Raw genomic sequence first — 60,948 nt, 5'->3', positions numbered from 1 at the left:
GAATCCTTCTTGAATTAAAACTTCTTCTTTTTCTCATGTCGTATAGATGATCTATATATATTTGTGAAATTCCCTGCGATACAAGGTTTAATTTTTTTACCACAAGAGTAGTATTTTAAAATAAAAACTTAAGAGATCCTTGAAAAAATTTCTTAGTTATATACCTAAAATTGATTTGCAATCCGCATTAACTGGGGAGGACATTGGTGCTTTTAATTCAGACAAGAAAACATCTCATATAAGTTCCGAATCCTGTCAGAAGCCTGATGTTAACAGTTTTTACCCAATTTACTCGTGTGAACAAACCGTAATTGAATCCAACGAAGACCTTAAAAGCGGATCTCATAAATTATTAATAATAACTTTACTCCGGCAATCTTTAAACAACTTTGACAAAGTACCTATACCTGATAAAATTATGAAGATAAACTTTCTCTTAGGCCGGTCACACACGATCTATTTTTGCTGTCGTTATCGACTTTCAACCAATAATATTAGATGGACTTATTAAATAGTTAATCAATCTAGTAAATTGGTTAAAAGTAGTTAAAAACACAATTTTTGGTGATGCAATGTATTAGGTAATAAAAGTATAGTCATAATTCAACAATTGTTTTGGCAAAAAGGCTCAAAAAGGATATGTGGAATTCATCAAAGCCAAGAAACAAAAAATCTACAATATCTAATAGAAATATATGTAAATCTGCAAATTTAAATACATACTACAAATCTTTAGCACAAGTAGCGCATTTTTTTTCAATTACCAAGACTAACCTAAAACAAAAATCCAACAAGTCACTCGCAAAAAATTGACAAGCGCACAATGCCTCATCAAAAATCGGTCACGGTTTTTCTCCCGTCACGTATTCGCTCGGCGTCCGCTACGTGTTCCACAAGATCTCGTACCGTGTACCGTAAACGGTCCGGATGAAATGGAGCGTGTGCGATGATAGTGAGGATTTCTGCATGATATGTTTATACTTGCGTTCGAGCCTGGATTTTTCAGAGTACGTTTGATCGAGCTCGTTTTATTACGTTTTGAGAGTTGATTGGAAGTCTTTGATGCGAGATTGGGAGTTTGATTTGTTAACACGAGTTTTAACGTTTTTAGAAATATCTTTCTTCTTTTTAAAACTAGCTCCCGCTATGATGAATTTAATCCTAGTGTCGCGGAGGGTTCCACAATCATTCAAATCACATGCACAAAGACACTCAGTTGAATTATGTTCATATCTGTATAATAATGTTCTACAATGATGAGCTTGCCATTATACGTTAAGTAAATAATCATCAAGTGAAATAGCTTCAGGATCAAAGGATCAGCTTCAATCAAACCCATAATTATTAAACTTATTATTTATTAACTTCATTAAATCGCATCTGAAACTGCCGATATCAACCATTTCCCCTGTCATGGGTCTGCTGATAGAGATTTCTTATCAAATTAGCAGACAAAGAAATTAGCAGCTTCAAGACACAGAAACGACATAGAACATCATGGATTATAAAATTTTCCTATTTTCTAGCCAAACATATGTTCGTATGGAAACTAAAAAAGGAAGAGTAAAGGACTTCTTCTTTTATGCAGGTCAGTAAAATATGTAATTGACCCCTTACCAATACCTGAAATAAGCTCTTTGGAGACACGAACGAAACGAGAAATGAAATAGCCAGTATTAACAAAAGCCTTGTCAGATTTAAGTCTCCTAATACAGTGCCATTTGGACATCATCGTTCAGAAGCAATTCTGGTGTGAAGTACCTCATTCATCTATATAAGAAACACTTTATAGGTACTTGTTGAAGAATCTCATTCACTTTTCAATTCCGTTCAGTAGAATGACTATTGCAAACGGAACGATCGGGTATTCTTTGAGTTCCTAATGACTGATTTAAAGTATAAAGCTTCATTGAATTAAATGAAAAGACGGGAACTGGTGTCGATATTCATCTCGTTTGGGACTTATTTTAAAATTGGTGAAATGGATTCTTTATATTATTTATGTAGGTGATATAATAGCTAACTTAAAACGTTCGAATCAACTCTTATCAATTGACTGCTATTATATTTTGTCAGGGAATGGGCTCATTAATTCTTGGTTTTTAGGGTTTAATTTAAGTAGCCGAATAGTATACAGATTGATATAAAAAAAAGAATATTTAAGACGATATTTTGAAATAAAATAAAAATTAAAGATTATCAATAAATTAAGTTAACTTAAAGTTATCGATTTATTGAAATATAGAAAAAAATAAATTAAATACTGTTTTCTTAAATGTGTGGATACTGCCAGCCTACATCATACCTCAAGGACGTTGTACTTATATTTTTTTATTCCTTAAACTTAATTCAGACTAGATTCACCTTAAAAGACATATACATGAATCTAACCACCTTATAGGATTCGCAGGAAAACTAACAGATTCCCAGACATTTTTGTACAAAAGTTTTGTCGTCCACAAACGATGTCTTTTATCATATTTGAGAGAGCCATTCTTCCACAATTGTTGTCTTTGAGAGGAGAATACGCTTACAGAATGTCATGTGCAATATACATATTGTCTGATTCAATTGTCTTTCACAGAAATGTCGATGTTTGGTATTTTTCACAGTGATAAACACTTGCATGGGGTTTGAGGATAGATTATAATGGAAAATTTGAATGGAAATTTATTTATTGTTTAAGTTTTGTCTTTTTACAAATTTATTAACATAAGATAATTTAATGACAATTAAGGTTTTTTATAATTTGACAATGCACGATTGTTTAGTGTTTAACACATTTTTACGGTTCGGACCAAAGTCTAAATCGATACCGTTGTTCATATCACGTTTGGTTTTCAAAATAATCTGTTAAAACAACAAAACTAAATCGATTTTACTGTGCACAACAAAACGTACAATTTCCTTCATAAGTGAATGTTTTACAAAGCTCGTGACCAATGGACATCATAACATTTTTCTACAATCTACAGTATAATGTTTCCCTCTTTATGTTTAGGCCGCCATACTGTAATTTGTAGCAAAATATGCTAATAAGGAAACACAGGAAAACAAACAACTAATGATTGTTATGTTCGAATGCATGTTGAAACCGGTCAAGTGGGAATCGTATTTCTGATACTGAGGGTTGCAAGCAAACAAGTTAAAAAAAACAGATGATATTTTAGTAGCAACAGAAAAAAATCATCTTAAAAATAGCCTAGCCATCATGGTTTATAAGATGTAGCCTGCTGACGGACAGATGTACAGACAGCGGAGCCTTAGTAATGGACTTCGGATGAGATCCTTTGGGCACGTACCCCTAAAAATTAAGTAGCAGAAACGCTTTCCGTGATACATTCGTAATGATACACTGGAAGCGTTTGGCAGTGAGTTGAATAACAATTTACGTTCGTAAATAATCAAACAAAAATATAACACAACAACTAATAATAAATAGTGATAATGTTGGTTTGGATATTTTTCAATTGGTTCTAGTCGTTTTTCTGGCGTTTAGCATGAAAAGAGGGTTAAGTTGACAGTTTCATCACACTTCTTTCCTTAATATTATTGTTTGGTGAAAAATTGAAACAAAAGACAAACGACTTACCACCGTATAGATCTTGTCTCGTGCCTCTACTTTCTCGCTGCGGTGTAACTCAGCTCTTATTAGGTGTTAAACCAAACTAACTCGTAACTTTCTACATTTTTTGTTTGAGATGTATGAGACCACAGGGAGACATTATTCTAAAAAGTATAATTTGAATATGTTTGTTGGTGTCTTAATGTTGGATTATGAAAACATGTATAAGCTTTTTGAGGTTTTTGGCCTTTTCATGCAATACCGCAGTAGAGTTGTCAAAAAATATAGAACTCATTTGAGTGTTCCAATCCACGGAAGTCTTTAGTGAAAGGCGAAATACTTCTGCGTTTTAAAAGAAAAATAGAGTTCATTGATTAAACTCTGTTTACCCTTCGAAATGCGTAAAAGATTGTATTGTACAATTTTAGAAAATGAAATGAAATAATAATCTAATAATCAGACAAAAGCAGAAGAAAAGAACTGGAAGAATTACTGGAACTTTTACGATGATTTGGCTATAAAAAAGACACCCTCCGAACGTTCATATTTATTTTAAGTCTTTATTGCCTTTTTTGATAGTAAAAAACGCATCAGTCTTCAAAAATCTTTCGATAAGTCATCTTAAAGAAACGCGCATAATGTTTATACAATCCATTTGCCCATTTATATACTAAGGAAATATTTTTCAAAGTCCCTTTCTAACCCAAAAAAACTTTCTAAACAGTTTTTCCAACTTGACCTTGCAACCCAAAATCCACTGCTGGCGAGATGTGATCCTTATTGCGAACAGAATAGAGTAGTGGTTTGGATAGTAGTTTAGGTTATAGTGTAATGTTATTTGGTAATCTTGGAACAGCCAGTGACGTGTCAGTTTAGTTCGCTGAATGAATAGGTGATTGATGTCTTACTGTACCTGTCGACGTGTTTGTGTTTTGTCCATGTAATTATCTTTTGAAAGGGTGTGTTGCTTTATCACGCACTTAAGGTCACCTTTTAGGGTTTGTGAGGCTACGACTAAGAATTAAGGATGTTAAAATTTAATGCTACAACGAGTTACTTAGTTTGAACTAATTGTAGGTCTACGGCTACGTGCTACGAAAAAACTACGTAGCACGTAGCGCTTATTTGACATGAAAATGAAAACATGAAAATATTTGAATCGAAATAATTAAACCTTTTTAGAATAAAACTTAAATTGATAACATTATCCAGGTATTGCTATTGTTCCTTAGCGATAAGGACCCAAAAGTCCTAAATAGCATTTTATTTTTATAAACTGAAATTACAGGTTAGAATTTCTATTTTCAATTTTAAAAAACCATAATCATAATCCCTATAAAATTTACTTATCGCACGCGTTTTATTTTCCTCCACAAAAATAGCAATACTAAGGAAAAATACAGTCAAAGCTCACAATTGAATAATAAACCCTCATTTCTCCAAGACTTTAATTATACATTCAGGAATTAGAAATAATTCTTTAAACCGACGAGGATTATTATAACCTGAAAAAGCAGTTTAAGAATAATCTAGGAAGCAAAAAGCCAATTATCATTATCCGCTTATGTCTGTAAATCGTTCTTCAGGTATTTTGATTCCCTTAGGAGTTCTAACTACGGACAATGGACCAACTTCCGTGACCACCTTTAAGATAAAAGCAACCTTATCTTAAAGTGGTTAGATTGAATTTTGTAGGTTTTGTTTGGCTTGTCCTGCTGTATGCTGTATATACTTGTCGAGTCCTATTTACCGGTGAATACATAAAAAGGTTAATGAGCAATCCCAGTGGTACGGGGGTTGTGGTCGATAAACGGTAAAGTTTGCCTTTTCTATAGAGATTATGGTCAGAATGTGTTTGTTTCAATTGTTAACTATTTTCTATGCTTTTAATACGGAATAATTCAGTTTATTCGTTTTTCAGAGCAGAGACCGGGGAGGTATTGAAAATAATTTTAAGGAAAATAATGCTTTTTGGTTTGGTTTATGAATGTTGATTAAAATAAATAAGCATCTCTTTACAAATAAATACACACACCAGCTATTTTTATGAAATTCTTCTTTTAAATTAAGTTCAAACTAATTTGTTGTGGACCTTTTTATTATAAATCAACGGTTAATAATTCTTAAATGGCTTATCTAAATACTAATATATAAAGCTGAAAGAGTTTGTTTGTTTGTTTGAACGCGCTAATCTCAGGAACTACAGGTTCAAATTGAAAAAAAAACTTTTGTGTTCAATACACCATTCATCGAGGAAGGTTTAAGGCTATAAACCATCACGCTGCGACTAATAGGAGCGAACATACAATGGGAAATGTGGAAGAAACCGGGCAGATATAAATCATAACTCATATCTTCTAACCTCGCGGACGAAGTCGCGGGCAACAGCTAGTGTCAACTATAAAGAAGTCTCTTTACAGATTTCTGAGAGTGGGAGCAATCCAAGTTATTAAAAAAATGGCTTTCACGAGGTTGACATGTATGAATGTGGATCCTAAAAACTATTAACCATTTGCAAGTGTGCCCGATGTGTCCAAAAAGGGCGATACTGGAATACCCGAATCGTTATCAAAAAGCAATCATTCTGGCTCGTTTTTATTTTGATATTGACCAGCAAAAACCATAGGTTTACATACAGCTAGGTAAAACTGACGTCACATTTTCTACCAGCAATATTCTTGCGTATCGAACATATAAAAAAAAATACATTATAAACAATTGTAGCAGTACGTGTGTGTATATGATACAGTTACCTAAATAAAATACCCCTGCATGTTTAGGTGAAGTCAAAAGGACAACACAAAATATGCTTTACCTGGCTAAGTAATACCGGCTTATTAAATCTCTGTGCAACGGTAAACTGATTTTCATGAAAATTGCTTCATACGTAGATCGTATCGTGCATTAGCGAATGATGTAATTACATTTTGAAAATTTAGCCATTTTAGGGAAGCATAACGTGTAGCTATTCCGCGTTTGAACAATATTTTTGTATGGCTACTGACTTTCATAAGGAATTTTTCTGGTGAAAATAGTAAAATATGTTTAAAAAAATAGTGGTAGAGAAACTTCTGAAGTCCAACATTTTTTTTCAAATTTCAATGGAGTGCTTATTGACAACTTTTTAAGTTATTTTCTAGATATTTGCCCTAACTTTTTTCCATAATATGATGTATATTTATTTATTTATTTATTAGGTATACCAACAGCATAACATACATATTTAACAAATTAGAAATTAAGTAACATAGTGTCTCGTATGCATGCCTATTATAGGTACACACAGCATTTATATTATAGGTGTACTAAGGTTTGCTGTCTGTTTATACATCAGGTTCATTCAAATCATCATCAAATCCTATTAGCGCTTGTCATAAGACATCATGACAAAAACAAACAAAAATAATTTACGAACGTAAGTAGGAGCGCCAAAGACACTGATTAATACTTAAAAGCATAAAAAATCAGTACCCCATAATTATATCCACCCTTAAAACGGTTCTACACACATTTGTCCCGTCAATCCGTGTGAGCATCGAACGACAGTGTGACAACACACTGTATATACAACTGAACACTCCTTCCACCATACCTTAAAGTAAAACTGTTGGCATTGCGAAAGCGAGATAGCATGCTCATGCGAGTACATGTCATAGAGCGACATCCTTTTCCCACTACAGCAAAAGTTTTACTATAAGTAGTGGTGACAAGCTCTCAGTACCGGTGCAGGTAGCACTCGGTTCACGGGGCGTCGTTAACTAGATACCATGTTTGCTTGTTTGTGTACACTTCGTTTTATAACAAGTTGTGTGATGTGATTGGATATGTCCAGGTTTTTTTTTATTGAAGTGAACGTGCACCTGCAATGCCAGAATTATGATAAATTACATTAAATTATAAAATTCAATTTTATATTATTACTAATTTTAAACGCAAAAAATCTCTCGTACAAAATATTTTTATTATTCATACTCTTGATGTACTTGTTTTTCTTACTCCATGAGTCCACGAGAGTGATCCATATCATTCTACCATCTCCGCTTGGGCCTGTCTAAGTCCTAACATGTCGCAAATGAATATTGTGTAAACTAATTTTATTTTTGAAAATTCTTTATTTCCACACACAAGATCAGAATTTACAACAATACCAAACTTTGTCTTAACACGCCTTTTTAGTCATAAAATTCGAATTCCAGGCATGAAAAATATAATAAAAATTCCACTACACACCAAAACAGTCGCAATAAATTATTCAAATAACAGCGAAATTTTGTATGAGCGAAATCTCATACCGAGACTAATGAAGGGTTATGCAGTATTTGCTAAACTTCGTATCTGGACTGCACAAGGCAAAAGCCATTAGTATTAATAACGCAGGCGTTCGGTCTCATTAAAGCTCGCTTTAACCCTCTCAGCGCCGCACGGTCTATTCAGACCCGACTTTAAGTACAGTTATTGATATCGCTTTTTATGGACACTTTGAGCCGTTACGACTTTGACAGGTTAAGGTGTGAAAAATGTTATGGTTTTGGTATTTCATATTTAGCTATTTTTAGTTTCATGTTGAAGAACTATGTTGCATTATTTTATGTTTGATAGTTCTTTAACATTCCATTTTTAAAATTTAATTTGCTGTTTCTAAACACATTAATAAGGATCAAAAAATCCAGCTTAAGTTTCAAACACCGAACAACGAATTCTTGCTCTCGAATCTCGTTCAAAACCTGTTGAAATATCTACAATTTTTTTTTTCAATCCATGAATTTTACGTAGCTCAAGTAAACCCATCTAGTTAATCCATTCTTGAAATAAAATGTACAAAACATATACTCAAAGCCGAGCTACTTACATTACCAGTGCGAAAATTGAATTCAGGACCCCAAAAAAGACACTTCATTCGTAAAAACCTAAAGTCTCTTTACTTTATCCCTTCATGGTTAATTCCATACATGTGCTCCTCTTTTACTACGTCCGAAGGTGCACGAAATCACAATTAACATATAGATGTGACATTCGACCCGAGCGGCCCCTTTTAGCGAAATTACAAAAGACACACTTTTAACAAGGTCTTGTAAAAGTTTGTCCCCAAATAACACAGATTAAAATATATCGCGCGGAAAATAAAGTGTAGATGCAGCACGCCAATGAAAACTGTTGTGTATTTTTTTTCTATGGGCAAGCAAGGGTTGTCGAAATGGGAATAGAAAATGAGGCGGTGTTTGTGCTTTGACAATGGCATTCATTAGCACGCCCTAGGGTGAGAGGGGCCGACCTGCGTACTTTTTATTTAGCATAAGTAGCTAACCAGTTAATTGTGTATGGCCGAAAATGGTGATACGATTTTATAATGAATTTTGTGGATTTAATTAAGGTTAATATTATTGGTAAGGGGTCCTTAAGACCAAGTTCGTTTATGTCGATTACTGTTTTGGGTGAAACACGTAAGCATTATGGCTTTAAATAAATCTATCAACATATTTTTTATTGATTTCACATTTCTGGTAAGTAGGGTAGCAAATTAGTAGTTTTCTAGTGTACTTTAAAGTTGAATTTATCCAAAATATGTTTGACATATATATTTTTTTAATTTGTCATCAAATTATATTTTTTAAATCTCAATTAAGCTTATCGAGGTCCACAATTGGGTATAAGACTTCATCCAGAGTTCCTATAGCGTCTTAACTTAGTATACTTAATCTAAATATTCATTGAGCTTTTTAAAACAATATTTTTTCAAGATCTAACCATTACTTCTCATTGGAGGCTATAACCTAAAAAACGTGTCACTAACATCGACATTGCATCACCATTTACAAGGTTTATTGGTCGAGTGACTTTTTTTTAAAGTGCAACGCGGTATTCCCGAATATGTGAACGCGGGGTTTTATTACCCCGATGTACCGAATTCCGGAACTTCAAATTACTTTTTTATTAAGTATTGTGCCGTAAATAGAAACAGGCTTTGATATGAGCGTTATTTTGGCCTCACTGGAGGTTCGGTAAGCTTGTGGGTGTACAAACGTATTTATTTTGATGTTTAGCTATTTTTAACGTGTTAATTGGCAGTGTCAGCAACAAAAGTCGTTTAACAGAATGATATGTTCAAAACGACTGTACACAATAAAATTTAATATTTTGTTTTGCTGTTATTTGAAAAACAGACAACTAAAGTGTTGTCAAAACGTAGTAAACTGAGCCACTATTTTTTTTAATTAGATCTAATATATAAAATTCCCGTGTCACGATGTTAGTTACCGTACTCCTTCGAAACGGCTTTACCGATTTTTACCAAATTCTATATGCGTATTCAGTAGGTCTGAGAATCGGCTAACATCTATTTTTCATACCCCTGAGTGATAAGAGTTGCTCACACTGAAATTATGTTTTTAGTTTTTGGACGAATTTTTTTGCTTTTATTTTTTTAAAATGTGCTATTACAAATACATATAACTAGAAATAATTTACCAGGGAAAAACAACGTTTGCCGGGTCAGCTAGTTTTATTATATAATTATATGTTTGTACTTACTATAGCTGAATGTACTACATTCAAATACATAATAACAGTGTTTTAAAAAAACGTAGTTATTAATACTTACTATAAAATATCGATCATTTTACCTCTAGCTTGGATAATTAAGGAAAATAGAGACATTTTCATGAAAGGCAAATCCCCAACGTCAATCACGACTTTTTAGTAAAACTACGGGCGTATAAGCGAAAAGGGGCTACCAAGGGATTACGTTGGACATATTTGAATCAATCCCTGGAATCCGATTAGCGAGCATTACTTCGGACTATGTAAGTTCTTCGAAAAATCATATTTTCAACCGATTTCGAAGTTGGATGTGGATTCGACTATATTTTTTTTGATTGGAAACGGTTTTATAGGATTAAAAGAATTGAAGAGTGGATACTTGAAAAAAAAATCACATGTTTGTTACGCTGAAAATTTAGTCGCAATTAAAGCAATCTCTACAATGCCTATAAAACGTCACCATTAATATCGATTTCACGTATAGGCACTTATCTCCTATCTTTTTTATTCCTAATTGCCTATAAAAGAAAAAAACTCGAATTAGTCCATTAGACAGATTGCTTAAAACTATCGGATAATTCTTTCTTATTTTATCATGTATAATACAAAATATAAAGCTGACACATGAAGTTGAAATCAATTGTCACGTCACTTATCAGTTCACTTTTTACCGACATACGACGTAATGAATCCAACATTTTCAAAAATCAACTAGATCTACAAATTTGTTTCGTCAAATACCAACCTATTAGGTACTCACAAATTCATCAAAAGTAAATTTCAACTAAAAGTGTTCTCCACTACCAGTAAAAGAAAACTCCCAAACAAGCTGCCATCAGCCCGTAAGCACATTAACCCAAAAGCTTCTGTCTTACCATCGTCAACGTCAACCAATCCTCCAGCCACTAATTTGACAAGCGATCTCAAACAAAGATTAATGTTCAAAAAACATGTCCGAATAAACAATAACGCGAAAACAGGTGTTTATAAAAACAAGCGAACATCGATCAACGCGTAACATAGCTTTTTGTTGCTTACGTTCACACAGAGGAAGACAAATGGAGTCTGGTGAAGCAATCTATTTCACTAAGGCAACGCATTTATAGGAAAACAGCTAGGAGAAAATTTTAACCCCTGCATTCATAAATAAAATATCAATGATTGCATGATTGATTTAACTGTGTATAAGAGGTTTTATTTTATTTCAGGTACTTCATCATAAGTGGAAATTTGATGTAGAGTACTTGATTAATTTAAATCGTAAAATTTAATCCCTATATTTCAATTGGAATGTGTGTTTAATTCAATAATTTAATTTTTTTTGATTGATTTTAAGTGGACACTGAAAGAAGGGAATGCCAATTGCCAACGTCAAAATTATGCTCTTACTTTTATATTTAGAAAAAAATATTTATGTAGGAATATTTCATCAATAATACTTTCCTTTATTTGCACTCTGATCTTCTTGATTTTATTGCAAAAAAAATAAATTAAATGATGTAACGGTTTACTCACGCGTATTTATCGGGGTAGCCCGACTAGTTTCGGACCCAACCGGAGTCCTGAATCATGAGCAGACGCGGCGGGATCGCGAGTCGAACAGTTCGACTCGCGATCCCGCCGCGTATGCTCATTAATAATGAATCAGTCTCACGATAGTTATTATAAAAAAAATATTGATATTAAAATAATATTTTTCATTGACATGTTAAAACATGCTCGAAAAACAGTTTTACAGTAACTTAGCTAGGCTTTTCAATTACATGTATTCATTGCTTGTGAAAGCAAAAGGGCTTCCTAACGCTTTAATATTCAGGGCTAAACGTTTAGCCAATTGTATTGTCAATGGAATTCGTGTTTATTCTGTTGAATTTGAAAGGTAATTTCCATAGTACTTGTCCATTTCTAAAAGCCTTTCCTAAGGGATGAAAAGGAGTTACTATGAGCTCTGAACGAAGTACTGTTGTTATTGTGCAAGGGAGATGCCATTATGCGTAGTATCGCGCCGTCTCGCTTTAAAGAAGGTGATAGTTTTGGCACAGGGCTGATAATACAGCATTGTTGTTTTGTTACCTATTTAGTTTCATTAATATTTAATGATATTTTGTTTAAGTTTTGAGGCGTTTCTGTAGTTATTACGTCCTGTCATTTTATAGGAAGGGTTTTTTGTAGTTCAAGAAGTATGATAGTATGATTTAATTGTTTGTTAAAATGTCCTGACACTATTCATGTTATGTATGTATTGCGATTGTATTTAGAAGTACTAAAAAAGCATTATCGAATTAGTTTAACTGAAACAGAATTTCTGACTAATTTAGATAAAATCGGATTTTACTCATCTACAAATCATACATGAAAAACTAAAACATTCTAATGCCTCTAAATGAAACAATATCTAGCGTTATCTGTATCCAATAACTACACCCAAAATAATTTATCACTGAACTAAAAAGTTTTTAGTCCTAAACACAAATTACGTACAGATAAAACAATATATTTGTACTAATATAAACTGTTTTAGCCTATTTATTCTTTTAAACGTTTTAGGGTCACTAACAAACACAGTTAACGAATTTACATTGCGAATGGTAATATCAAAGTCTGAGGATCTACGAGCACGTCTTAAAGTAAGAGTGCTATGGTTGTGGAAGCGAGACAGAGCGATACCCAGTATAGAGCGGTATCTCTTTTCCACACCCGGTATTATATTACTATAAATAGTTAGATGTAGTAAATAATGTCAACTTTGTTAGCCTGAAAGAGAAAATGTTTATAAGCATACAATTACCTTGGAATCTGTTCTGGTATCTTAGCGTTAGCTATTCGATTTTACCACTCTCAAACAAGCAACTCATTATCATCCTCAACTCTACCTTGCTATGGTTGGTTCGGCTTCCAGGCCATCCGGATGCATATCAGTACCAGTAGTTTAAAAGCAACTGTCTGACCTCCTTTACCCAGTAACCTGGACAACATGACACCAGTTTCTGACGACCCGTAACGACTGTCAAAGATGTATAAACAAGAGTCGGTATCCACAATTTAATGGGCCTTCCGAATAATTCCGAAACACAGAGGAACTCGTTATGACATAGATGGTCCCTCATCCACGTACCGACGATATCAAGTGACCAACAAAAAAGTCAGCTAAAGAACTATCACTCAAATATGTCCCTACTAATGTTGGGCCCACTGTACATTATTCCAGCTAAATAATTTACCGCGATAATGTTGTGTTTCGACTCTAGGGACCAATATCATTATCCAACGACCCCGTATTTAAATTAGAGTCGCTTTTGTTTCTATTTCAGGTAATTCCAGTTTAATTAAAGTATGCTGAAATGGTTAAATAGGTTGTATTATGTTTATTAAATATTTGTTTTGGAGTATTAGTAAATGTGTTATAATCTTATGTGGAAATTAAACCTTAAGGCCCTTTTCCATATCTATAGTAAAATAAATGTTGGACCATTGATCACCATGATTATTAGCTAGTTTCAAATTTCAAAATCTGAAATCTGTGGTTAACCACTTTTTTTCATTTTTTGGTTTCGGAGAAATATTAAACAAAATAGGAAATCATTGTTCTCACCATCCACGGCCTATAAGCCTCCTCATTTCCTCCTCATTTCTACTCTTCTGTGCCAGCCTCATCCATAATCGACCTATTAGATCTTATACCATTTGACTAATTATAACATATTAATTTTAATTCACCTTGGTCTTGGGTGACTCAAGAACTTCGTGCATACGAAACCGGTCTTAAAATCTAAGTCTAACACGATCCATGACGTAACAATTTAAAGTTTAAAGCCTAAGGTAATTTAGAAATATTGAAAAGATCCAGGTCATTCGTTAGGCAGCAAATCTATTGTCTATAGAGCGACAAAGCCTCGAGATTGATTAACCGAGATACTTGGTAATTAATCTTCTTCAACTATACTGAAGTAGTCTTCTACCTAAAATTGTTAAGGCTGTTTGATGGGAGCCACTTAGCAAATCTTAAGGTGGATTCAGACTACTTGCAGAAACCTATAGTGATAGATTATTAGATATTTCAAATCTCTGCTAATAGTATTAGCAATTTCCTCCTTAACAATTGACGGTTTGTGCTTCCTTTATACCAAATTTTTTGTAAGTCAATGTTTATCTATTGATTACCAAAAAAATATTTTTCTGCCTATTTGTACCTAATCTATTCCCAAGTCATCTATAAAACCTTTATATTAAGCTGTACTTCAAAACCTTAAGACAAAGTTCCATTAAGTCCCAACTAATTATCACATTGTTGGTTCATAAATCTTTGAAACCTTTCGTCAAGTCTGCAAAGTTAACGTCACCAAAGGTTGCATTCAAAAGTTTTATTGAGTTTCCGCAGAGAAAACAGGTGGGCTCCGTAATATTTAGGAATTTCCAACTAGTTTCGCGAGTTTCTCGATTGGATTGACGCCTCGGGTGAATACTGTTTTATTCATCCGTTTGCATTTGAAATTTCGCGTTTTATTGGCAAGAACCATTGTTACTCAGTCGACGGTGAGAGTACACTCGAAAGTCGAAGTTAGACTAAAGAGTTTGGTAAACATTGATCGTCTATCGTACTGGCTTTCAACTGTTTCTTTTTTTATCGAGTTTTTTTTGGCTTGGCTACCAGTCTTTTTTATTGTTGTAAGAATTTTCATTCTTACAACACTGAAACTTTCTGTTTTTGGGACAGGACTGAAAAAATATCAAGCCTTTACTTTACTGGGCCCAATAATATCGGAAAAGCAGATTCAAATCAATTTTGAGATCTGTTTTTGTTACTGTAAAGTATGTTTCCTCTCTATTTAATTGCAAGTATTATTTTTTGAAATTTATTAATTCTGCTTTTACTCTATTAAGACCGACTCTCAAAAAATAATGTGACGAATAGTTTAGTTTCATATGAAACCATATGCTCTAACATCTAAAAAGCGGGATAAATAAACTCATAACAACGTTAATGCTCTTCCATTATCCAAAAACGATGTCAGAGATTTCTGGCGATGGTAAAAAAATGCGTACTGACTAACACGTGTCCTGATTCTTTGTCCAATAAAACAGCAAGTAAAGCTAAAATATTTTTAAGGAAGAAAAAACTAAATTGCATAGTGTCAACACTACATGTCATAATTGTTAGTAGGCAGTACATGATGAAAAAAGTATATTAAAAAAGGTGACTTACTGCAATAAAGCTAATCGTTGCGCTGCAGAAGTTTCACCGGAACAGATAACACACACACTTACACAAAGTCATCTAGATTTAACTAAGACACATTATGCTTGTCACATGCTAAGGTCAAACCAGCGACACTTCAAGTACCTACAGTTATTGTCGTGGTGACCTGTACGATACCGAGAATTCAGTCAAACGTGAAAATATTTTTAAGGAAGGTACTTTTCTTCTCTCAATATTTGTATCAGAGTATTTTGAGATAGTAACTTATATATTTTTCTATATACCTACAAACTGTGGAGTATTTGAAAGAATGTATTTTATCTTGCAACAAAGAAAAGGAATGATGTCGTATTCCCTTTTTATTTAAATTCCTTCCAACTTTATAGCTTTTAGGACAGCACCCAGTTCAAGGCCAACCGTATTGGACCGCATGTAATCCCACCAGGGGGTCAAATATTCACCCTTAAAATAAGACCGTTTCAGCTGTGGAAGCGAGATAGCGAGATGGCAATCTACGCGATGTAGAGCGGCATCTCCCTCGTACAACGGCGACACTCTTTCTTTAAGAGGTGGGTATAGGCCCCCTGGGACGATTTTACCGAGGAAAATCGGGGAATTTAGTCGTCCAGTTAACTAGTGTAATGTGTTCAGAATTGTTTTGATCCCCTTGTGGCCGAAATACACTGGTTTGCTCGGGCTATTTGTGTGTTTCAATTAGACGCTGGGTTGTAAGGACAATCAGTATAAATCTTTTCAGATCTCTACTTACATTCTTTGCTGTTGGTCTTTGGGTTATAAAAGAAAAAAAAAACAAGGTTTAGTTCAACACAATTTTATTGTTTCATTACAATTTCAGCCTTGCTTTTATAAATAGTTTTATAAATTATTTACATCACAAACCTCTTTCATTTTCGAGTACAAATTCCGTAAAAAGTTTTTTTTTTCAAATTTTGTTCTTTATTCAAATTACCATTACTATTCTGTGTAGATATGAGAAAATAATTTTCATTTATGATACAATGATAACATGGGGTACGATATTAAAGAAATGGATCCAATGAGGAAATTAAATGATGTGGATCCTAAATCAATTGCTTACAATAACGATCATAACATTCTTAAATGGTTATCTGTTGAGCTACAATCGCTCTTCTCGTACTGTCATTGACGAGAGAGTCCTAGACTATTAGCTAACTGCGAACACCGAGAAACTACTTCATCCTGTAGAAGACTAAACGACATGGCTATCAAAATGAGTCCAAAAACCAAGTACGCACAACACGCTATCATCTGCACGTATTCGCTTCTAGTATGTTCTGTGCTTTGTTTACTTGTTAAAAAGCTGGTGGGGACGAAATCCCCGAAGCCTATGGTGGCTAGCGCTATGAAACAGAAGTACGCAGCGTCGAGGAAGCTCCAGTTCTCCCAAGCGGAGAAGATGGCGGCGCCGACACAGATGTAGGCGAGGAGAAGGAATAGCACGATCCCGACTGGTATGTGGCAATGTTCGATGCCATGGTGGATGTGATGCTGAACGCTGGTCGACGCGCTACTGCTAGGCACAGTACAACTCTTCACTTTGTGGTTCTCTTCATTCCAAATCAAAGGCACTCGAGACGGCGTATCGTGGGGACAAACTCTGCGAACAATAAAAACTAAAATAAAACACGATCGAAAAATAAAAGCTGACTATCCAATTATGAAAATATTATACATTTTGATAAACAATTACACGTAGGGGTGAATAATACATGAACGTAACAAATTAACAATGTATTTTACATGATGGATAGCTTTTGTTTTGGCTTGTAAATCGGACGTCGCTGTGTGCTGATCAAAGATAATTAACATGCTAACTAGAAAGTAAACCTGACTTTATAATAAGCCACAAAAAACTACCTTTATTAAATTTATTTTTACATCAGCAATATTATTTTTCTTTTATTTACGACACAATGGGAACAGAATCTTTCTTTTTAATTTATGAAACAATGGAAAGAGGCCATCATATAGGAAGAAAAGCACTTACGATTCATCAGGATCTTCCGAGTCATCAAGCTCATCATCACTTCTATTTAGCTGAAGCTCTCCGCACTCTTCAGCAATCAGTTGTTCTATAACAGCTCCTCTCGGCCTCTGGATAGTAGACCTGCTTCTTCCTCTTGCAGGACCATGGACTGTGGCCAAACATTTGGTACTGCCGACGGTCTTCTTCCGATCTAATGTTTGAGTTTGTAGAGCTGATGATGTATGAGGTTCTGATAAAAAACAATACAGAATTTAAGAATACTAAAGTATAAAAGAGTAGTAGAAAAAACGTTTAATTTTATAGAATGTCGGAATAAAAATGTAAATTTGTAAGAGAAAAGTTAAAAGATCTGTTTAAAGTTGCTAAGGAAGATCCACTTGTAAAGATTGGCCAAAGATATGCTAACATAACGGAAATGAAGTGTCCAACTATGAATTTAAAATCTATCGCAGTACCGACCTATTTTGCATTTTAAACTTATTTTATTATAGATACGACAGTAAAACAAATGACCTGTCTTAAGGATGAATGATTCTTAACAAAATCAAAATGTTTTATTAATTTCAGTTGCACAAATCCAAAAGGACATTCTTATGAAGAAATTCTTAAAACAAATAGGTCACTTAATGTTATTTAAAACTTACCATCAACCAAGGCACTGCGCTTGACTCTACCTAAGGTGGCTGCCCTTGGACTGGATGGGGCTCTCTCAAAGACCTGCGAGTACTGGCCTCGGTCTCCGGCCCTTGCCTTTACTGTTCCAGGTGACCTGTGTGACCTTGGTGGAAAGGATGTGTACTGGTTGTGCTCAGCCGGCTGGGGAAGCAGACGCTGTTGCTCATGTAGTTGCAGATAGTTTTCAGGCTGTTAACAAAAATAAAATTAGTCAGATTTTTTGTCCAGGAAATGTAATAAAATTGTATTTGCCCGTGGATTTATGTAAAAAACTACTTATCAAGTGCGAGTCCGGCTCGCAACACAGAGTGTTCCGTAGAAATATGCTAAAGATGAAGACCTATGGGGTAAAGTTTTGGATGGAACCTCAAATTTATTTACCATTCACCAACAAATTTATAACGGGTTAACCTCAATATTTATCATAAGTATTTGTCAAGGCATTAGTAAAAATACATCATCTTTGATTATTTCAAGACTAGCTATCGTGGTTCATGAGATACAGCATGGTTACCTGGACCCACATTAATAGGTCCCTTTTTTACTTGGATACTTTGGGTACGGAACCCTCAAAACGCTGGCTATGTCCAATACGGAGCAGTTGAGGGCTTCAATAAAATTATCCGAAAGTACTTTCATGAATGTTTGTCGCTTAACATTATGCCTAATTTTATATCTGAGGATGCCACATGTGTGTTTTTGGAAATCTCTGCGCGGTTTTATAATTACAAGCGGCCGTTAGAGCAGTCGTTAGGCCAACTACATCTCATTGTTCATTACGAGGGCTTGCCTCGGGACATTAATAGGCTGTTACAGTGTTTATACAGTCATGTGTGTCACCAAAAACCTTTTACAGTTCCTAGTATTCAACTGAACAGCATTTTGAGGAATATGACAGTGATTTGATAAAACCACCTCAAAGTGAATATCACGAAAAGTAAGCTCGAGATTATAAGTAATTTATAAATTAATTACAAAACTAAATCAGAATCTAGATTCTCCGTCAATTGTTTAAGGTAATTTATCACTGCGAAGACACCAATAAATTTCAAGTCTATTTATAATGGAATTTATTTGGCTGAACTGCTTTAGGTAACCTAAATACATTTTTTTACACCTTATTCCTTGGTAGTGAGGAGGGAGGGGGTTCTTAATCTACTTACTTCTCCTTCCTTTCTCCAAGTATTGGGAACTTTTCTCTTAGTAGCTCTCAGCCATGCCAGACGTGCCAGTCTGGCTAGTGAGGCCCCGAGTCCTGCGAGGCATGCCAATGTGAGGGGCACTCCTGCTGCAGCATATGCCACTGTTGCTGCTCGTCCTGCCGCGGTCCGTGGAGAGACATTACCATATCCTAAGGACAGATGAAAAATAAGTCACAAAAGTAAAAATATAGACCATATTCCTAAAGTTGGAGAAATGTATTTGTTAGTTAAATCTATGGACAATGTTATTTGAGACTTTTGACTCAGCAACAATATGAAGAGGAATTACCAGGGAGAAAACTTAATTAAAATGTAGTATTTTAAGATATAAATAAAATAGATAGCAAAAAAAGTGTTTCGTCATACACGACATACACGTGTATGGCGAAACACTTTTTTTGCTATCTATTTTATGTTTAAAGATTTCTTTGGAGTCACAAAGTAAACATTTTAATTCCAAACTCGACGAAATACGAGTATCTTGATGCTCTGATCATCAGCCTTACCTATAGTAGTAATGAGTGTGATACAATATATCAGAGCTCCGGAAAAGGTCCACTTGGAGTCCATGGCCAGCTCTGGAGGTTGTGCTTCGGGTGACTGCCTCGCTGCCGCCACGATTGAGGACTCGAACTTGCGGAGTTGCTCGTGAACCAGTCGTGTCCAGTTCCTCTCGTATAGGACATTCAGGCGTTCTGTAACAATGATGACAGCATTTTTGAAATATGTTTTTAGGCAACAGATCAGCAGTCCACTAGCTTAGTAGGGTAAAGTGTAAAACGATTGGACGCGCGATTTTTTACTGCGTAGGACAAGTATGTGTGTGATATGTTTGTCTTGAGCATGTGATTGGAATATTTGTGAATCTCCGCGGCGATAAAAGGTTAAATACTTTAAATTACTTAGTGCGGGTATGTAATTCGGCCCCTGTAAAATATTTGATTTTCATAATAACAACTGCTAAATATTTAATTTGAAATAAAACCTTTCTAAACTCCAATAAAACAATTATTACTAAGATTAACTGTTTCTTACAGACTGGAATTGGCTATCTCAGGCTCTGAGTATTTGTGATAAGATCTCCACTGAATAGACTATTATAATTTCGATGGGCCAACACTCAAATTAACGAGCGCCACGATCAGGCTTTGTTTAGTTTAATCAAAAGTGAAAAGTACAATTTAACTTTTAAGGGGAAGAGTTTTGTAACGACGCGCGTCAGATTGTGAATAAGATTCATTTACATTGTCAATATTTTGTGCTTGATCTGATGTCCTTGTTTCTGTAGTATCATTAAAACAAATGACTCCCATTTCATCAACGTTTGAAAGTTTTGAGTATTTTACTTTGGAGTTGTCTGTGTCAATAGGTTTTCCCTTGTTTCTAACAACGAATTTTTGTGAAACAAAATTGTGGTCTAGATTTATAAAGAGATTTGATTGATTGACCTCTCAGAAAACTGTGGGTGTAGTGTGAAAATTGTTTCTTGAGACATTATTTTAATATTAAGGTAATTGTTAAACTCCTGATTTTAGAGATTACGTGTGCGTAACCTTAAAAGAAAAGGTTTTTAAAAAAAAATGCAAATTGATGATTAATAGATGTACTATTAGTTAAAACTCTCGCCTCAATACGAATAAGCCGAATAAAATCGAACAAGATTCGAATAAAATAACAGAGGTATTTTAAACTATGAAAACAAGCCTTAACAGCAGGTTATTTAAGTCTTCACAATAAATTGGATCAGTGAACTTCAGAAGAAGAATATCAAACAATTTATCTCAGGTTTCCAATTAGCCCCAACTGTTTGGGATACGAACAATTTATGTAGGTAACTGATTTGCTTCGATATTAATAATAAAACAAATTTTAATCTACGGTTAAATATTATCTAACATTTGAAATGATGAACGGTCGATTAGGTTTTATTGGATGTGATTTGGATTTATAAGCAATTTTGAATTTTGCGTGATTTATTAGGCTAGGTTTGTTTTATTACTCGAATTTATTGAAAGGGGCTTCTTAAATAAGGCTCAATACATCATTGATAATTTTATTTTAGTAAGTAGCCATAAGATTATTAGCATGTTTATACTATTTTTTGTTCACTTTTAAGTTAAACTATTTTGAGTTCATGACAACAACATCATTTGCGGTTTAAGATAAGACGTTTGTTTATTTAGGAAGAACGCTTGCAATAACTGTCTATAAAGCTATGAAACATTAGTATTTACTGTTACTGATTTCAAGACAGTTCATGGTTTTCCCTGGGATACATCGAGCTTCAGTGATTCGATCGGTTCTGTATAACCTGGTATACAGGCACGTGTAGCGGGCTAGTCCCAGGTAAAGACCGACAAACTACGTGTTTCACTCGTCACTGCATTCAAAAACACGCAAATTTCATTAAGCTTGTATTCTTTCCTAGGTAATCACTCTTCTAGAGAGCTAATTTAAATTCCGTTTGTTTACAGCACATCAGTACAGTATGTGCGTTTACGAAATCGGTTTTCTGTTAATTGGTCTTTGTTTAACCTAGTGTCGATTGTTTTTGGTAGTAGCGAGATCGGGTTGTTTTTTTTTTGTATTTGCAAGTGTAGGTAATGCAAGTGTAGTTCAAAACATTGTTAGTACTAAATTGCTTGTATAGTGTTCTTGTATTTGTCATAAACTGAAACGGAGATTAGGACATATTTTGAGTTACTTTGTTTTTGCTTTTGTATTATCATAATAATTTCAAAACGTGTCACAAAAATTATTGGGACAAAGAAGGAAAATTATATAGGAAAACTTATTTATGTAAACAAAACATATTATTTTTAATATTTGAATTTGAATATTTAATTTACAAACTTAGCAAACAACTACATGTTTTATGAAACATTAGAATTAAATTCGAAACTAATTTCATATCGACGTTCTTGTTTGTTCAACGTAATTAGATCGACAATAAATTATTGGTTTTCAGTATGAATGAGTTATGACACTCGTAATAAATCATATGAAGGAAATACAATGTCAAAATTGACATTCGTGAAATATGTGTCATTGAAAATTGTTTACCGAAAGTAGTTATAATCAAACTGATTACGAGTAGGATAATTACGGAACTATCAATTTGAATTCTACCTACTAAGAAATAATTCTTAGGATTGCAAATATGGAGAGTTTTGGTTTGTAGAGACATATGATATGTAAGATGATAATCGTATTCTGCAGGTCATTGGTAAATTATTCAGCTGAGTCAGCGAAAATACATTTTTTTTTCAAAAAAGTGACTCCCCCTATAAGCAATTTAATCCATGTGTCGCGGGTGGTTTCACAAACATTCAACTCACGGGTACAAAGACACTCAGACTCAGAACAAGTTTTTGTGGATCACACTTATGCTCGTCCTATACGGGGAAATCCACGACAAGTCGCCCTCAGTAGGGTTGTCGTGGTGACCTCTACCACTCAGCTAAAAGGCCAAGCATAAGAGCAGGTAGCATGGGTGTAAGAAACATAAGACTACGCCTTCTATCCAAAAATATATTCAAGAAAAATTAGTAAATACTGTTGTCGCTCACTATTAGGCAGAGATAGAGCTAATCTTCTTGTGTATTCAAATGCTCAAGTTGACTCTCCAGTTTTCAGTTCCATGGTAAATATCAAAGAAAATTGTATTTTTGTCATGTATTTCTTTCTATTTCAATATCAAACAAATGCAAGCCAGACAAGTGACTGAGAGTGTATTTCAAAGAAATCTTTGAATGTTTTTAACTCACAGAGGAATCGTCAAATCGATACGTTTGCCATATGAGTTACAAAGAATTTTAAATAGCGCAATTTTTGCATACAAGAAATAGTCTTGTTTAAATATTAGTTCTGCTGGGTATTTGAATAGAGAACGATAAATACACTTTATTCATAAATATTTATAGTTGCTATGGACATGTTACATGTAACAACTGGATAGATAAATGATATTCAAATCATTAAGATGGTGATAGTAGTAGCCGGAGATGGCAGGGTGAGATTGACACCTTCTGCAAAACTTCAAAAAGTACCGCTCTGGACTGTGTGGAAACTGTAGATTTCATTGCATTAATGTGGGAGAAAGAAGCTTGAAAAGAAAAAGAAAAATATTAATAGCGAATTCTTTTTTAATTTCTTATCCATTGGGCGTTAACATTATAATGCAGACCAACCAAAGTAGGCCAGTGTTTCAGTTTATTATCACCCCCAGTTTCGTTAATCTTATTTTTAACACCAGAGCCATCTAAAAATCCAATCAAGAGCAACTGTTGACACAACGTCGATTCGCAGGAAAAAATCCTGGTTCAAACATAGATAGAAAGCGTTCAGTGGCAGCCCTATCTCGATCTGTTTACGGTTTCTATCTGAATTGGGTTCGTGATCCTGCATTCCAGGGGTGTCGCGTTACCTCAACGTAATTGATATTGACGTAAGGTATTCTGAAAAATGTCAAGAGCCATTATTTTCTGTGCCAAAATATATTTATGTAATAGTGGTGTTCTTTGATAACATTGAATTAATTAACGTTAGTAGGCATGGTTTACAGCATATTTTTGTATTTGCTTTATATTGTATCGGGAATATAATTTTTATCTAATAATTATGAATAATAACTCTTCGTTAAAGTGAATACTTTACTTTATACTTTAAATTTATTCAAGCATAACTTTGCCTGTCAAAATTTATTAACAATAAACTTTAATATTTCCCATCTAAAAAGTGTAATATAAAATTATTTGAAACAAGGTCCGTGAAGGTTGCCTGTATTCTGCTATTTTACGATATCCGAACATAAAATTGAGACGGTATCATTTCGGCCATGAATTCAAACGCAGGTCGGCCTATAAACTGTGTACCTTGAGGTGATATTTGAAACTTCGCCAACGGAGACGTGGATTTAATAATGTTGGAAAAAATTGCATGGAGAAGTCATGCCCGATCATATTTTACTTAGTAAATAGTCTTACAATATCTAGCTTTAATGATCAATATTAATTTGTTTCCCGCATTAAGAAATTTTGCGCGGTTCGTAACACAAACATTTACATGCATAAATACACCTAGACTTAGGACAAAGCCAACATTCGTGGATCACTCAATGCCCTACCCTACATTGAAGCCGTGACACGTTACGGTCTGTGGATTTGGCGTGGATACCTCAACGACTCGGCTCTCGGTGCAGTCTTAAATTGAAAATTTTCTCATATAATCTTCAAAATAATAATTAGATACGGACTCTCTTTTACCATTCCACTCGAATTGTAAACTGCAAGTAACAAACTATCTAAACATCAAAACGTCAGAACATACCTAGTAGTTTAAAATTAGGGCATTAGGTATGGAAATCCGAGCAAATTAATTAACGTTGCTTTCCAGTCTCGAAATTCAAACAAACAGTAAAGGTAGATATCTAACATGATTTAATGCCTATTATGTCATAGACGAAAATACAAAGCGCGTTCCACAAATGTAATTAGTTAATTTCTGGAACTAAAATATCAAATAAACAGAACCTCATTTAATTTATTCAAAGCTGTTTACTCACGCATTTATCGGAATTGCCCGACTAGTTCTCCTCTAGTCGCCAACGCCTCATCAACATGTGATTCAAGACTCCAGGTGGGTCCGAAACTAGTCGAGCGATACCGAAAATACGCGTGAAAAATTGTTGAAACAATTCAGCAAAAATCGTCCTCACTAAAGTTATTATAAAAATACAACCTAAACTGGAATTAGGACAGGCTGCGAATTTATGAAAACTCAATTTTACGGAACACGAAATTTACTACAGGCGAAATTGTTTAAAAAAAATGTTTTATCAATTCGGGAGATTCGGAATTCCGATACGATGTTGCTAGCGGGTAGGTATTCGGTATACATAGTTGCAACTTATACGGCTCTCGTTCGAGATTTATTCCCGTACGATTTTTATTTTCTCTCCATTCGAGCGTGTTGCGGCTGATACGAGGCCGTCCATTTTGCAAAATACCACCCATCGTTCTGCAATGGGAACGAAATTTTTGTATTGTAGAGAGCGTTTGAAAATATGTTGAGTACGTAAATATCGTATGAGTATGAGCTTTTATGTATTCAACTTTAGACTTTTCATTCTAATCTGTTCCGCTCGCTAAAAATCGAAAATGATCCCATGTGAACATAAAATTGAGATATAAACTATACGTTGTGTGAATTCACATTGTAAATATCCATTTAGTTCTTTTTGCGTGACGAAATAACAATACTAGTATTGGTAGCAATCGCTTAGGACAATAAAATAAGGGAGCGTTAAGGGAGACTGGTTAGCAATAACAATCTATCTAATCTTTGTTGAACTATTGAATTTCAATTTTTTCAGTTTATTTCTTTTTAAAGTCATATAGTTATATTCTTAATTTTGTTGCCACAATTAGTTTATTTATTAAAATAGAACATGATGTTAAAAGCCCGAAGATCAAGATGGTTTTTCACTTCTAGAGTAATCTGTATCCGACACAGTTTTTGCAAAGATCGTAAAAATTCAAACAAACAACGTCAACAAATCATCATCATTATTCTTCTAATTGTCCAACGTTTATCTTGTACAGTTAACAACAAAAGTTCAAAATATTTCAATGAAATTAAAACGTGTGGACGATATTAAATAAATAGCCTTGATTTTAAAACAATACAGGAAGATATCAGACATCCAATATTTCAAAAACCTATTGGCTAGCAATGAGTAGTTTTTATTTGTTTAAAAATTTTCCATTAACTATTAACTATCTGGTTTTTCATTATAAATATTTGTTGTTACTTTTATTCATTATAACTAAGATAAATTTATAATTTTGATGCTGTGCACGGTCTACCTGCACAAATGTTGCTCCTTCAAAACCTAGTTCATCCAAAGTTTGTCTGTAAAAGATCGCTTTTAGCTCTAAGACCGCCCATACTCGCACGACTACTATTTGTATTCAATCCTATATTTATTTGGATGGCAATAAATCTATATATATAAAAATCAATGCCACTTTTCGTTGTAATTCCATAACTCAAGAACGGGCTCACCTATCCAAACCAAATGCTTAGGATTTGGTCGCATATTTAGTTCGTCGGTTCCTCATTTGTCACATTTTTTGTAATAAATGAATTCAATAGAAACTTTTTTCACAGAAACTTTTTTGAAGTTTTGTTGACAGGACAAGCACGTTGTTATGTCATTCATGCCGTCAATTCATTTTGGACGTGGTTTGATTAAATCATATTATCAGCGATAAATTTCTTTTCACATAATTGCATTTGCAGTGCATTCATACAAACGGTGAGTCCTGAATTTATGTATACTTTTCTAAGTTGCCGTATATGATTTCACATGGCATCATATGCGACAGCTTCTTGGGAATTTGTTTTTTTTTTGTTCTAATTTTTTTTTTCGATTTTTAAGCGAAAACATATGTGCATACGGGAAAAATGCCACCAGCCAGACGAGCAAATATAGGTCGGCGAACGCGTAATGCAAATGATGTGGCATTACTAAGACGATCACAGACTGCAGATGAACGCGCACAAGCTAATGCATCGCAGCGTGAACGTAATGCACGCAATAGATTTGTTAACCCAGTACCTGTACTGAATCTTGCACGGCCATCACGAATACGTCGTGCTGTTTTGGCTGAAATGATGCGTGCTGCTTTTAATTACAACAGTCAGATTGATTATAGTATGTATGGATACATTGGAATGATGGACGCAATATGTCCACATTGTGATGCGGCTAACTTTCGAGGTGAAACACCCGGCATGTGTTGTGCTAATGGCAAAGTGAGATTGCCAGCATTAGAAACTCCACCCGAACCATTGTATTCATTTATTTTTGGGACATCGCAAGCGTCGAAGCACTTTCTGAGTCATATTCAACAATACAATTCGGCATTTCAAATGACTTCTTTTGGTGCAACTAAAATTATTAGAGATAATTTTATGCCGACGTTTAAGGTAAATACTTCAACAGGATTATTCCATGTTTGTATCAATCTGAAGCATAAAGTATATTTAAAAAAAAACTGATATAAGATTTACCTAAAATTGTATACATGTTACAGATTCAGGGCCAGATTTATCATCAAGCTGGTTCGTTATTGCCATACCCCGACGCTGATCATCAATTTTTGCAAATTTATTTTATTGGTGATGAAAATCGTGAATTGGATCAACGTTGTGCAATTGTTTCGAATACAAGACGAGAAATTATTCGTGAGCTACAAAGGTTTTTCCATCAGCATAACGCATTAGTTCAATTGTTTAAAATTGCTCTCGATCGTATGCCAACTGATAATCACAAAATCGTAATAAGAGCTGATAGAACACCTTTTGGAGAGCATGCAAGGCGATTTAATGCACCAACAATTGATGAGGTTGCAATTGTAATTCTTGGTGATCAGTTTCAATCCCGTGATATTGTACTTCATCGTAGAAATGAGCAATTGCAACGTGTTTCGACGAACTTCATCGTAGTTACGATGCATTACAGTACCCAATATTGCATTGGAAAGGTGACGATGGTTACCATATCAATATACCAATGATTGATCCACGAACAGGTAAATAAATGACCTATTTTTAGTGTGTTGACATTTCATTTCTACAACTTTCTAAAGTCACATTTTGTAATTATTATCAGGTCTACATATACAGAAAAAAGTTAGTGCCATGAATTTTTATTCGTATCGATTGATGATTCGTCCACAAGAACAAAATTATATCTTAAAATGTGGTAAACTATATCATCAGTACATCGTTGATATGTATGCCAAAATAGAGACTGAACGTCTTAATTTTATTCGTTTCAACCAAGCAAAATTAAGATCCGAAGAATATATTCATTTGCAAGATGCGATAGCGAATGATGCTAATGTTAATGACATCGGACGTTTAACTATATTGCCATCTTCGTATATTGGTAGCCCACGGCATATGAACGAATATGCACAAGACGCAATGTCTTATGTACGAAAATACGGTCGACCGGATCTGTTCATTACATTTACATGTAATCCGCAGTGGGATGACATCAAGAACAATTTATTTGAAGGCCAGTCGACAACTGATCGTCATGACATTACAGCACGTGTTTTTCGGCGAAAATTGACAGCACTTATGGATTTAATTGTGAAATTAAGTGTATTTGGAGAGGTGCGTTGCCATATGTACTCAATCGAATGGCAAAAAAGGGGATTGCCGCACGCACATATATTAATTTGGCTGGTAAATAAAATAACTCCGGATCAAATCGATAACGTTATATCAGGTGAAATTCCTGATCAAACTGTTGATCCTGAGTTATTTGATGTTGTCGTTAAAAACATGATACATGGTCCGTGCGGTGAACTAAATATGAATTCGCCATGTATGATTGATGGAAAGTGTTCGAAACGATACCCAAGACAATTGACTTCAGACACAATAACGGGCAATGACGGATATCCGTTGTATAGACGTAGATCACCTAATGATAATGGCAAAACGGCAAACATTAGAATGCGTAACCAGGACGTTGAAGTTGATAATCGTTGGGTGGTTCCGTATTGTCCATTATTATCGAAAATATTCAAGGCTCATATAAATGTGGAGTATTGTAATTCAGTCAAATCCATTAAATATATTTGCAAGTATGTAAATAAAGGGAGCGATATGGCTGTTTTCGGTGTAGCTGGTGATAATAGAAATGATGAAATTACTCAGTATCAACTGGGGCGCTATATTAGTAGTAATGAAGCTGTCTGGAGGATTCTGTCGTTTCCAATGCACGAAAGACATCCTGTGGTTGTTCACTTAGCTGTGCATCTTGAGAATGGCCAACGTATTTATTTTAATGAAGCAAATGCATTGGAAAGAGCAGCACACCCACCAGCGACTACGTTGACAGCTTTTTTCAAATTATGCGAAACTGATACATTTGCTAGAAATTTGTTATATTCCGAAGTGCCTCAGTATTATATGGAATGTGTCTTCAAAAAAATTTCAAAGACGTAAACAAGGAACAGCAGTCGATGGGCATTCAGGCATTTTCAAAACAGATGCAATTGGGAGAATGTATACGGTATATCCAAACAATGCTGAGTGTTTTTATTTGCGATTGCTATTAGTTAACGTCAATGGCCCAAAATCATTTCAAGAATTAAGAACAGTCGACGGTCATTTGTGTCAAACATATCGTGAAGCATGTCAACTCTTGCATTTGTTGGAGGATGATGCACATTGGGATTCAACACTTAATGATGCATCTACGTCAGCTCATCCACAACAAATACGAATGCTATTTGCCATTATATTATCGACATGTATGCCATCAAATCCACTTGAATTATGGAACAAATATAAAAATTATATGGCAGAAGATATTTTAATTCGTATGCGTCATCATGCAAGAAATCCTGATTTGTTGATTACCTTGGAAATGTGCAACGAAGCTTTGATAATAATTGAAGATATATGTCTAACGATTGCAAATAAAGCATTAGTACAATTGGGTATGACCGCACCAAATCGTCCCATGCATGATTTGTTTGATCGTGAATTGCAACGTGAGCAGGAATTCAACTGTAATGATTTGCGTTTATTTGTACAATCGAATATAACCAAATTAAATATTCAGCAAAAACATGTATATGATACAATCATGCAAGCCGTTTCCAATAATGCAGGTGGATTATATTTTTTGGATGCACCTGGTGGCACAGGTAAAACGTTCGTTATATCATTGATTTTAGCGACTATTCGATCAGATCAGAAAATTGCACTAGCACTTGCATCTTCGGGAATTGCTGCTACATTATTAGAAGGTGGTCGGACCGCACACTCTGCATTAAAATTGCCATTGAATGTACAGGTGATTGAAACTCCAACTTGCAATATATCGAGAAATTCTGCTATGGCAAAAGTTCTGCGATTAACGTCAATTATTTTATGGGATGAGTGTACAATGGCGAATAAAAAATCACTAGAAGCATTCAATCGAACAATGCAAGATTTACATGGTAATCAACAGCTTTTTGGTGGTGCTTTGATATTACTTTCAGGGGATTTTCGTCAAACATTGCCTGTCATTCCTCGATCAACTCCTGCTGATGAAATAAATGCCTGCTTGAAGTCATCAGTTCTTTGGAGATATCTACAAAAATTGACACTAAACATTAATATGCGTGTTCACCTACAAAATGATCCAGCTGCCCATGAGTTCTCAAAACAATTGTTAGAAATTGGTGACGGCAAAATACAAATCGACAGAACCAACGGATTGATCGCTGTACCGAACAATTTTTGTACAATTGCGCAATGATAGATGAATTGATTGAATGTGTTTTTCCGAATATTGTTCAGAATTACAGAAATCATGATTGGTTGACAGAACGCGCCATTTTAGCACCGAAAAACATTCATGTCAATGCAATTAATTTTCAAATTCAAGCGAAACTGCCAGGCGTAGTCACGAAATATAAATCAATTGACAGTGTTATGAATCAAGATGAGGCAATGAATTATCCAATTGAATTTTTAAATTCATTGGAGCCGGCTGGTATGCCACCGCATTGCTTGAATCTGAAAGTTGGTTCTTCGATTATATTATTGCGAAATATTAATCCACCAAAACTGTGTAACGGAACCAGATTGGCAGTGAAAAAGTTATTGCCAAATTTGATTGAAGCTACGATCTTAACTGGTAAATCAAAAGGAGAAGTTGTTTTGATACCGCGTATACCTATGATTCCAACTGATATGCCTTTTGAGTTCAAACGTTTACAATATCCTGTGCGTTTATCATTTGCGATGTCCATCAACAAGGCCCAAGGTCAAACACTTCACGTTTGTGGTGTGAATTTGGAGGAACATTGTTTTTCACATGGCCAGTTATATGTTGCCTGTTCCAGAGTCGGTACCCCCAGCCGTTTGTTTATTTATGCTCAAAATGGAAAAACAAAAAATATTGTTTATCCAAATGTTTTGGATTAAGTGTGTTGTAAATAGCTAGCAATTGATTTCGATTTTAAATAAAATATTTTTTTGATTAAATAAATGAATTTGATGTTCCGATTTGTTTATTTTATTTCACTTTATACGTAGCGAAGCACGTACCGGGCCGCTAGTAATATTATATAATCTATCTACCTGTCCCTCTATCACGAAATAAAACAAAATATATCGACTTTTGCTATTGTTTTTGACTGTACCATGGTCCTGAACGGCTAAATGTTCCCAGTTTTCACCCATTTTCCTGCAATAATGCGGTAATTTCACGGTCACGCGATACATCGCTTCGTCTTTGTCTAACGTTGCGAAAGTTCCTTTTTATTCTTGTTTATATAGGATAATGTTTTCACCGAGTTCCCTTTGAACGCAGGTAATTATTGAGCATCGAATAATATGCAAATAATATTCAAATTCAGGATCAACTTTAAGCGACTGTCAATTGTTTTTATGTTCTAATTTTGTTGTTGAGTGTTATTTCGTATTACATTGCGTAAGATAGATAGATTAACCTTGTTTTATCACTGTTATTACTAGCCGCTGCCTGCGGGCCCGCCCGTTACGAATCGAAAATGATCCCACGGGGACATATCATTGGAATAAAAACAATCATACGTGTTAATCCTGGTTACAAACTATTTCCGTACCAAGTTTTGTCTAAATCCGGTCAGTAGCTTTTGCGTGGAAGACCAACAAATATCCATACATCCGTCTATTAATACATACAAACTAACTCCTTTATAATATTAGGATTTTAAGAATTTTATGAAGTCTTTATTGAAAGAGTGTTAATACGAAGTATGGAATCGTTGTTTCTATTGACTTAGCAAACAAACAATATTTTTTAAAAGCTTAGCACTATTTTAACAATAGACGCCTTGCCAATAATCCACGATTGCTTCTCGCCACGGAAGTTGTACAAAACCTTTTGACATTACGGTTAATCGGGTCGATTTCCTAAAAAAACATTGCTGTTTTTGAGATCAATCAGATGGTTTGATGACCTTAGTAAAGAGGCTGGTGTAAAGGTCTTGAAAAGTTATTGACCTCAGGTTCATTTGTTTGAAAACGGCCTTTAAAAACAAAAAACACTGAAGAATGTTTTGTAAAAGTTTGATAATGTTGTGTTTTCAGATTCGACGGTGTTTAACGTGACTGACAAAAACAAATTCACAGCAATTGTAAACGAAAATTGCATTGTTTCCTTTTTTTAAATGTCATTTCAAATCAATTAATTTTAGTCGAACTTTTTTTCATGATACAAATAATATTTGTTTCACTGCCGACCAGTACTGAAAAACAAATTTTCAAAATCGAATTATTTTATCAATCTGATGTTTGGACGAGTATCAGAGTTAGTTATTTTGATTTTTAGGTTATTGCGAATGTAAAAAGACTGTTCCTATCACTTTGACTGGAACGAGTCGAGGTACCTAATATTTTGATACGACTTCGCTTAATACCGCAGTCGGCTTTTCTAACAACCCGTATGTATGCCTAAAATCAATATAATTTTGAGTTAATCGAGAAACTGTTTATTCAGAAGTATTAATCTTATCCTTACTGTCAATAAATAGGTAATTCAATTACCTGTTAATTACTTATTACAGATATGTCAATATTAGGCATATGGTAAGTTTACATGTCTGAATTAATTATTAGGTAACGACAATCACAATTTACGACAATTATATATTATACAGTTTGTCTTAGAAATACATTTTTCTGTACCTATTTTGTATACTTTTACTGGGAAAAGATGTATTTGGACTTTTGCCCCAAGCTACTTCTCACGTATCCTATTAAAAAATATAATTCCGGGACGAGGAAATATGAAAAATGAATACTTTTAAGTTAAAGAAGTGTTTTTTTTTTACAGTAACCGAACTCCGGTTAGGTCCAAAACTAGTTGACAATCCCGACGAATACGCCTGAGTACATCAGTTTAAAAAGAAAAGTTTGATAAAAACTTTTCTTTTAAATACCCCAATTTCGAGTTTCCCAGTTTACAGGGAATGAAAGTCCAGTAGACATGTAGTGTCGACGCCAGTAAAACCAATAATTCGCCATTTTGTGAACGGGCCGGACGCTTGTTAACGAGTAAACAACGAACTCCGCCACGCCGGAATTAGAAAACGGGTTGCGCAGGTTTATCAGTAGATCGACAATTGTCGACGCAATTTAACAAGAAGTCGAAAAGGCAAATGTTTGCATCAATTTTGACTTGGCAGTCCTTGGTCATACCTTGGCCATCATCGTCATCACCAGTGGCCTCTTACATCTATGACAGATAATTGAAACAGCAGCCGTGTTTTTTTTCACTTGCGCTGATGGCTAACAAGTCTTATTCCGGAGCGACTAGGCTATAGCTACCATAAAACATGTCATATTTGATATATTAATTGTGGGATGAGCTTAACTGCTTCAACAAAAAATGAAACTGGCCTACACATGGGGTTGTATTAACAGAGAGAGATGGAAAAAGCTTTACTCTAAGCAGCCTTTTTTGGAAAATCATCAAATAGCTCCTTCCACTTTGGGTGGAACGGAAGGGACTGTCAAACTTCTACTGACTAAAACCCACCCATGTTCCTTCCTTTACCTTTCGTGTACCGGGGCCACGGACAGTCTCATTGCCCCAGCAGAAGGACTAAACAATCTAGAAAAAGAAATGGAAAGGCTTTATCATAGCATCTATAAGCAAGGGTTTCGATTTCTAAACCTCATTTTTGAATTCCATTATTGGTACAGAATCCACACAATATCATACAAAAGCTTTATTGCTCACATGTGTTATGAAATTTCAGTAACACATCAAACGCACAGCAAGCGCTCCTGCAACCTACCAATTAAAAGTTTGACATAACGCAAATAGTCAGATCAACGGTTTGTAGTTTTTAGGAATTGGTGTATTTTTTTTTGTCAAAGTCACACCTGTATTTAGTTTAACCAAAATTTATTTCTTTTAATAGAATAATATGAATTTTAAATTAAAATAAAAATATTTTTGGGTTTCGTATCCAATAAGGTAAAAACGAAAAAAAACAAGGATCATATTAAGGTTCTAGTATCTATCATCAGGCCGTCTGTCATCAGGCTGTACCACATGAACCGTGATAGCAAGACTGTTAAATTTTTCCAGATGATAACATCAAAAACTAAAAATAAGGACCGAGGTTAAACAGCGTTTGATACGTTGGTTAAAAAATAAGTATGTAGGTACTGACCCTCAAATTTCATTCGTGGCCCAACTGATTCGTTTTTCTTTAATCTTTTTGTACGGTACTCCAGTCTCGCAACTCCCAATTGCACTTGACTGAACTTAACGATCTATATAGGTTCTTAATTTTGACGCAGTTATGGTCTAGACTCTAGGTCATAAAATATCATAATTTAATACAATATGATTTAGCATAAATTGTATAGAATTGCTATTTCTGACCTTCACGTCACGACCTGAATAACCTCCCATTAATTCTAGGTACACGAGTAAAACGTTTGAAAAAGTAATTCTTTAAATAGGTAGCACTTTTATTAAACACATTCTATTTACCGATCGCGTCCAATAGCCAAATTATCTTACCAATCAAATTCTAACTGTATGGCAAAAAAAATAAGGTTGGATTTTCACTGATAGGATTGGAGCTAGCGTGTTTCGTGTAAACACGTATACAGGGTGGTTTCGACATGCGGTAATCGCTAAACGTCCGGTACGGGCTCGGTTCGGCCAACGCCTGTTGCCCCGGTTATAAAACCTTTATTAGGGTTCTTGATGGGATGAAAAAAGGGCAAAATACATTGATGTCTGGAACTCATATTTAAAGAGACATGATTCTTTGTAATAACGAAGGGCTTCTTCTATAAATTGTGTTTTCTTTGCATGTTTTTTTGTCTTATACTTTGTGTTGACAAATTACCGTTTAATAAAGTGTACTGCAAAAATTGCCCTCTATTTTGAAAGTAGCAAGTAAGATCAGTAGAATTTAATAAAAGCAATTATATCCATAACTATAACAATGTAAACGTTACAAGTTTTGTTAGCTTTATAAACCAGTGCGAGTTATCTAGTTTCAAGGCAGACAATTGTTTCTCTAGACACCGACCTTAAGTTCCTTGTTTCATTGTAGATTCTAGTTTACAAGATTTGCAATGATATGCCAAGATGGCGGGTTCATCTCGTTAGCATTCTAATATGTAACATTGAATTGTGTGGTAATAAAAGTGTCAACAAAAAGTTATTAATGCTTTTACATTTTTGACATAAATAAATACAACCCCGCATGAGGTTAGTGGTTAATATAAATCCCGGTCGTATATCTTTTGGATGTATCCCAGGTTTTTGAATTGCGAACGGTGTACCGGAATTAAATACCCTTTTTAGATTGGATTACCGGTGTTACGATACGTCATTTGATTGCGAAGTTATAATAAATAATAGCTAAGAAAAAGAAAATGGTTATTATGTTTGGATTAGGAAATTGATATTTTTAATAATAAAATTATCCTGCATGAAAAAAAAACATAAATCAAATAAAAGATCTCTATTTAATTGTAATGTCGTCGTACAGTCAATTTATAACGCTTTTAAAAAAAATACATGCTTAGATCAGGAAAGGAAAATTACGTCACATGTGTGTTTTTATAGATAGCGCTATTTGTACCTAATAAAAAATAGATCATTTCTTTTTATAAACCTAGGTTATTTTCATCCACAGAAATGATTAAATGAGGTCTGTTAAAACACGTTTTATAACTGTATCGACGATTTAAAATGTAATCCTATAAAAAGATCAACGCATCCAATGATTTAATTAACACAAACCAAATTAAATAATGTTTGAATTATTTGTTCACCGCAAATACGCTTTGGAAGCGCAAAATTTTGATTGTACACGAAATTTCATCAGTCCATTAACGCCTAACCGTGCTCATGGTAATGAATATTAAATCTAGCTAAAATTAATGATGGTGGAGGTAGTTTCTTTTAATAATTTCGAGGAAATCATTATAAAGCGATACAAGAAGATTGTTTAGATAATACTTTACATAAATAGATATTAAGTAGTTCATTATTCTAATTATCTAATTTTCACTCTTTACGTAATCAAAGCATTTAAATCAAATAATCGTATTTATTTAATTCAAGGACACCTATGTTTAGATCAAGTATTTAATCTAGTGAATTGAATATTCAATAGCAAAATACCTAATAAGAACATAGAAAAAAAGACACGATCACTAACATTTAAAATAAAACAGATCTAAGTACACAGTCAAAGCTCGAATTCATCAAATTGTGTAGTTGACGAGAGCGCATCAAAGACCAACAATACATTAACATCAGAAAACATATATCAAGTCGAAAAACCACCTCTCCCTAAGGAGCAATAACTAACAGACAGCTAGAATAAATTACTAGAAATACATATTCATTCTATTATATCTGGCTATCGGTACCTACTTAACCACTATTCAACTAATCCAGTGGGGTGGCTTATTTGCCAAAAATGGGAGGGGTCCGATCACGAGCTGACTATTTAGAAATAATATTTCAGGACAGAAAAAGTGAATGCCATATTTTTGTATAGCTATAACTTGTAGTCTAATGATTTGGGGGGATTAGGCGTACTTAATTTAAAAATAAGCAATCGCACTGACAATTTATTTTCTAAAGAGTTGAAAGAGAATAACAGTAATTCGAATTTCTGTGATTAAAATATTTGTTACATTTTTAGAGCACAAAAGGCAAGACCAATTGTGATATAATTTGGTATGATTCTTATCCGACTGCTTCAAAGGAGGGTAATATTTTTTTCAGCTATAACCAACATTCAAACAAGCATAGTTTTGGTCAAAATACATTAGAAACTAAAAGTAAATATAAAAACAGTACCTTTTCTATTAAAATACATTGGTATTTCAGCCGTTTCACATGAAAATGATATGAGCGAGGATAACTTTTTAAGTGCGAATTTATCGCCACATCAAATATTCAGTACTATTAAGCAGGTAGGTACTATCCAATAAACGGTGAGAGACACGTAAAACATTTCAAGAAGAAGTATTTTTGAAATAACCTTTAGGCATTCACTTACTTTTGAATTGCTAATGTAACATTTTTTGTAAAAAGATATAAAATATTTTTTTCAAATCAATAATTACTTAAAATATTTTTGTTTCTGAATATATGTATGTAGATTGGCTTGATAAAAACACAAAACCTGACCTGGCGCTTTAAGCCAATTATCTAAAAAGGAAAAGGTTATTTTAGAAGCAATTACGCTCCGCTAATACGTATCAAAAAATTACTTCTCCTGAGAACCAAATAAAAAATACAATGCATATTTAAGAATCAATTTAAAAAAATACAAACTAATAACAAAAAAGTAATAATTCAAAACACCACCACAAATTAGCGAACCCTTACATTTATAAACGTCACCCATTGACATTAAAACATTAATCTAAACCAAATTGCCAGAGCCAATCAATGCACACATACATGTGGCACCTTGGCACACAAACAGCCAGTTCTTGGCACGTCGCCAACTAATTAGTCATGTAAATGGAAACTACACAACGCACTGTACAGCGACACTCGCATCGGGAGTTAGAAGCGAGGAAGTCACAGGATCCGAAGTGGTTCGCAAATATTGGGACCACGAGTAAAAATTGAGGGAAAAAACGTATTTGTTATGGTATTTTCTACTGTAAACCTTGATAAAGCCCGTCATTAAGGTTAAATTTCGTGTGTATTAAAATAAGTTTTCCTTTCCTGAATTTTCCTATATAAACTTTTCCTATATAGGGGCAATTTGGTTATAAATAACAATTGTGTGTTTAAAAGAAACAAGTAACATTTTAAATACCTCCATGGTAGCCTGGAGCATAAGGTTCCGTACACAGGAACTGAAGAAAAATCGGTTGGATGGCAAATTTTCATCCATCGAGGTTGTGAGAAGCTTAACTTCATTCTTTATTTTCGGTTGTAACAGTAGCAACTGAAATACATAATCTGTGAAAATTTTCAATATTCTAACTATCACAGTTCCTTTGATAGAGTCAGGTCACAGACGGAAAGATAGCGGTGCCTCAGTAATAGCACTAAGTATTTGCCATTGCATCGCACCATGCTGATTTAATGACAATTTTGTTTGCCAAGACTAATTATTTTTATAAAAGGCACTTTCTCTTTAGAGGGTTGTAAAAAAAACAAATTTATTAAACAACTAGCTGTGCCCGCGACTTCGTTCGCGTGGTTGTTGAGAACAAAACAACGTCGTTTAGTTAAGAGTTACCTTTTTGATGATTTAGATAAGAGTCCTGACTTTGGTATAGTTGATTACGTTAATGCTTCGTCTCTGACTCGCGTGAGAGAGAGTGGCGCTCCCGATCAGCAGACAGCCGGACTTCTCGTTCCTGGATACTCTCTTGAGAACGCAAAGTCGCGGTCCGAGTTCTTTGCGAACTTAAGCGTGACTCCCTTTCGGTGAAAGTTTCAGATTCATGTGAAAGAGCGATGTGCTCTCGGTTAGCAGATAACCGTGCTTCACGATCTTCTTCCGATTCCTGAGACCTACTAAGTTTCATCCTTTTCGCATTTTGGCTACGCAACGAAAGGTTAGTTTTTTTTCTTTGAGGCATTTTCAAGGAAAATTTAAGCAATAAAAAAACCAACAACACTTATGACCGAATAGCCTACAAACTTAAAAGAACGGTGCGTCGAACAGTCTAAGTACGACAACGAATCGTCTGTTCGTGGTCGTGACTCAACGAATTGGCTAAGTTACTGTATAACGATTGGCACTGTTGGATACAAACTAAGAAGTAAATAATATACAACTTCGCACTTCAAACAGCTAATACATATATTTCGACCAATTTAGAACAACGATTATCTTCCAAGCAACCTAAGTCCTTTTACGACACACTCGAGAACTTTTAAGACACCAAACGAAACCCAAACGAAATTTGTCAAGTAAACACGGTCGACGTGATTCTCGCGCGGAATCTCTTAACACCGCGATTCAGAAAATGACGTCATTTGCACAACGCTATCTATCGGATTTGGATTTCAACTATCAACATTAGTTCTATTTTTAGTCTTAAGATGTCGTTGCAAGTACTATACTGAATTGCGTAACGTAATATTTTACTTCTTGAACTCACTAAATTAATCATATCTTTTGATAGAGTGAACCGATTTCGATGAAATAAAAACTAAGTTATACCTCAAGTTGCGTATAATTTTTGTATATAAACATTGTCTGCATTGAATTCGTAGATTTTACGTGATGCGCGCACAAACAAACATATAAACAGACAAACAGACAAAAATTTCAAAAATGATGGAAATGGGTTCTGTTACTTATCTTTTCACACGCTGGCTATTTTTTTTTTCAATTGCTTCAATGTACAAAAATGACTTTTCTACAGATTTATTATATGTATAGATATAGATATAGAAAAGTCTAAACACTTCGATTAACGTTTCCTCTTAATACAGGAACTGCAATCACCGGTTGATCTCAACTCCAGACCAGATATTTCTGGTTGACTAAGTAGTAACACATATTGACTTAGTTACTTGAGAAAGTTCAAGGAAACGTCGGGAATTCCTCAAGTTACTTGAATAGGATATATTGGAATTTGGTAACAAAATATTGTTTTGGAGGCAAATACTTGTTAAGTTTGAAATGAAGTTTCGGAAGTCCGATGTTCAGGTTCACCCACTTGAGATTCACTTGAAGTTTTGGGCTTCGTTTTACAAAATAGGAGGAGAATGGAGTCGCTAGTAATGTTCTGGAAGCTCTTGTTTTCTTTTTGTTTTTCGAACTATTTTGATTGTCATCTTTCTACTATCTTCAAATCAGTGAATAGAGGTAAATGAAATTAAAATTTGGTATATTAAATGTTTATTAATGTTCATCTACTTTGGTCATCAACAAGAATTCCGTAGACGAAATCTAAATATTTTGAAAACCTAGGCCAGTATCCCACATCTGGGTATAATTATTCCTTATTTTACTGTGTTATTAGCCTGTTTAGATCGATACATACAAAATAATAAAAAATAAGCCATCATCATACTAGCCTTTTCCTAATTATGTCAGCCGGGTCAGCTTCTAGTCTAACCAGTGTTTTACAAGGAGCGTCTGCCTATCTGACCTCGAACACGATTAGTGAGACTAATTGTCAGATATTCCAGCTTCTATTAAAGCGAGAACCCACAATTTATTGAGCCTTTCGAAACACGGAGGAACTCATTATGACATAGATGGTCACCCATCCATGGACCGGCCGTATCAAGCGTAGCTTGTGATCAATCAACTGCAGTTGTAAGATATCCACGAGCTCCAAGTAATGTTATCTTAAACTAAAACCTAAACTAACTCTTATGTAATTTTCTTTTAAGTTTTACAGCGTACATCAACATTCCTTGAAATAAACTTGATACTCTACGTAACTTTATAATAACTGACGTTATAGTTATGACGTCAGCTTGTGTTGCAAATAACATCGAAAATTTCTATTATAGTGATGTTACCTTATACCTTGATAAGATTTAATACTAAGGAGTGCACTGAAGAAAAATAAAAGAGATATTAGAACTTAATCCGTATCTTATCTAGAGGAAGATTATTCTTTACTAGCTGTTGCCCGCGACTTCGTCCCCGTGGGTAGAAGATATATTATGATTTATACCTGCCTGTTTTTTTTTTCACATTTTCCATTGTATCTTCGCTCCTATTAGTCGTAGCGTGATGGTTTATAGCCTAAAGCCTTTGTCGATTAATGGTCTATTCAACACAAAAAGAATTTTTCAATTTGGACCCGTAGTTCCTGAGATTAGCGCGTTCAAACAAACAAACTCTTCAGCTTTATATATTAGTATAGATTTGAAGGCTTAATTTTAATAGGTATAAAATATATGCTTCATATAATATACTTGGTATTTTAAAGTGCAAAAATTTTCAACTAAGAATATTAAAAAAAATAATAGGTAATACAAAAAGAAATGTAATGTGCTACTCATATTTAAAACTTTTCTTCCCATTAGTGACTCTAAATTATTTTCAGCAGTTTGCAAAACTATACACTGAAAAGACTTTCTTCAATATTAATAATGTTTTGTCAGTTGATGCTGCAGCTTCTTTAATAGGCTTAATGGAGAAACTTTAAAGTTCAAGTTGGTCTCAAGTTTAAGTACGTCTTGCTCTACTATGTTTTTGTTATTTTTGTATAATTTAGTGCGGAAATTTCTTGATGTGATGAAAAATTGAGTCTCTTAATTTTGAATGTTATTCGATATTTTGGAGAATATAGTCTGTGTCAAAGGTTCGAATGATTTTAAGGATAGAAAATAATAATTAAACAATTTTTTTTGGCTTTTGCTGAAAGTGGATAATCTTGTCCAAATAAAATAAAATTAAGCCAAAAAATAAAAAAAATAACAAACCTTAGGCATTTGTAATACGTCACTACCTGTAACACTTCACAAATTAAGTACACAACATCAAAAATACAAAACATTCCAATATCCCCAACTATTTATATTCCTAGAATTAAATACAAATTCATAAGGAAGGCTTGTTAATTGACGTTGACCTTTCGATACGAATCAGAGATACATAATTTATACGGTACAATTGTTTGTGAAGCTGTGCAAGATAGACTTGAAACCGTTACTGAAAGTGAACGGCAAACGATTGGAATATTGGAGCTGAGTGAATGTGTGTGGGGACGAAATACAAGTGATTTTAGCCTAGTAGGTTTTGTTTAGTTATTGGTCAATGAATTATTAGCAGTTGACCATGCAGACTGATCATTGTCTTATGAGACTGAGTTACGCGAACTACTTGACTTAAACAATTATCTATATTTTGGGTTTCTTCATTTACTGAATGTTTGAGTAAAACGTTTTCATCATCCTGGGTTTAAACTAAAAGATAAAAAATACATTATTCTTTAACAATCAATCTTTTACAGTCAGTGTCATGTAGAAACCTCCTTTTTAGTAAGCTTATACCTGTGTTAGGAGGCCCCGCTCGTCAAATGAGGAAACATGGTAAAAGTTGTGTACAAAGAATATTATTTATAAATGTAATCTTCCCTTTTTACTGTCTTTGGCAGTTTAAAGAACTATATAATTTTCAAAGAAAGCTTTTATTCCATGTGCAAAAGCCTTAGCGTCACGGGTTTCGATCCTCGCGTAAGACGAACATTTGTGTGATCCGAGTTTATATTTCTATGAGCATGTGACTTGATTTTTTCTGGAAACCTTCCGCAGCACAAAAGAGAAGTTTAAAAAATACGAAAAAAAAAGAGCAGTTTAAAAAAGCATGCCATAGAATATATTGAAAATGGAAGTGCGTGAAATTTTATAAAGGAAAAATGCAAGAAGAAAAATTACTTACACAGAGACTAAATACTTAAGCATCTCTTGTTAAATAAGTAAGATGATTTCACGAAAATTCCTATACAAAATGAGCCTACTTAAGGACAAAATGATGAAATTTTAATATACGCAAAACATTTTAATAATTCACCTCAACGCACTCGACGAAACTCCAGTTCTCATATTTGATTAAATAATTTTCTCGTGAAGTTCGCTTTGAGAAAAATAAAATACATTTTTAACGAATCAAACGGATAATGAATTTGTCATTCGGACGCCCTACGGACACTTTAATTGGGCTGTATAAAAGTCGAAAAAGTTTTTATTGCGTCTCTGCTAATCAAAATTTTGCCACCCGAAGCGGAGTTTTATAACAAATCTTAGGATATCTTTTAAACTCGTGACTTTTTGTAACTCAGTGTTATAATATTAAAAACTTTGTCTTTGATTCAAAGTTTGAAGAGTTTCGTTAATAAAGGTAGGTTTTTAGGGTCCCATCACCAAAGGGTAATAACCGAACTGTATTACTATGACTTCGCCGACTGTTTGTTCTACCATCCGTCTATCTTTTACTAGACTCCCATAGACCGTGACGTTTAGACTGTTCTAAATTTCGTCTGACGATGTATTTCTATTGCCACTACAACAAAAAACAAAAATCAATTTTAAGTAAAGGCTGGCAAAAATTTGGCGACAAATTTTGTTGTTTTTGTTCTTATTTGTACGGCACCCTCAGTATCGTGGTCCGGCTATACTTCACCAGTTTTTTTTAGTAGCTATTGTTCGCAGTTGCCTAGCGTAATCCCGGCACTGCCCGGCAGGTGGCCAGTCCCGGAGTGAAGCCTTTTTCACTTTATCTGATATACTGCGTCCTAGATAGCGTAGCAACTTTATAAACTCGGCGTCGCATCTCAATGTAGTCTACTAGAGAAAAAAAACCATTGTTGAGTCGGAGAGCTCTTTATCTTCTGCGATTTGTATAATTTCATTGCGACGGACTTTTCTGTGTCTTTTAAACTAGATTGAAATGTAACTTTGAGAGTTTAAGGTTGTTTTTCGATAAGCAAATTACAAATAGATTTTTAGACACATTATTTTTGGATACAACGAAGAGGTTTTTTCAACCAATTTTTTTTTCCGAAAACACGGAATATACACAAACGGAAAATGATTGAGTTGCCCATTTTATAGCAAAAAAACAAACTTGAAAATCCCCAGTGTGTAAGGAGTGGAACTGGTTAGTTTTCAGCAGTTTCTGTTACTGTACGGACGTTTGAAAGTTTCCAAATTGAAAACCAATTTTGGGGCTTTGACAGCAAACAGTTTTCGCTGGAAAAGATTGCGTATTTGTATTTCAATGTGTGTAGGTGATTTTTTTTGGTTTCCTTTGTTAAAGTATATTTTGTACTGGTGTGCATGAATATTTTTTAGAACAATTAATTATGAAGTGTTATGGTCAGATGTACTTTGAATATGATAAAAAATCATCTGTGTTATTGTTTGAATGTTTTCAATAATTATTGAAAATATTTTTTTTTGCGTAATCAAAAATTATAAGTTCGTAAGATTAGACGACCTGCTTTGAATACTTTTTAAACTGGACACTCCCAAAAATTTTAAACGTTGTAAATTTTTGAGGCTTTCGATTACTTAGGCACCGCTGTCGGTATGCTCATCTGTCTCCAGGCTGAATATCACAAACCGCTATACCTAAACAGTTGCAATGACTTCACAAAATGACTACAAAAATGAAGACTGAAAGGTTAAACAAGTCATGGTCATAAAGTAGATTAAATTTATTTGTCGCTCAACCGATTTCGTTTGTTTTTTTTTTTGTGCGGAACCTTCAGTGGCACAAGTCCGAGTCGCCCTTGTTCGGTTAGTCATTTCTAATTTATGTTTCATTCTTGAAGGACAAATTATCCCCATGCCATAATACACACACGGGAAGGACTAATACATAATAGTTTGGCTATTATTCCCCATTGTTTTCAATTAACAGCGTCATGGGAACATACATCAAACGTCAATACAATTTGATATAATAAGTCCCATAGGTATAAAGTATAGTTAATTAATTAGTTTTGAATATATACTATCCTTCATATACGTAGCATATAAATCAATAGTCTTATAGTTGTCGTTAATAGAGCAACGAGTTTCTGATGTCTGAGGATTATGGTCTTCAAGTAACATTTTAATTTTAAGCGTACATACTTACATAGTCGTCGCGTAGGTTTTCTCAAATATGAAAGCTATATGCACAACAGAATCGGGACAAGCGTTCGTGGATCACATAGATACTTGTCTTGCGTGGGAATTGATCCCGTGAAACATTTTCTACAGTGGGAGTTTTATTTTATAGCGCTTCGTATAAAAATGCTGTTCACCCATCAAATTTATAGAAATCTTTGATGTTTGCTAGTTATCACCGTTCTACAGCCTGGTTACCGAAGGATGCACAGCAAAGCCTTAGTTATGTCTCCGTGTTTACCCTTTGGGTACGAAGCCCAAAAAAAAATTATAAATACTTTTTATAAAGAGTATCTATACGTAAAAAAGATAGTAAATTGTAAAAAAAAATAAGAGTCTTATAGTTATAACATGTTTCACTTTATCTGTTCTCGTTTGATGCTCAATTTTTCTCTAATCTCCAGTTCGCATTTACAAAATACATAGATTTATTAGCTTACAAACTCACTTCACTAGCTTTCTCTACACCTTACACTAATGCAGCAGTTATGATGTTACGTCCACTTAGTCTCAATGCACTTTAGTCCTGGTTAATGCGTTATTGGTAATATCGTTAGGCATATGACAATGCAGATAATCGTATCAATTAATAGATATGGGACATCGCATCTTAAGATCTATATTTGTTATCATCTATAAGGTTAACGTGCAACCCAGTGACAGTGACTTAACCGTTTTCTCTTGCTTTGGCGAGGGAATCCTCATTGGCACTCACTTCTTCGGGGGAGGGAAGGAGTAGTTCCAGACTCCTACTGACTGAACCTAGACCGCCGTTCAAAATCATCCGTGTTTTGGTATCCATGCGTGCCAATGTTGCAGTTCTTTGTATACCGACCACGAATTTTTGCCGGCCAATCATGGGGTGTGGTTGATAGCTTCCACGCGTTTCGTAGGGGCCAACGTGTCGATGAACTTGCCTCATACTAGAACTAGCACCGAATGTGGCAGTCCGTCGTAGATGCCTTAATCAGACGACAGACTGACTGATAGTCTTCGTAGATTGACACGCCCTTAAAAAATCTCACGTGTCCAGTTTTCCTCACCATGTTTTTCTTCATCGTCATGTGTTGCTTTAGCTGGTGAAAATTTCTGTCCACCTACCATTGATCTAAATATAGCCTGGTGATAGGACAAAACGACAGCGGAGCCTCAGTAATGGGGTCCCATTTTACCCTTTCATAAACAATTGTCAATCAAACAGCTAACATAACATTTTGAATAGAATTTCGGTCCAAATTTAAAGGAAATTACGTTGACTTAATAAATTACGTTTCCAATTCATTGACTAGCTAAATCCATTATCGTAATGGAGTTATTAGCTGAAATCGATAGCCGTATTCCAAAAGTGTGATGTTATATCTATAAGGTATAATATAAGACTTTGATTCCATGTAATTTCATGCTACATATACCTTGAATTACTATTTTCAATTGGGGCTTAATTTGTTTAAGACATAAAGTATCCCTGGATGCAGAAGACGGCAGAATGGGTGTTGTGGTGCAATAGACTAAATTGGCTAAATTATTTGTTATAATATATGCTATTATGAACCTGGCTTCTATGAAATAAATAAAAAATGCTGCATATCCGATTATTCTGCATTTTGTAAAAGTGGATTGAATTTATTTCCTCGTGTATTCAAAATTCTCTTAAAGACCGACAGATGAAGGTGAAATTGATATACTTCTTGAAAATTCTATATTTGTAAAATACATTCTTTGCGTAGTAACCTAAAATTTGAAACACTGAACTGAAAAACATTATAATTAGGAAACTTATCCTACCCCTGAAAATGTTAACATTAAAATCTAAAGTTTGCTTGTTTCACTCATTTGTTTACGTAAGTTTCTTCCAAACTTGTTCCATTCAGGTTTTGTAACAAAAACATAGCAACAGATGTTTCTCTTGTCTACGTGACTAAGTTTTGAGAGAATCTGTTTAATTTTGTAGTTGTTCGCTGCCATTAGGTGCTTTTCACATGTTCAGTTTGGAACTGCTGTATATAAAGGATAAAAATCTTGAAATGAATATACTTTCACAGATTTTATCGCGGTGTAATTTTAGATTTTAGTTCCTGACGTTTCGACACCTTTGGTCACGGGCAGCCTGAGATGGCGTTCGACTTGACAGACGTAGGTCAGAGTGCAAATAATTAGTTAAAATATGAAAGAAATATAGAAGAAATATGAAAGGAGGTAGAACGAGCAACATCTTCTGTCAAGACAAACGCCAATCTTATTCGCACTCAAACATATTTATCGAGATTGCTTGGCTAGTTTCAGACCTAACATGAGTGCTAAATCAAGAGATAAATTAATTTAAATTTTGTATAAACTAGTACTTTTGGAAATAAATTGGTCATACAGTATTTCATTCGACCTTTTCATTGCTGATAATTAACCATTAGGTAAATAAGTAACCCGAAATACCTATATTATTTTGATCCAAAATGCGCGAGTTTAAATACAATTCTGAGAACTCGGTATCAATTGAAGAACTGTAATTGAAGAAAACCCGTCCATTAAACTCAGATTAGGCTGAAATACATATTGTGGCTTTTAATTATTACGATCTTAATATCTGAACCAAAACAGTGATATAACTAGAACTAATACAAGATCTACACTATCTGATAATGGGGCATTTGTATCGAATTAATGTTCTGCTTCGCTCCCGTTACGAGGGTTCAGGCCATGGTATTGGTTTATAGCAGAATTATCGTTAGTATGGATTTCGTTTGGCTTTCCGCCTAATGGCTTTAAGAAAATTTGCGTTGTGTTTGATATTGAGCGATAAAAAATCGAAGATCTTTTAGAATTTAAAAATGTTCCTGGAGACTAAACACTAATACAGTTACGTCATTTTTTCACGAATACTAATAAATTGTCACTGTGAGTAGCATTTTCTGATACTACTTATGAACTCAGCGTTGCTTCCCTGCGACTAGGAATTTAAAAATTAAAGCAGTAGATAATTGTGCATTATTCTTTAACATATCACATGTAAATGTTTTACGTCCTATTAATAGAACTAGTTTACATTTTTATTATCAGGTTTTGGCAGGTTCCTGTAATGAGAATAATTATATTTTTTTATGATTAGTGGTGATAACAGTGTGGTTTCCGTAATCCCCAGCTAACCTAGACACATTATCGAATATTCTTCTGGTATTATATTTTACTTTCTGGCTCGTTGCATAAGTTTATTATTGTTGTAATATTAATCTTCTTTGAAACAACTACTTTATCTAATACATTTCTTGCAGAAAATTGACGTGCTGTTTATTCCAGATATTTTCTTGATCAAATTACACGATTTCTAAGAAATAATATCGTCCCACGTTCAACGGATTTCGTCTAATACTAGTACATTATTTTAGTTTCGTTCCTTGTTTCTCAAGACTTGGTCATTTATTATTCATTATTTTTTGTCTATTTTTTCTTAGTTGTGAACCCACTTCTTTTGTTTTTGTCTATTACCACTCAAAATGGGAGTTGATTTAATAAATTAATTATTGGAAGTCTTTTGAAAAAGATTTGTTTTTACCATTAATTAGATACAGAAATCACGTATGAAAAATTTAAATTTAATTATAGTTTATGTGGCTTTCAGGGGTTGATGAATGATAAAAATTAAGTGAGGATGATATTTAGATTTATTGAAGCAAACAACTTTCTTAATTATACTGTTTAATAATAATAGCTTTCTTCATTAAATTAAGGTGTTCCTCTATACAATTAAACACCGAAGAAAAATACTTAAGCAATTTCGTTCATGAATTTTAAACGAGAATCCTAATTATCCTAACAATACCTAAGGAATTAGAAAAAACAGTGATGTTAATTAGTGACCCAAGGAAAACGAATTTTTTGTCCATTCCCTCCATATACACATGGGCCCTAAATTAATTGTTCCCAAATGACCCTATTTTCCCTTCCTTAAAATTTTACTAAATTTTCGTTTTGGGCATATGGGACTTTTTCTACTAAATGGCCTACAAAAAGGAAGTACAAATCATTGAAGGAACCAAAAAGGTTTTAAGGTAAAAAATTTCATGCGATTGACGTAGGTCTCAGGTTAAACAAAAAATAGTTCTATTTTCCATTTTCAAACTAACAGGAAAAGTTTTATGAAAAAAAAACAGGTACAGCCGTAAACAGCAATTGCTAGAGGCCGGAAAACAAACGCATCAAAGTTGTGACAACTTTTATTTGCAATGCGAGGAAGTTATGCAATATTATAGAGTTGCTAGCACTTGTGTGTGCGACTGTGTTTTGTGCAATGATGTTGTTTTGTCTAGATGTTATTAGACTTATTATAAACAGAAAAAAATAAAAACGATCTTATTATGATGTTCCTATGCTAGACTTTTGGATACCAATATACATATAACGAAAACTAAAAGGTGAAGGTAATTGTACTATAAAGAAGTCTCAACAACAAGTATGATAATCGATCAAAATTGATAAAAACCTAAGTGTTCAATTTATGATTTACCGAGCTAGTTACCGTGTCTAGTACATAAGCATAGTTACATCACTAACTTATACTCTATTTGTTTCGGTATAAAAAGGTCTCATATCGTAAAAATACTTCAGAAATAATACACCGCGAGTCTTCACCATATACACTAGCACAAAATACAAAACAATCACTTCCAGTCGATTTCAGAACTACACTATTCAGGTCACGTGGTACAGGTGAGAGCAAAACAGAGCAACGCGAATGTTCTCAATCAAATTGTAATAGAACGAGTGTGTTTGCTTGTCTGTTTGTTTGTTAGAACTATATGGACTTGGTATTTCGATTTATTTTATATTTCACTATTGTTTTAAACTAGTTTTCTCTTTCCTCATTGTATGATTTCTTGAGTGTCTTAAGAAACCATTTTCATGGAAATTTTAAGGAAAGTAGGACTTACTTTGTACTAGGAAAATGTGTCAACACTTTAATCGTCAAAAAAAAGGAAATGCATAAATGGTTGTAAAGGAGTAAATTTTGTATGTATGATTTAATAATAATTATATTTTAACTTTCAAATTAATAATTTATTTATTCAATTAAAATAATAAACTTTTCTCTACTTTACCTTTGCGTTATTAAAAAAAAAAGAACTACGCTTTGCATTTTTGTACTGCGGTATAATTTCTACAATACTTCTATCACGACTTTTAAATGTCCGTTCCTCCAATCCGTTCTTTATTCCAACATTCACACAACACACAGACAGGATATGACGTCATGCAAAGTTATTCAAAAACAGAACACGCTGACATAAAATATTCTCACCTACAAAGACTGGCAGGCAAATGTTGAACCTATCGCTTCCAGTCGATTTAAAACCCGAGAATCCAGGTCACAGTTCTCAGGTACAGCCAAGTACAAAATGAGCGCAACGTACTCAAATATATGATTACCATGAACGTTTTGTCGTGAATTATACTTTACTGTTTTAGGATTCAGCTCTCAAAGGTTAAAAACGATTTTTTCTGTGACAAAGGATTCGCTGTCTATCCATAAGTTTGTCTGCCTGTTAAGAGGGTGTCTATCATGAAGAGACAGTTAATGACAGAGATAGTTAAAATTTTCAAAGATGTTTTTTTACTGTTGCCATTACATTAACGAATAATAAAAATCGAGGTTAAGCAATAGCAATAGACGGTATGCTCATAAATTTGATGGGAGACTACTTTTTTACAAAATGGCTTTTTAGCCTGTTTCTACGGAACCCTCAGTTAGACCGTTTTTTTCTATGTTACATGCAAAGGAAGTTTCTAGGCAGGGTTCGTTTTAAAAACGATTTTAATGTCGTTGGAAGCACGTTCCGCGTGCGTTCTAAATATAAAAGTTTCATTGTGTTTTTTTGTTGGATTGAATTTTATTATAAGTTTAACTATTTGTGTTTTGTGTTTTTTTACAATGGAATATAATTTTTTACTTTTTTCAGCTCTATTCATTGTTAGATTAGATTAGAATAGAATATTGTTTATTGTACACCATGGAATTACAGCAGTGATTCTCTTTGTTTTTCTTTTTCAAGTTACTGCATAGAGCAAAATGTTTTGATTAACGTGATCCATGACATATTTGCGAAATAACTGCAACAATTGGTTCGTTCATTTTTAATTTAAATGTCTTATAAAATTAAACAAGAATTCCTCCACTTAAACATTTAATATGATATTTTTTCAAGCGGCAGGCAACACTCGACAATTGGTATCCATGCCATCTGTTGTGGCGGGTGACGCATAAATTTTGTAAAATTTCTTTTATGGCAACATTTTATGTCATAATTTATGAAAATTAAGAGCTATACGGTTTTGTATTTGTGTTTACTTTTGGGTGGGGAGAGGGGGGGGGGAAGGAATGAATGCAAGGTCCTTGACCTCAGCTTGAGACTTGTCGCAAACAATACTCCACAATTTTGAGTGTCACTGAAAACGTTTTTGTTAGCATTTTAACTGTATTGCTCTCATTTCAAAAATAAAACTTCCAAATTAAATTGTGGTGCTTGGTTCGAGAATTAAAGAACTGGTATATGTTATTGCAATATTATGATTATTACTACACCTTTTCGAACATATCAGTATCTATTTATTGTATTAATTTTAATGTACTGCTTAGTTAAAAAAAAAACATTTTTTTTTGTTTGGATTCAGGCATACCTTTTACCCTTTTAATAAAATCTGCGGATTTACATTATTAGCGTAAAATCTTCTTTTATATTTTATAAACGTAATTGTTATTCTGAATGTTATTAATTTTACGTAAAAACTGATTGAATAAAAAAGCTAAATTTATTTGTGCCTTATTATAATACCTATAATTAGTTTGTCACATAGACCAAAATTCATGCAACGAGTATATTGATAAACATTTTCTAGAATCATTTCTATAATAAAATAAGCAATAACAGTGTTTTGATAACGAATATAATTCAAAACTTATGTTTCAAAATATGTATGTTTCATATTCAAATTTAGAATGTAACCTGTGCATGACAGTCTCAAACCGTTCGAAGTTTGAAACTTTATAAACCGTTACCTGACATTTTGACAGTTGGAATACTGCATCGTTCTTGAAAACTGTCGATCGAAAGACCTGTGTTCGATCTGACTGTAGTTTAATTAAGATCGGGATTCGATACGTTCATGTATTGTACGATAACCGCGTTGGTCATTCAGGCTGCATACATTAATTGGATTCCGAAAAACGGATATTTCGCATCCAATTTACCGACACTTCGATGTTACGACTGAACACAATTTTAATCGTAACCAATTTTCTTGTTATATGGTTGATTTACATCTTAGTGTCTGAGTTTAAACTGCCCGTAGGCCTCTGACGTGGCTTAAGCCTTAAATTCTCACCAAATTCTCATCTGCATCGGTTCTTAAAGGGTATTTCATATCCATTTTAGCAAGTGGTAATTACTTCGTAATGTGCACAAGACTAAGAAAAGATTTTTGTGTTTTCCAGGGTTCGAACTTGCCTACCTGAACCTAACTTTGGTCATGCTAGTCGGTAAGGCGATAACTAATTAAGAAAATCATGTTAAGAATTTTCCGTAAAAAATTATTTCATAAAAGGCTACAAATAACTCAACGACTAAACGCCGTGTAAATATCCCCATACTGCTGAGAAGGGTTATCTCTTAAATCGGCCATCAAATAGGGTGTCACACACTTGATGGCCGAAGCGTTTATAAAACACCTATTATTTTTCGCACTATTTACCAACGACTGCCAACCCCTGTCTCCTGATATACAGCTGACAGGTTGTTGACCCCTGAAAAGTTTTATGCGATGCTAACCCTTTTGGGAAACAATATTGTATGGAAGTTGGACCTGTTTTGTGAGCGTGACAACAATAGTTGGTAACTAATTCTAAATTATATTTTGTTTCTTGCGTGGATAGTGCGCGGTCAAAGCTGCCTTGAAATTGGAACTAGATCGAGGTTTGGCATATAATAAAGACATTTTTTAAAGCGTTAAGTATTGTAGACGGATCCATAATGATTTATATTTCACACCTATTTATCCGGCGTCCTTAATCATTCACTTTTTGAGTCGCAACCCCGGCTAACGTATCATCTCATGATTATGAACTTCGGTTGGGTCAGAAACTAGTCGGTCGATCAAACTAAATATTATACGTGTATAGTATTAATAAAAAGAAAAACGCCGCACTTGATTAGCCTACTTATCTTAAATTCTAAAGTTTTCAAGTCTAAAAGCTGAGTATACTTAATTATACTCTGTGCCAATTTAAGTTTCATTTAAACCCATATATAAATTCCCAACCAGAAAATTACATTTCATTAATTTTCTGGATTAGCTAATGGATTATAAAACTTCTATTTAAATTACAGTTAACAAGCAAAAAGCATAGAAAAACAATAAAATCCGATACAGAGAAATCCGACACACGTTAACATCTCTCCAATACAGAAACCAAAGAGTTATTTTCTTAATTAAAAATACATCGAATGGTAATTAACTTTACCAATGTATGCTTTCAATTTCATTTATTTTTCAAGGCTGGGTAATGTTATAGGAAACATTAGCAGAATGTAACTTTTGCATTTTAATTCCGTTAGGGTGATGTTTTCTTTTACTCATTCTTGGTTGAAAGTAACGGGTTTTTGCCCAAGATACTGTAAACTTTGAAGTTATTGTCGAATAACAGCAATATCTATTAATAAGTTATATGTCTGACCGCAAAGGGCTTTGATCCGCTACAATGTATTGGAAGAACCCATTGTGCGCGTCGTCCGACAAGGACGATCCCCGCTGAGGACAAGCATTTGTGTGATCCACGAATGCTTTTTCTGAGTCTGGGTGTTGTTGTGCCTGTGATTGGTATGTTTGTGAAACCCCCTGCAACACAAGGATTAAATTCCTTAGTGTGGGAGTTTTTAGTTTTTTCTTTTTTTTTTAATAAAAGTACTTCGAAAAAAAGTACAAAGTACATTATTTCTAGTTATCTGATCATCACCTTACCTTAATGTAACATCGGCTAGGTACTCTAAAAAGCTTACACCGCATGTTGCACGTAGCAATAATGGCAAAATAAACCAGTTCCTTCCATGCAAACTACATATCATACAAACACAGTTTGCAATACAAAAACTTAATATTCTCCGGTACTCTAGAGCTATTTAAATTAATCCGCTCCCGAGTTTTGTAAACTAAAAACTCGGTCCAACAATTTTAACTCTAAACAAATGAAAATGATTTTTAAGCTTGGAACGCGAATATAGTTTGCCCTATTAAACAATTACCAGAGCATGAATATACATCCACTAATAGATTTATATTATGTGTTGATAGTGCTTTAATAAATATGATTGTTGATATAATGAGGTTTATGAATGAGAAGTACGAATAAAATTTTGTATTAAATATGACTGCCGAAAATCGAAGTGGTAATTTGGATAGAGTTTCTGTTGATCAAATTGGTATGTGGGTTTTTACTTTACTTTTAACATATTAGTCGGTTGCCCTTGAAAGTGTTGATCGGACACTTGATCGGGCTGAGAATTATTTAAAACTGTACTGCAAATGACATAGCCATAATATTTAGTTCAAAAAAAGAGGAAACTGAAATGGAGTCTTTAAAAAAAAAAGAATTATTGTAGTGGTCATGTTATCAAAGTGATAGGATTTTTATTTATTTATCATCAAATAACTTTTCTACCTTCGTGTTGAGTTACATAGGTACATAGGTACCTGTATCTTCAATTTTCCCAACCACCATTCTACATGAAAACAAACTCGCAGGGCACAAAATAAAACACAAACACATGCGTTTATCCGATTTCTCTCACAGGATGTCCGTAACTTTTCCTGTCCGGTTTCATCCGGGCTTACCATCCGTTTTTAAACAAGGATTTACGATTCGCCAGCTTACTTCGGCCATCGTCTTGATGACAGCCCTGATCTTTCGTTTCATTTAAGTGTGGTGAGTTACTTACTAGCCGACGTTGAATAAAGTGACTTGTATCAAATCATGACTTATGAAGTTCATTGAGCTTTTTGTTAACGTAGATGTAAAAGTTGTTAAAATTTTGACGTATGTTGGCTCTACAGGGTTATTTTTAAACAACCAGATATTGTCTGTGATACATTGCTGAATCGATAGTATAATTACGTGATAAAAAAAAATCTTCAAGGTTTATATCACTAGTCAGTTCATTCATCTTGCGGCAACGATATCTTATATGTAAGTCCAAGTTAGCATTCCTATACTTTTAAGGCCATTATAAGTAATCAAAATGTCTAATTAAAGCCGTTCCTGGCGAGAGAAAACCTATATTCATCTTGGTAGAAACCGCTTTTACTGGCCCAAGATTAAGCTAAGAATTACATAAGTATTAAAAATCAAGTAAACGGAGTTTTACTTTATTAGCTATCTAAACAGTATTCCGTAAATGTAAAAAAAAACTACCTACACAAAAGGGCAACAACTAGCCCATAACCTTTGGCATTACTTATTAAAATAAAAAAAACGTCACCAATTCTTCTATCAGAAATAAAACTGTTTGCGACCCCTGGAAGTCGCTTGTTACTACTCTCAATGGGCCGATGTGACAGGACGTTTAAAGTGAGTGTCGAGTTACTTGACTCCCACCTATTGTTGTTCCGTTCACGATCTTATGACGTCACGGGTTTTCTTAGAGCCTTTATTTATTTATAAAAAGAAGAAGCTATGTTGACAGCTCTGAAGTTTGAGACGTTTTTGCCTGAATATTGAAAGTAAGTTCTTTGTTTAGTCGTTCCGGCGTTCGATGTAATTCCACTGCTTAAAGCACTTTATATCATTGCTTTGTGAAAAAGAGATGACGCTTTGCATAAAATAATACGTTGTCACGTTCCCACAGATACAATAAGATTACTTTAAAAGGCCCGGTTGAATACGTTTCGGAGACAAACGACGTACGAGTATTTGACAAAACAAGTGAACTTCACTTATTACGTTCTAAATAATTACAAAAAAGTTATTTAATTAATACTTGTAATAAATATTTCTTGAAGGAAACATTAAGTTAAAATAATATGTATTTTGTAACACCCACGTGTTATTCTCTAAAACAAAAGTTTTCGGAGAAAATTGTTAATTAAAATTATCATCTATCTATATTATTGCCAACAGTTTGTAAGGTTTTTGGTAGATAAATTTACTATATTTTGTGTACTTAAAGTCTGACTCTGAAATAATGTCTTAGAATTATCCTATGTGTAGCCGAATAATCCTTCTAGAGCCCTTTTCCCTTTCAAAAGGCGGCTGTTCTTGTATAGATTAATAAGACTGGAGATGTTGATAAACAGATGAAAATATAATTGAGGTCTGTGCTCGATGCGTCGCGGGTTCAATACCTGCATAGGACAAGCGTTTGTGTGACCAACGAATGCTTGTCCTGAGTCTGGGTGTATCCGTGACTGAACCACCCCGCTAGTTATCTTTAGCACAAGTGGGAGTTCTCCTATATCTAATGCAGACCAACCATCGCCTCTTGTTGCTGATGTAGAAATTAAAGTAGTTCGATACTACGCAGTTAATTGACTCGCTTCGATGTTCAGCAAGGGTCTTTATATGAGAGACTGCCTATTAAGTTAGATAAGTAACTGGAATCTTTAATCTGGCAAAATGTTATTGCTATTATTTGACAGAAATACTGTTGTCTGTTGTCAGTTATAATAATTTATATAAATGTTTTATCTGCTAGCATTACGAATTCAAACGGTGACCTATTATTATGTTTGAAACGTTAATGATTCAGTAAAACCTTTTTACGGGCTAAACAAACATCGTAAGTCCATTAAAATTAAAAAAAAATCAAGGTTACGTCGCTCCTTTTCGTTTAATTTTATTTGATAAATATACATAAATAATAATATAAAAAATACTAAACCCCGATCCATTCACTTTCAATTGATGGAATACATTCCAATATTTTTCCCATCACTAAAATTAAAAACTTAGTAGATCTTTTGTAAAAACTACAAACCTACTAACACTTATTTGTTGCCAAAGAAAAATAAATCCAATGACAATTTCTAAGAGACCAATTTTGTCTGAGTCAAGTTTATCTATAAAATTACTTTATTATTTAGTTAGGGCATTATAAAATACGAAACCAAATTTGTTCTAGTCAAAATAAATTCAAATAAAAAATTTAAGCCGGGTCAATCCAACACCCATACAAACCAAGATTTCAAGAAAGCTGATTTTTATTAAATTTTATCTAGCACCCTTTAAGTTTACATACGATAATGAAATCAGAGATTTTATTTGCTCAGTAGGTATATTCGAATAACAGTTCAATGAATCGGGTGACATAAGGTCAATGTTAGGATATGTTAAGGTCATTATTTATTACGTATCTCTAAAATAAAATATAGACGACTAGCTATTGCAAACGAGCCCGCCAGATCCTAATCAAAAATAATTCCACGGGAACATAAAATTGGGATAAAAACTATCCTGGTTATAAACCATCTGTGTTTCGGTTAATCGAGGAACAAAAATGCATACTTCAATACATACAAACTTTCGCGTTTATAATATTAATAGGATATTAGAAGGATAAAGTTTGTAATAAACGAGTCGGGCTCTGAAGGCTGAACAAATGGCTAAAGATAAAAAAAAATTGGTTGCGAGACAAATTTATGAAAGTAACAGCCGTTGTAAAATCTCAAACTTTATTTTTAATTGCTGTACTCGTCAAATACAAATACTTCATCTGCAAAAAAGTGAACTATCTAGCTATTACTATTTATGAATTTCAGCCTAGTGAAGAATGGACATACAGCCAGCGGTGTCTTACTAATAGGTTCTGAAATATCTGTTTTTAGCTTTCATACCGAGTTATTTCGGTCATGTCAAAGTTGAAGAGGCAACAAATATATTTTTTTATCAATTCTCAGGAGGACAGAAATATGAAACTTTTGAGAACTTGAGAAGAGGCAAGAAATTATCTTGGGATTAAAGTTTTCGAATGTACCACTACAATTACCATACACGTGTTTTATCTAGTTATTCATTGTTCAATACATATATAGTCGTAACTATAACTATTATCATTTCTGATAACAAACTGTTATAATATGACGTAATTTATAGTCATTTTTATGGGGATGATTCATATCTTAATGGATCCATCCATATTAATTGGTATCCCCGGCTAGTTTAGTAAGGATGCCGGTGGCAAACTCTCGAAATTGCATCTTTCAGATGTTTGTTCCTCTTTCACGCAAAACCGCTGGACGGCTGTATACGAAACTTGGTAAAAGATATTTTATAACCAGGATTAACACAGAATAGTTTTCATCTCGATTTTGTGTTCCCGTGGGATCATTTTCGATTTGCTCCGGGTCCCACCGGGCAACATCTAGTCAAAAAATATTTACTTTAATACTATGCATCGAAGCAGTTAAATATGCCAGGGATCAGTTTAAAAAGCATTATATATAACATAGAAACAATACGCACTAATGCATCAATCCACAAAATAAAAAAAAAATTCTTCATACCTTTCCATGCAATAGGAAGTCAGGAATCACAGGTAGAACCCTTACGAAACATTATAAAAAATATCGAGCATCTCCGATGGCATTTTTATTACCCCGCAAAATAATGGCGGCCCTTTACCGACTATTTCAGACCGGAATATATTTTAAATAACGTTTAGCGGAATTGTGAATAACGTTACATCGGGATTAGGTTTCAATGAGTGGCGATTCGAGATTGTTTGAGTTAGGTTTGTTAATAATCTTAAGGAGAATGTTCTAGGAAACTGAGAAGAAATAGGAAAACAATAATTAACGAGCTGTGTTTGCGCGATCCCCGTGTTGTTATGAAGATTATCAGATATTATTTTTTTAGAATCGGATTAAACTGGTCAATGTTTTTGTGACTTATAGGTACCCTTATTTTATTTTCCTAGTAGTAGTATGATAGTATATTTTATTATAGACTTCTTCATTTAATGAGCTAACACTGTTTTTTTATACCGGGCTGGTAATAAGCGCTTTCAAAAAAACTATTTAAGTTATATACAGTATGGATTCATCTTCATAGTCCTAGCCTAGAGCATAGGTTGTTATGTCTTATACCGCTAATTTCGTTTTTCCTTGAAAGTAGTAATTCACGAAATCTGATATTGCAAAACAAGTTTAGTAATTAGTTTAAGGCTTTAGTCAATCGTTAATGGCTTTTTTTGTTTTTAATAAACCATTTCCTCCTCTATCCAAGAAATTTGCAAGTAGCCATAGACTTATCAGCAAAACATATTTTTAAACTTAATTCAATCATTAAACAGCAAAATAATAGTGCAAAGTAACAGCAAAAGCTTAGTTTTCAGTTTGGAAAATATTATAAATTGGTATAAAGTATAGTAAACAGTTTCCACCAATCCCTTGTTTGAATCTTTATTGTTATCTAAATGAAGGATTTTAATTTAAAGACTCAGGTGCTTGAGAGATATTCCTACAATGAAGGAAACGCCACTATCTAGTCTAGACATCTTCACATTATACAGCTTTTCGTTTGTTTCGCAATATTGTTTTTGTAATCAACAGCATTATTTAGAAGTGAATTTTAATACATCGTTTTTTTACATTTAGCATTATATCATAGCCTTTTTTATGATATAATTACAATTATAATTTCACTGTCACATAGGTATGTGTTCCTAAATTTCTTGATTATGCGTGACGGTCTGTGAAGATGACCTATGATGTTTAAAGTTAGAAAAAGCCTCAAAAAACACCAAGATATATTTTATTACTAGCTGTTACCCGCAGGCCCACCCGCTGCATATCGAATGCCTTTATAATATTTTTTGACTCAAAAAGATACGTTCTAAGTCTAACCGATCACTCTTAACTCAATCAATGAAGTAATATACCCATATAGAGGCCTTTGCATCTTACTTATATATATATTCCTATATGATTATATTCTTGTTTGTAGAATTAATAGAACGGCAAACTGTTCTGCAGCCGTTTAGTCAGAGATATTTTATTCAAGGCACACGCTCGTGTCTCTGACAACACGGAGAGACCGGCAACGCTCTTAAAGTAATATTTAATAGGGAGGCAGACATGACGACAATAAGATTTTGTTTTTGTTGCCAGTGTAGTGGGCAAGTGGTAAAGGATAGACTGAGGGTAGTTCTTTTTTATTGTAAGTTTTGGATAAATAGTATATTATCATTTGTATCTCTTTACAGTCACGGGATCACTTCATGTGAAGAGACCCGGTCCTTTTTAAAGGCTTGCACGGGGACACAGGTCCAACATGTAAAGGCCTTGTTGAGAACTTTAAAATGTGATGGGGTATCTACCAGGGGCCATCCACCCCTGCTCTATTAAAGAACAAATATGGACGGCCCAAGGTTGCTACAAAACTATTGCAAGAATGTGGTTATAACAATTAGGCTATTATATATATGTCCAGCAGTGGACTGCGATAGGCTGATGATGATGATGATGATGATATATGATAAGTTATGTGGACCAGTTCCTTGGATTTATATATATTATTATTATTATTGAAAGCTAAAGAAGCGAAAAAGAATGTTGTTCTTCTTTCATATGGTTACTCGGTTCATATTGTCTTTCAGTTTTCTGAATGAATTACCATACACGAGATTATTTCAACCAAATGCAAGAACTCAAACCATGAGATTCTTAAATAGATGACATATTATATCTAAATAAAATTGGTCACAGTTAATGACCATACCAACCGTTGTTGGATCCTTATTTTTTTTTGTATTTGTTGTTACAACAGCAAAACAGATATTTGAAAAATTGAATTGTCTAAATATACAAATAGTTTTATGAGATTCAACGTTTTGACACAGGGATGAACAGACGCATAGCCCGGGGTAGCCTTACAAATGGTGCTTTGCTTTTATCCCTCTGATAAGTACCACTAAAATCGACGAATGTGGAAAATATGGATCCCAAATATTCGAATCCTTAATTACCAATACGCAATAAGCAAGCGCGATGCTCACTAAATACCTATGTTTAAGGGAAGACGATTTTGCCCAAAAGAGG

The 60,948-nt window shown here is 34.0% G+C and overlaps 2 protein-coding genes and 1 non-coding gene across 3 annotated transcripts; 1 reads left to right on the top strand and 2 right to left on the bottom strand.

The window, feature by feature from the left end:
• Positions 1 to 3,817: 3,817 nt before the first annotated feature.
• On the bottom strand, positions 3,818 to 3,934 carry LOC113493615. Its single transcript, XR_003400595.1, has one exon. It is a non-coding gene; the product is annotated as a U5 spliceosomal RNA (small nuclear RNA).
• Positions 3,935 to 16,207: 12,273 nt separating this feature from the next.
• LOC113493104 lies at positions 16,208 to 25,219 on the bottom strand. Its single transcript, XM_026870924.1, has 6 exons — positions 25,213 to 25,219; positions 19,712 to 19,963; positions 19,167 to 19,354; positions 17,973 to 18,192; positions 17,329 to 17,557; positions 16,208 to 16,938 (listed from the first exon to the last, which is right to left on the bottom strand). Exons 1-6 carry the CDS (start codon positions 25,217 to 25,219, stop codon positions 16,461 to 16,463), a joined length of 1,374 nt encoding a protein of 457 aa, XP_026726725.1. The 3' UTR covers positions 16,208 to 16,460.
• A 1,199-nt stretch (positions 25,220 to 26,418) lies between these two features.
• On the top strand, positions 26,419 to 27,787 carry LOC113493102. The gene is made up of 3 exons (XM_026870922.1): positions 26,419 to 26,523; positions 26,647 to 27,197; positions 27,305 to 27,787. Exons 2-3 carry the CDS (start codon positions 26,673 to 26,675, stop codon positions 27,785 to 27,787), a joined length of 1,008 nt encoding a protein of 335 aa, XP_026726723.1. The 5' UTR covers positions 26,419 to 26,523; positions 26,647 to 26,672.
• The last annotated feature ends 33,161 nt before the right edge of the window (positions 27,788 to 60,948 follow it).

Source organism: Trichoplusia ni, chromosome 4 (genome assembly GCF_003590095.1).
Source record: "Trichoplusia ni isolate ovarian cell line Hi5 chromosome 4, tn1, whole genome shotgun sequence".
Lineage (NCBI taxonomy): Eukaryota > Metazoa > Arthropoda > Insecta > Lepidoptera > Noctuidae > Trichoplusia > Trichoplusia ni.
Note: the sequence above shows the minus strand (reverse complement) of the source record. Positions and strands in the feature narration are given on the sequence as shown.

Excerpts from the sequence above, each read along its gene's own strand:
- LOC113493104 (XM_026870924.1), bottom strand. Across the intron at positions 19,355-19,711 it reads CACACTCATTACTACTATAG|GATATGGTAATGTCTCTCCA; the intron begins GTAAGGCTGATG and ends ATCTGTCCTTAG. Across the intron at positions 17,558-17,972 it reads GCGCAGTGCCTTGGTTGATG|AACCTCATACATCATCAGCT; the intron begins GTAAGTTTTAAA and ends GTTTTTTATCAG.
- LOC113493102 (XM_026870922.1), top strand. The coding sequence starts at position 26,673 with ATGCCACCAGCCAGACGAGCAAATATAGGTCGGCGAACGCGTAATGCA. Across the intron at positions 27,198-27,304 it reads ATTTTATGCCGACGTTTAAG|ATTCAGGGCCAGATTTATCA; the intron begins GTAAATACTTCA and ends TACATGTTACAG.